Below are 72,089 nucleotides of genomic sequence, written 5' to 3'. Positions count from 1 at the left end.
CACTATAGTACAAGTTATACAATTCCATGAAATCACTAAGTATTAAACTAATTTCATAAGTAAATTTACCAACAACCTAAAACAAGAGAGTTTAGTCACTTATGGTTGTCTAACACATATTTGCATACAATTTTGACAACATTGAAGTAGAGAGAAATAAAGAACTAGAGAAGAGAACTATGGTAATGATTATCCTTTGACGGAATTTGTCAATCTTCTCTTGTTCAACACCTAGGGAATTCGAACAGTCTCCACAATAATTCTCCACACGCTCTAACTTTTCTTCGACAAGAACTCACTATTTTTAGGTCTTAAATTAGGTCAACTTTTTTGTGTCTTGAGTGTTGAGGAACGTCTAAATATATAAAAGATGAAATTTTGGAGCATAAAATTTTTCCAAAATTCACAGATTTTTTTAGTTAAGGAAAAGCAACATTGCAATGCTCGGCCAACATTGTAACGGTGGTCTGATGTTGTCGTAACGTAAGGTTAAGCACAACGTAGCATTGCAATGTTGCGTCTAATCACAACTAGTTACTTCAAGCGTAAAGGGTTGAGTGTCGTAACTCTTCCTACTACGCTGTTTCGGATGCGCGTTGGCTTCTTTCGTCAAAATTTTCGTAGCATTGCAACGCTAACTGATGAATGAATGCACGATTTTAGTCATAGACTAAATGCACACAAATGAATGTGGTCAAATTATAGTAAATTAAACTGGCGTAAGAGGCCGAGTATCATCCTCTGGAAATTGGGTTGATATACTTTTAGCTATTCAGAGATCGTTCTAATTTTATTTAGGGATAGACTCGTGATATGAGACGGGGCGCAGTGGGTCGAGGATGACTTTTCGTTCCCCATCCCCACTACCCATTTCATTCCCCATTCTCGCGAAATTTTCCATGAGGATCAGGGCAGGGATTCCCATGGGAATTCACGGAGATCGGGTTCCCCGCAGAAAAATTTTTCCCGTTTGGATTTTTTTACAAAAAATAAAAAAATAAAAAAAAATTAAATCATATCAAAATTTTTTCTTAAATAGTTAAATAATCTCACTCATATGTGACAATATATGATTAAAATATCTAATTCATTAATTTCTAAAAATTAAAATTTAAATATTAAAACAATATACCTAATTTCTACTTGATAAGAAATAAATTTATCAAATAAAAGTGTTATATAATTAATTAACTTTATATATAATTGCATATATATTATTATAAACATAGTTTATATATATATATATATATAATCAAAACATTATATAAAAATTAATATGTATAACCGAGACAAGGAAATGGGGCAGGGCCGGGGCTAGGGACGGAGTCAAGGAATATATTCCTCATCCCTGTCCCCTTTTAGCCAACGGGAAAAATTTTCTCACCACTCCCTTTCTCATTCCCCCTCTAATCAGAAATTCCCCACCCCATTCGCGACAGTGCCTCAAGGGGCCACAGCCCCACGGGTTAAATGGCGATCTTTGAATTAAACTAACTAAGAAAGTAATAAACGTGATCAAATGTGAAGAATTATCAACTAAGAGATGTTTTAGGGAATAGATTTCATCAAAGATATTATTTAACACAAATGCTTGATTCTTGAAGTAATTAACACAACACCTAGATCCTAGAAGTCTTTTATCTGAATTCAATCTTTTACAAACAATCTCTTCTCATGCCAATTAAATGATAACTAACATCATGAAACCAAATTAAGAAACATGACATTACGTTCCTTCATTAATAATCTCCATTGTTATTCAACTATAATTGTGTGTTCAAACGATAGTTTAATATGCATGATCTAATCTAAAACTCACTTGTTCAAGAAAGATTCTAAATCATGAAATCATTCAAATATTGATCAAATATTCAAAAGCATTAAGAACGGTCATGCTAGAAAGTATAAATATAACTTAACATTTAAAAAGCAAAGTGTTCAACAATTTAACCTAAGAATTCATCTATCCCTAGAACTATGAGAAAATTAGCTTAACATGGCTTCCATAGATAGGACCAAATCAACAATGTAAGAATACAAAAAATAATCCTATAAAAAGAGGGAAAGAAGAAGTTATTCGGCTTCCGATTGCGTTCTTGTGAAGGATTTGTCCTTCGAACAATCATCAACTCCTTCGACATCATAAAGTCTCCATATTTTGCTTTAACCCTCTCTTTAGGCCTTAGACACTCCAAAATTTGAAGTGGAGGCGAGCCAAAAACCCTAGGTTAAATAGGAGAAATTTTCCAAAAATGTAGAAATTTTTATTTTAGGAAAGCTAACATTGCAACTCTTAGAAGTAGCTTAGCAAAGCTGGTCTAAGTTTTCCCTCTGCGTAATGCTATGCTGATAGCAGTGTTGCAACACTGGCCTAGCATAGCTACCCTCTAGTGAAGCGTTGCAACACTTTTAAGAATGTTGCTCTTAAGTCTTCCGCGTAAAGGGGTAGCATTGCAACGCTATGCATTACGCTGCCCTGCCTCTTTGAAATTTGATATTTTTCAACTTTTTTCTTCACTCTTTTTTATCCATTGCTCGATTTTGACTTCTTTAGGCATAATTTGATCCTTTTTTTTTTTTGCTCATTTTGAGTATAATTCAATTCTAGAACATAAAACCTAAACATCTCAACAAACACATCAAATCTTATAAAATAATGTAAAAAACCATCTTAAATCTAAGGCAAATAACGCACATTTTGTATGTGTTTCACTAATTTATGGCATTGTGACACGTTCTTAAGTGCAACTACTATCTTCCAGCATAAAAGGGTAATATCGCTATGCTATTTTTGGACATTTTTCTCTCTTCTCTTCACTCTTTTTATACATGGCTGGTTTTGACTTCTTTAAGCATATTTTTTATCCATTTTTACTTAAATTGAATACATTTCAATTCTCGATTATAAATTCTAAAAATCACTAGCAAACACAACAAATCTTATAAAACATATTAAAAACCATCATAAATCTAAAGCAATAACGCATATTTTGTGTACATTTCACCACCCCAAACTCATGATCTTGCTAGTCTCGAGCAAAGAAGAAACAAGAAAATAGAAAAGTTCTAAATAAGTGTACTAGTGATTGATGCCTCAAAGAATAGTTAGTTAAATACTCAAGTAGAAACATTCAAGCAAGTCTACTATTATGCTCGTCCATGGCCAAATTTAATCATCTCTCATGTGTGTGTGTGTGTGCAAGTCACATTCAATTTAAAAGCACAAGAACTAAAGTTAGGTTCAAGAAAGTTTCTCCAGTTTTCCCCTACTTTGGCTCATGTATCAATCATCATCAAGCATGCACACATTTCAAGAAAGTAGTATGTCCACTAAGGTGCCTTAATTATAATCTCGAGTCCTAAACTTGCATCATTTTACCTAGGGGTGCTAGCTTTCACACATTCGCTGTAGGGAACCATACCTAGTCAATTTCTAGGTGTCCTAATTGATCATAATAAAGGCAGCATTCTTTACCCCTATCAATTTAAAGCATCTAGTCACACAAGCTACAATACTCCCAAGGTAAAAAGGGTGCCTGCAAAAATACAAAACTCAACAAACTATTAGCTGCCAAGTCCCCGACAACGACGCCAAAAACTTGGTGCGTGGAAAATGGAGTAAATAAATATGTGTTCATTGTTCGTTCTCCATGTGTCACTGGTCATGCGTTGGACTAAGGGATATGCGTCTAAGATTGTATGTAATGACCATGTGTTCTTGCCACAAGTCTTCTTGCTCTCTCGCCAAGTATAACGAGATTGCAAGTTTCTCGGGTGATCCGAGGTCGAACTCAGGTACTTGTAGCTAAATGTTATGAAGTAAAGTGTTTGCAGCGAAGAATAAAAGAATTTGAAGGTTATGGGCTATACGTTACTCCTACTCCTAACTAAGAGATTAAGCAATGGAAGTATGATTATAAGAGTTAGAGACACGACAACTGTTAACGCGTAATAAGATACATGGAAAAAATAGATAAAATGGTGGGGATGTCTTTGCCGCATCAATAAGTTTGATCGTAAGGGTAACCCCAGCCAACGCAAGCTATGCGATTATGCTACACACACTTGACAAAGACGCGTGCGATGTATATGCGATAGTGTTGAGAGGCCTTATGTCTAAGTCTCTATTCTTGCTCACGTGCTGTCACACATAAACAAGATGATTGCATCCATCATGTCCTACTTCTGGATGCATGCGGTATGATCGTATACTTTCATATCCTATCTATAGGGTGTATACACTGTGTAATAGCAAACAGAGCTTATCTCTAAGCCTTTATTCTCGCCTATGCGATCCAAGCTGACTCTCTCAAGCCTAGATTTGATTTTTAGACTAGTCTCTCAAGTATGCCTAAATGATGAATAATGCGCTCAAAAGACAAAGTAATCACATAAACATGGCTGACATAAGATTGTTCCTATCTCTAGGAACACTGCTTACTTTGCTTAAAGTGTTCAACTACTTACCCTCTCGGGCAGTTGGTCGCTGCTGATTCTACTCGTAGACAAGCATTGTGTCTGCTTATAGACAAGCGTTGCTACAGCTTCACACTAGGAAAATAGGATTTTCTCACAACACTCACACAACGTACACCTCTCGGTAGTTTGCTACATGCTTCATATGTCTATGCCGCATGATTAAGTACGCGATACTCTAGCAGTCTTACTTAGTTCTCCGATGAAAGTAAATGATGATAAGAAGATGAAGATGAAATCGAAGGAAATAGAGAAATGCATTGATCACAAAATGTATTAATCTCTTAAGCCACAATGTAATACAATACAAAGATAAAAGATATGGAGGGCCAGATGGAAGCAATGTCTTACTTCCATCAGATGTGTGTCAAGGCTATCGGTGGTGCCATGGATGGATAGTGGAGTAGTCTCTCTCGAGATCTATGTCTGGTGGAGCTCGGTCGCTACTCAGAATGGTTGAAGGGATGAAGAACTCTCAAGACTATCTTCTCACGCTTTGGTCTGGATCACAAGGATCTACCCGAAGGTAGGGAACCTTGGATGATCTGATGTTGGGCTTTAAGGCTTCTATTTATAGAGCTTGATCGCCGACAGCATTAATGGTCCTCTCTGAAATTCTGCAGCTAATGGCGTGATGGACCTACCCTGAATCTCTGCTGCTAACGGCGTGGTAGGTGAAATGTCAACATCACCTTTTAATACTCCCGAGGTATGCCTTCATGCTTGGGTTCCGAAGTATCATCGCATTCCCCCACCCTTATAGTCATCCCTCTATTATGGTTATACTTTGTAGCCGCAACCTCTATGCAATGGATGTATGCGGTTAATGGTCGTAACATCTATGCGTCGAGCATATGCGATCACGTATGCAACGCATCTGCGATGGCGAGATTCATCGCATCGATCGATTCCTGCGTTAGCTACAAAAATAGACAATTGGACGCAAAATAACGCATAATAGTGGGTTAGCCGAGATTTTCATTGTTGACCGACGCAAGCTCACTTTCTCATGAATTCTTAGTACAATCACCGCATATTCTACTTAACAACCCTCATAATTCTAAATAAAAGGCCTATAATAACGTACATTTATGCCCGTCATTAACATGTTACAAGTTTTAAATTATTAAAAGATGTTTCGTTTAAGCACATGAGCGATCACCGTTTTTTTTAAGGCAATCATAATGTTTTTTTTCTTCCTCATAGTCTAACATTACAAACTATCACACATATCAACCCTCTAACTAGTGGGACCTTTCAAGGTGACAACCAAATACACTTAACATGATGACCATAGGTAACATGACCTGAATCCTGAGTGAGTTGTGAACTCCTACCTATGAAGGTGATCCTTTGATTTGTATGGGTGAGAGTAGCCATATCGCCGACTCAACAAGCCTACCATTTTGGGGATTCATCTGATTGGGGAGCTGGGAAAACAGCTACGCAAGATGGAATTCACTCCTTTCCCGAGATAGGGGTAAGTAGATAAATTCCTCATTTACGAACTGATTTCGAGTCTTGAACAATGCACCACACCTTCTCCTAGCCTGAGAGGGGTTTAGTCATAGTAATACTATGATCTATTGTTCATTAGAGGAATCGGTGGTACTTAAGGAGTTAGATGTAACTACAGGGGAAAAACGATAATTTGGCCCAATTGTACTTACGAGCAATTTGTGAAGGGTCATCGTATTGTTGATTGGTTATATCCAATGGACACAAAAATATATTTGTAGTATGAATAATGCAGTTTTCGGTCTTTAGTGGAGTGTCCGACAGTTAACGGATGATGAATAAGGTAATTAAAGAGTTTAATTAATTATTCATGTACCGTTGGAGCTTCAAGTTATAGGTCCATGAGGTCCCCTTAGTAGCTCAAAAGGATTTAATTGAGAATTAGTTTTTGGGTTAATTTGAATTGTTCAAATTAATAGAGAGATTTAATTATATATGATATAATTGTGGTAATGTCTTTGATACATTATAGCTTATTGGGAGAAAATAAATATTTGAATGAGATTCAAATATATTTTCTATGAATGAGATTCATAGTTGTTAAATTTAATACAAATATGATTTATATTAAATGTCATATAATAGAGAAAAGAAACTATAGTTTATATTGTATGTGATACAATATTAAACTATAGGTTATATGTTATATTTGATATAACATATAATTTAATATAAATATAATATGATAAGTTAGTTATCATATTTATTTATATTATATTATTTTTATTTGAATAATAAGGAAGGAAGTTACAAATCCCTTCTCCATCTTTTCTCTCAACCCACTTTAGTAGTAGTTATTATTTTATGACAAAAGGAATAAAAGAAAAATGGTTTTTCTTCTTCTTTAAAGTTGAACTTGTTGAACAATTGAGAGTGTGTTACAAAAAAGTTCTGTGAATTTGCCTTGTGTGTGAAATCTCTCAACCTTCTTCTTCCTCCACCTTAAGACTTATCCCTCCTAACCAAAATAGTCAGAGCCCATCACTCCTGGGTTCTCACCTCGAGAATGCCAAGGACTCCTTTGTGGTCGTGTTTGGGTTTTGGTTCGAGAAAATCTTGAAGAAGGTCTTCAAGAAGTTGCTGATTCTATTCGAGGGAGGATTCGTGAAGAAAAAGGTTCTTCAAAGATAATGTATCTTAAACCCTTTTCTTGTAAAAGCATGCTGTAATTTACTTTAAATGCATATTTGTTGTATGTTTATTGTAAATTTAGTATTCGATAATTAATGGAATTTGGACGATCCGCTTCCGCTCAAGGTTCTCCTTACATGAGTTCTTTCAAGTCAGTCATTCCTTCACTGGACCGAGACAATCTCTACCGATAGACAGAACAACTCATTGTTACTGTAACTATTAGCCACCATTATCTGGTCCAAAATTATTAAACTCGCTTAACATTTTTTATAAGTGTAACCCCTCATTTTAGATTCTAAAGTTCCAACCCAATGAGCCAACCGTAGGAAAAAATCAATTGGAACATGAAACTAAAGTAATCCTATCCATTTCTGGAGTTTGAATAAAGCGTCATGCAATAGTGTCATCTGTAGAGGGACACTCAAGGTGCCACGAGACAGTGCATGGAACTTTAATTCAAACTAATGAGAGAAACTGAGGGATGTGTTGTCATATGTCCCACCTCCACTTACTATAAACACTCTCTCCATTCACCTTTATATTGATCTATACAAACACCATTCATAGGGGGACACTCGAGGTGCCTCGAGGTGCCTCAAGGCCGAGTACAGATTTCACGATGTGAACTTTTAAGGAGAACGTGAACAGGAAATGAAGTATCATATACATCATTTTCCTCCCACTGAGTGTTTTATGAAAGAGGGTTCATAACTTAAGTAAATTAGCTAATAAATTTATCTAAGTGATTTGTTAACTTGGCCTAATATAACAATTATATTGGATAGTTTAACAATGTTGATTCTTATTTATTAAACACTTTAATAAACGTAAATCATTCATTGCATGCTTATATCATTATTGTCTAATTCACCTTCCAGGTCGATTCCTAGGTAGGGGTGTTTCGTGTTCGTTAGCTTAAATAACTCAGCCTTAAACAAAACATTCCTTAGACAAAGGTCCCTTATAGACAATTATGTTATAAATTTGACCTTTTATTTACTCCAATTTAATCCTATGAAAAGAGAATTAAAAGATTAAACCTATTTATAGTCATATTAGAAATATATTAACATAGGTATAGGTGAAATTAATTTAAAAACCTTTACAATTGATTTTAACCTATGTTTACGTGCAACTCTTGGTTATAGATTTTAATTCTAATTTCATTTAACTCATAACTATTATAAAGATTAATGAAACAATTAAAACCTAAGCCTTGCATCTAATGACATACATAAAAATATAACAATTATATTTCTAAGGTAATGTCATGCTTCATGCATTTTCATTTTCATTAAACAAACATAATATAACTCTTATATTAAGACATTAATGAAAATCATATAGTAAACATACATTACTTTAATATAACTCTTATATTAAAATTAATGCATGCATACTATATAGTCATGCCATCATATATTATAACTATTATAAACATGATGCATGAACATGCTTTTCATTAATAAAATATCTCTTATATTAATTAATGAAACTATATTAAACATGCATTTAAAAATAACCCTTATATTAAAATGCATGAGCATGCTTAACTTAATCATGTAACTATATAATATAACTTTTATATTAAAATGATGCATGATTATATGTTTATCCTATGGTGGGATTTATGACATACAATATGACATATAAATAATTAAAATCATATATCATATGTATAATTAAATAAAATAGCAATATTTGACCGAAATTAGCATCCTAAACATTAATTAAATTGATATAACACTTATATTAATTTAGTTAATGAAAATACAATAAATAATTAATTATTACAAATTAATAATTAAAAAATAACAAAAAACTATAAAGATATCATTGAGAAGACTCAAATCCACGATTTGGTGGTTTCTTGACGCACATGCTAACCATCCAGAGTGTTGCAATGCTTTAATGCTAGAATTGCAACGCTGGCTTTTATGTTACCGCAACATTGCTACCGCATCATTGCAACGCTCCATGCAGCGTTGCAATGGCACGACATGAGCGTTTACGACACTGTAAGGTAGAAAGTCTGCTCTGCTTCGCCTGTTCACCCGATTTTCTCCATTCTTACTCCAAAAAATCAGCAATTCGAAGCCAGAACTCCATCACGAACGATACAGACAAATACAAACTCGATTACATGAAATTAAACGCCCAAAACACCAGGCAATTAACACTTTAAAGCGATAAATTCTTGGCCAATTTCGAAACCATCCGATATGCAAAACCCATACATTCATAATGCATTATGCGCCCACCAAAACTCTGAATTAAAGTTCCAAAAACGAAATTTAGAGATCAACTTGGCTCTAATATTTGGAATTCCCCACAGCGAAGCAATTGGATGCATCGATCTCTAAATTTATTTTATAAAACATACAAAATACAGAGTAACATAAACTATTGATAAACATTATTAATTCAAGCATGCTGCTATAGTGAAAATGTTGAAGAGGGATTAAGATATCACTCACCTTTGAAGACCGAATTTTCACGTTCCTCTCCAATTCGAGTCATCTTCTCTCGATCTCACGAACTCGACATCCACGAACTCAATGAACAGGAACAGACACCACCAAAGGGTCTTTCTCATTATTCTCAGGGACGAGAATCGTGTAGAGTTGTGGACTTGCACTCAATCTTGGTGCGAGGGAAGAATAAGAGATTTTTTAGAGGGAAAAAAAATCTTCTCTGTAAACATCACAGAGAGAAGAAGAACAAGAGGACAGAGAGAGTTTTTTTTCTCTAATTTAATTTGTTACGTGAGATTTTATGAGAAAATAAGGGGTAAGGGAGTTATAACTCCCTCCCCTTTATTTTTAATAAATACATCTATTAACCAACTTAATATATATAAATATTAAACTATATATTATATCACATATAACATATAACCTATAGTTTATATTATATCACATATAATATAACCTATAATTTTTATATAAATCACATTCATATAACTTGATATTTGAATCACATTCAAATGATGACCCTTCTCATCAAACTATATAAATTTAATATGAATCATATTCATATTAATTTTAACATATAGTTTCTATGTGAATCATATTCAAATATTTATTTCTCTTATAAATTTAATATGAATCATATTCACATTAAATTTTAATAGATAGTTTTTATATGAATCATATTCATATAATTAATATTTGAATCATATTCAAACATTTATTTCTCTCATAAAACTATATAAATTTAATATGAATCATATTCACACTAAATTTTAACATATAGTTTTTAAGTGAATCATATTCATATAATTAATATCTGAATCATATTCAAACATTTATTTCTCTAAAAAAAAATGTATCAACATACATTATATTATATAATGTATCAGTGTACATTATTTAACTGTATCATATACAATTAATTCCCTTTAATTTATTTGAACAATTTAAATCACATCAAAATTAATTTGATTCTTATCAGTCCTCAATAAGCTAACGAGAGGACCTTACGGATCTGTAGATCGAAGCTCCAATGATACGAGATTAATTTATTAAACTCTTTTAATCAAATTAATCAACGTTCATTAACTGTCGGTCACTCCAATAAAGACCGACAACTGAACTCTTCGCACTATAGATATATTTATGCGTCTATTGGATATAACCAATCAACAGTGCATTGACCTTTCATAAATTGCCCGTAAGTACAGCTAGTCTAATTACCGTTTTACCCGTGTAGTTACATCTAATTCTTTAAGTATCACTGATCCCTCTATTGAACAATTAGTCATAATTCAACTATTACCGAACCTTTATCAAGCTAGGAGAGGGTGAGGCGCCTCATTGTTCAAGCCCCAGAATCAGTCATTAAGAGAACAATTTATCTTCTTATCCTAACTATAGGGAAAGAGTGAATTCTTTCTTCTGTAGTTGTTTCTAGCTCCCCAATCAGACGAATCTCTAAAATGGTAGGCTTATTGAATCGACAAATCTAGCCACTCTCACCCATACAAATCAAAAGATCGTCATCATAGGTAGGAGTTCATAACTCACTCAGGATTAAGGTCAAGTCCCTTGTGGTCATCCTGGTGAAATATAAGTCTCTTCTAGCAACGACGTTATAAAGAGAGACTTAACATTTCGTGGTCTGGTCTTTATACAAACTCTTTTGTGTAATATACTCCGCTCACATGTCTCCACAAAAATGATCAAGATCAGATCATTTGTAATACTTTACAGCAATTGTAACAACTACAAAGCGGGACATATTAATAATGTTACAGGATAAAACACCTAACATTATCCATATACTACAAACCATTTAAGTTATCAATTAAACATGATCCACGTATATATCTCCACATACATTTTTAAGTTACATCATATAACCTTGGATCTTATATTAATAAATTATTGCACAAGTAATACAAAATCAATCAACCATTGATTCAACTAACATAAAAGTACAAGGCTTTAGAGCATACACCCCAACATATTTAACTTTGTCTCAAATAGTATTTAAAAAAGACGGTCTCAAATAGGTACATATATTTTTAAAATTAATGTAATAACTACAAAATTGAAAATTTAAGGCTTAATTTGATATGGAAATAACTTTTTTGTCTAATAAACTGATTAATTTAAAAAAAAATCAATATTTTTTAGTTCTATCATATATATTAGACATTCTTTAGAAACTTGTTAGAATAAAAAATTACACGTTTAAAGATTTATTGGTCATAATTTTTAAAACTTAAGAATTATAAAATAGGGCTAACAGTTCATTACACATTAAAAAGTAGGAAATTATTGCTTTTTTTAAAAAAAATTGAAAATTAAAATAATATATATATATATATATAGAAACACAGTCCAAATAAAAAAAAAATATATTAAAAAGTAGGAAATTATTGCTTTTTTAAAAAAATGAAAATAATAAATAAAATATATACAGAAAAACAATCCAAATATAAAAAAATATTAAAAACAATGCACAGCCAAGGATTGAACTCCAGTGGCCTCGTAACTAAAAGAAAACTTTTGAGCCCTTTCCATGTTCAACCACTAAAGTAACCCTAGGATGTTGGCTGTTAAAGGAAATGTTTTAATAACATACTATATAACAACTATATATATTTGATACTTAATAAAAAAAAAAATCATATACATACATATATATATATAGAGGAGGACACGTGCCTCTCTTGGCCCCTTAATATATATATATATATATTTCTTTTTTTGGGCTTATGAAATCAATTCCCTTCCAAAAGAAAATGTTCCAAAATAATAAAAGGAAACCTTGATAAATTCTTTAAACCCAAATATATTAATTCCTTTTTGAAAGTGAGCAAAAATCTACATATATTAATTTCCCTTAATTTTCTACATTTATACACATGATATTAAATTAACTCCACGAGAGATCTTTAAACCTAATTTTAGGGTGATATGGTTGTGAACGAAGGATTCCTTACTTGAGAAAAGGAAAAAGAGAGATTCACCTTTTGTTATAGAAACCTCAAATTTTAAAAAGCATCTTCCACCATAATTCTGTCTCCACCATTATCCATTTCAAGAGACGATTCATTATTGAATTTCTCTTATTTACTTTTCTCTCAATTTTCAGTAATGATTTTTCTTAGATTGTTACTATTTCAAAATTGGAAAGAGGGAAAGGGGAATCATCCATCTCAGTAGACGATTCATCCTCGTTTTTATTTTATTTTCTTTTTCTTTTTTTAATTGAATTTCTCTTTTAATTTGTAAGGATTGTTTCTCCCAAATTCTTACTTCTAAGAAAGATATGTATAATGAAGGTTAATAAAAGAGGAATGTAAAATTAAATTAAAAAGAAAAGAAAATGTGTGAAAGTTATATATAAAATGATAGAATGGTGTGAGCGCGAGGGCAAAAGAGTAATATTTTAAAAAGAACTTGAGGGCAAGGAGGGGAGTTAAAAATTCTCCGATTTTTACTTTGTTAGAAAAATATTTAAACTTAAATTTAAAATAATATTTATTTTATAGAAAATCTTAAATTAGTACATATTAATTCTTGAGAAAAATAACAACTAAAATAATAAAACTATATTAATTTAAAAAAAAATTCAAATTAATAAAAACAAAGATGTCATATAAGTTCAAAATATATTAAATTAAAATTAATAAATAGTCTTAAGGGAATGTTTAGAACAATATGTAAATTTAAGACATTCCCGAATAAAAATCCTACAAAACAAATATAGTTATTCAAATATTCCCAAATATTATAAAAAATTCCTACAAAAACAAACACGGTTAGCTGAGAATGTCAGACATCTATAATTATGAGTATCTATAATTTTGGACATCCAAAAATTATGGTTATCTACATTCTCAAAAAACAAACGGTCCCTTAAGTGAAACCTCCACTATCAACTTCTTAAGATGATTTTAAATAACTCAACTTCAATAATTCGTACATTTATAAAAAAAAAAAACAATTTAAATTTATACATTTATTGAGTGATTTCATTTTTTCACCTTTTTCATATTTCCTGAAAAACTAAGTCTTACCCCTCCAAGTCCAAACAACCCCACTTAGTGGGCCAAACAAAGCTGAGGGTTTGAAACTTTAACCGTTGAACTCAGAAAAGAAAGTCATAAAAGAAAATCCCAATAAAATATATCATATAAGTACGAGGAGAAATACCAAAATCTCACGTACGCCACAATCAAACGAAACAGTGCCTAATGAGCGAAGGAATATATGCAAAGTATTCTCCCACCCCTCAAAATCTGCAGGTCCAATTTTGTTAATATTCCTGAAAACCGCATACATTTTCTTCCAAGATTTTCGCTCACTTTTCTCAATTTCTGATTTAGCCTCAGAATTCTGTAATTTGCATATGAGCTCCCGTTTTCCTTGGGTTTTGATCTGTTTTTCAATTAGGGTTCTTCAGTCTGCCTGCATTTGATGCGGTAGAGGTATGTTGTTGTTCTTGTTTTTCTTCTTTTCTTTTTCCGTGATTTGGGTTGCCGGAATGCATTAGGGCTTGCTGGGTCCCTTTTGTAATGTCACTCTAATTAGTAAGTATTACTTTGAAATGAGTTTATATTTGCGTTGCATGGTTCATTTGGAGCATATGCTTAAGCTTTTCCTCTGACTCTCTGCTTATTCCTGGTTGTTTATTGATAGTCCATGACCGTAGTTGCATAATTATGTGCTTTGGTATCAGTTTATTGGAATAAAATTTTTGTGGTCATGCAATCTGTTTCAAAGGAATGCAGCTACATCCGGTATATCAGTTCCAACGTTTTTTTCCCCTTTCGCATTCTATTAAGGACGAGGGTTGGCGGATTTTGAAGCTATGTTGAATTCCTTATTTGCTTTATACTTCGCGCTAGTAGTGAGTAGATGATAAGTCTGTGTGGTGAAATAAACGTTCTAAAAGCTAGATGTAGCTTGTTACAGAAAAAGCAGCTCTTTAAAATGGGACATGGTGTTTAGTTCATCTATTTGTAGCTAAAGCTTTTATATTACTCACTTCTTATGTAAATATTTTTGTTCAATGTGCAGTGGTTGGAAGTATGGTTAAGGATACTCGATCTAGTGTCAGAGCGAGGAATGAGGAAAACAGCAATCTAAAAGGGAAACAAAATGGCGAAAAGGCTTCAACAAGAGCAGGTTCTACTACACCAGATTCATCTGCTTTAAGAAGGTCTGCAAGAGAAACAGCATTGAAGAAAAAGATTGTTGGGACCCCTTCCAAATCTAGAGAATCTGATCAACTTGACAAGCAATCACCTAGCACTCGTCGTGATAAGAAGAAACATGGTACTGTTGAAAGTAAGAACATGCTTTATCCACTTAGAAGATCCGAGAGGGGTAAAAAGCAGTCTTCATCTCCCTCTTCAGGATCTGGATCTAAGAAATTAGATAAAAGTTCATCTACCTCTTCAGGATCTGTATCTAAGAAATCAGATAAAAGCTCAGGCTCACCAAATACGAAGGGAAAAAAGGAAAAGAAAGAGAAGAGTATTGAACAGTTGAATCTTGAACCTAGAGAGGCTGGCAAATCTCCAAAACAAGACAAGGTTTCCAAAAATGCCACAAGTAAGAGAATGGATGCTCGTGCTTACAGGGCATTGTTTAGGGAAAAGCTTAAGACAGCTAATTCATCTGGTATCTTAATTGTATTCTCTCTTTTTGCGCATTTCTTCCTCCATGGACATCCCCATCTTATATGGTCTGAATTATTCTTTTTTGGAGGACAATGGTTCTCATACTATCATTTAGCTGATTGAATTCTATACGTATGCAAATGTAATCATTAAGTGGATGGCTAGGTTCTCATCACTGTATTACTTTTATCCTAATTACATAGTGCTATTCAAACAAGTTGATCATTTTTCTTATCTTTCATCTCCTTGAGTTGTAGACTGTCAAGAGCAGCCGAAGATGCCAAAAAGCAACAATCATTGTGATAGCAATAGTTGCAAGGAAGACTTAAATGGGAGCAATAAGTGCAGTGAGAAGAGTAAAGAATTGGGAAGCAATTGTCTAGATAAATCGTCTACCAGAGCTTTGGATGTCTCTAATGAGACTGTTACTAAAGAATCAAGAAGTAAATGTCTAGAGGAGTCTTCTAGGTATTTGGAGGACCATTCTGAAACTAGAAGTAAAACTTCCAAGGAAGTAGTAGAAAATGGCATTGAATTGGATTTCTTCCCATCAAGCCAGAAGTCCTCCGAGGAAGAGGTGCTGACTAAACTGTCAAATGAAGATGGTGGTAGTGTAGGTGCAGTTATTCATGCAAATAAGAAATTGAAAACATTAGAGAGAACCAATTCTATACCTGAAGAAAAGACGGTTGAAGACCGTATTGACTCAGATGGGGAATGTAAATTAATTTCTTTGAAAAGAAAAGGAAGCATGGTGCACTCGGATTCTAATGTCTCAGTAAGAAATGAAAGTGAAAGTACATGCTCTTCACCTACTGGAGCCGTCCAGTTATCATCATCTCCATGTAGACGGAGTGATCAAGTTGAGACATGTGGAAAATGTTCGAAGAGACAAAGGTGAGTCTTGATTAGGGTATTTTTTGGATGTCAAGTATTTTTTGCAATTCAAGAAACCATGGGTTGCTTATTGAACATGAAGTCCACATATACCACAAAATGTTATTTACCATTACGCATTAATCACTCATCACTAAGCAGTAGGAGATGCCAACATGTCACTGAATTGTGAATGGCAAGGATAATGCATGATGTAAAATTGTGTACCTGATTTGCCATATTAGTTTTACTATTGTCAAAATGATACTGATGGGGAATGGAAGTATTTTCTATAATTAAAAAATGTAAGACATAGACAGTATGCATTATGACCGCGGGCTTCTATTTTGTTTTTTGAATTGGAGTCCCTTCCTCTATTGGTTGGACTCCTCTTGCTGGGTTGTTTACCTATAAGCCCTTATATATTGTTCATCTTTACAACGAAAGCTCTGTACATATAAAAAAGATTGTGAAACTTTAGTTGCCGCACAAGCATTAAGATATACACCATAGGCCTCACTTGCACTTGGATGTTAGAATGTGTTCAAAGTCTCTAGCTATGATTATTTTTATTTTCATTTTTGTTATCTGAACTTTTTGTTATGATGTGCAAATAAGATGGGTTGTTGGTAGTGGCCATTTTATTATAAAAGCTTTCTGGAGAACTATTTAATGGGGTTAAACAATTTTCACTTGTTTTTATCATTGATTGGTAGATTTGAAGATCATAATTTTTAACTTATATAGACACCAGTGACATTTGATGGGTTCTTCATTATTACATATTGCAGGTTAGACGATAATTCACTGAAAGACTTCTGCTCTTGTGCGGAAATAGATCAGCAGAATGAAAAGATATCCATTGATATGGTTTGTTTGTTCTTTCTTTCTTTCTTCAGTTGTTATTCTTCTTTGTTTTGGTTTTCTTCACTACCCTCATTCACAAATTTGTGCGTTCCTGTCTTCTTGTTGTTTGGATTCACTGTTCAAGACAAAGTTCAATGGAAATGATAATGTTATTCTATCTCTTAGTCTAGTACCTCCAAGATTTTATCTGTTCCATCTTGATATGAATGAGATTACAAAAGGGTGGAGGAGTTAAAAGGTCCTTTCATTAATGTGTAACAGTAATTTTTGAACAAGAAACAACTACTCATTGATATAGTGAAAAGGGATAAATGCTTAGGGGAAACAAACTCCCAAACGGAGTGAAAATTAAATAAAGAAAAAAAAAAAACAAAATCAAGAACTTAGTGACAATTACAAACCAAAAAAGACCAGCCATGAAAGTAATAAATTCAGAACAAAGGCCATAACCAAAAACGAATCCTGAATCCCAAACTTCCAGACGTTTGGCATCTTGTATGCTCGTCATATGGACATTAGTGTTATGGCTGAGGTGTTTCTCCTCAACCCGCCTCGTGGGGAGAAGCATCGTCTTTTATGGCTTGTTGGGGTGTGTGCAATCGTATGGGTTTTGTGGGGTGAGTAGAATAGTAGGGTTTTTGGAGGGGTGGAAAGAGGACCTTAGTGAGGTTTGGTCCCTCGTTTGCATTCATGTTTCTTTGTGGACTTCAATTTCGAAGATCTTTCATATCTATTCTACAAGTGTTAGTGTAATCTTACATCGATGGTGCCCTTTTTTGTACAAGGAGGTCCCCTTTTTTGTGGGCTTGTTTTTCTGAATGCCGTTATATTCTTTCATTTTTTTCTCATTGAAAAAAGTTGATTCGATAAAAAAGTAATGAAGGCTTAAAGATCTTAAAATAAGTGTGAAGGATGACTGAATGGATGCCATCATTGAACCAAAATAGTTTAGCTTGAAATTATGCTGCAAGAACTTGCCAACCAAGGTTGAAAATGCAAAGCTTCCCCAGTAACACAAAATTCATGAATCCAAGAACTCTAAAGTTGAAACTTGAACTCCTGTTAATGAAGCTTTAAAGAAACCAGGAAAATTGAGCAGTGAAGCTTTTTCTTGAGACTCATCAAATAGATCAAATAGAAAAAGAAATCCAACAGGTGAAGAAACTCAACAGACAGACCCATGAAATCACGACAGGGTCAGCCAAAAACCATTGAACTTTAAATTCAAGAAGATCTGCAGAATAAAATGAGAGTAATGCTCAAGGTACAAGAGAATTACACGAGGAGCATGAATAAAAAATAGAGTGAGACAAACAAAGCAAAACTAAATGAAAGGATCAGGAAGCGCACCCAGGCATCTCAACTAGGTTGACACCCCCTTAGGGCCCTCATCATGTCCATACAACGGTACAAAGGCCAAAGAAAAACAAGAAAAGTGATACAGAGATAAACCGAAAATAAATCTAGACAACATGCCTAAGGAGCAGGGGAGATGAAAGCCTGCCAATTCAAATTTATATCTTGTATAGAGAAGTCTTCGAAGTCACTATTTAAGGATCACTAGGCTGAAGCATTTCTTTGTGCTGAATCAAAACGAGCCCTCCAACAAGTTTCTTTATCATGAAAAATTCTTTGATTTCTTTCAAACCATAGGTCTGCTAGAATAGCCTTAACCATATTGATCCATAGCAATCTTGGCCTCTTTTTGAGAGAGGGGCCCAAAAGAAGTTGAAGTATGTTACCTCTAAAATTGTCTCCAAACACCCCAACGAAGTTAAAAGTTGTAGAAAAAAGTCCACCAGTAGCTTTCTGAGTATGGGCAATTGAAGAAGAGGTGTTGCAAGTCCTCCCCTGCCTTTTTGCAAAAAGGGCAAAAAGATGGCGATAAACAGGCCGAATGGAGTTTTCTTTGCATGACTGAGGAGTAGTTTAGGAGACCAAAAAGCATTATCCAGATCTGGATGTTGACTCTCCTCGAGCTCTGTCTTCCATAAAGCCTTGAAAAGGCTTTTATCCATTGGGGACGAAGGGGAGAGATGTGTGATGAGAGATTTAATTGTGAAGAAGCCTGATGCTTCCAAAGACCATGATCTTAAATCTGGGCTAGCTGAGATTGTTCTTCCTGAGAGGACTAGTAGCAAGGCCTGAAAATGAAGTATTTCCACATCTTTAAGCAAACGACGAAAGATGATGGACCAAGAGTTCAGAGAATGATCCCAATGAGAAGCTATGGAGCCCCTTGGCAATAGGGTGATTCTAAACAAACTCGGATAGAGGGTGGACAATGGGATTGAGTCTATCCAAGGATCAGACTATAAACCTATTCGAGAGCCATCGCCAAGGATGAAAGAAGCCAAAGACTCCACTTTTGACCAGCTTCTTGAGATCCAAGGGCTTCTCGAACTATTCCCCACATTTCCCCGATGAATGCCAGTTGAAGGTGCCTTTCCCATGGATGCTATTGATCACTTGTCTCCAAAGGTAGTTTTCCTCCATCATATAACGCCAACCTCATTTAGCAAGCATGGCCGAGTTTTTAATTTTAAGCCCTCCAAGCCGAGACCTCCATTACTTGAAGACTGAGACACAATACTCCAATTTACCAGGTGGTTAATTTTACTTCCTTTATGACCTTCCCAAAAGAAGTTTCGAATTAATCTTTCTAATGTTGAAATCACATTTTCTGGCATTGCAAACAGACATATAGTATGTTGGGAGATTGGAGAGAATTGAGGTGCATAGGGTTGCCCTTCCTCCTCTTGAGAGATTAAATCTTTTCCATTTGTCCAATTTTCTATGGATCTTTTCTATCATCGCCCTCCAATAGGAGGGCTTAGAGGACAGAATCATGAAAGGATACTTTTTAGCACAGAAATCCTATTACTACACCAATGATTTTTTTCCCGTTTATCAGAACCTTTTTTTCGATTTATTACTGAGATAGTTATCTTTCAGAAAATTGTAACGATAGTGGAATGCCTATGCTTTATTCTTCTGAAGGTGGGAGAAAAGATAAAACTTATTTAATTATTCAGCAAAATTGAAGTTTGATCGCGACACCCATTAAAGGTGTAGTTCCCCACCCAGGAGCCACTTTACCATATTCCGAATTCAATCAAAAATTTTGGAAAGAACCAAAGTTCCAGATTCGATATGGAACGACTTTCTCTTTGGTTAATAAGATCCAAAAGGTTTATCGATCCCAGGGGGTGGAGATCCATAATAGACATATCGAAATTATTGTACGTCAAATAACTTCCATACATATCCTTAGTTAGAATGGGATTCCAACTCAGTACCTTTTGTGTCGCCCAGGGCATAAGGGGCATGATGACTTGACGTCATCCTCACCTTCCTCTGGCTTATCACTGGCAGTCTGCTCAGGGTTCCAACCTCAACGGTTGGCAACTCTTCCCGCCGAGCCCCCTTTCTCCTCGATCCACAGAGACAATTTTTTTGTACCGAGGGTTCAAATCCCTCTCTTTCCGGTAACCCCTAGTGGCAAACAACATACTAAGTGTTGATTTTTCCCAATTCACCTTTTGTCCTGAGCACCATTCGAAAACACTAATTGCTTCTTTCAGTTTTAATAGCATTTTGCTATCATAGTTGCAAAAAATGAGGGTATCATCTGCAAATTGGAGTAGTGGAACGTGAATCTTCTCCTTCCCAACCACAAATCCTTCACACAGGCCATTTCCGTACAGCTTGTCAATGATGGTGCCCAACACTTCACTTACTAAAAGGAAAAGAAAAGGGGACAAAGGATCACCTTGCCTAACCCCCCTAGATGCGAGAATGCAGCCTCGAGGTCTTCCATTAATAAAGATAGAGAATTTAGGGTTTTGAATGCAGCCCAAAATCCGAGAGATCCAGCGAGAGTCGAAGTTTTTTGCAACCAAAACCTTTTCTAAAAAGGTCCAATCCACCCGGTCGAAAGCTTTTTCCATATCGAGTTTAAGGATCCATCCCTTTTTCTTTTTCACTCAGTAATCCTCCACCACTTCATTAGTTATCAAGACTACATCTAGTATTTGCCTCCCTTCAATAAATGCATTCTGGGATGGGCCGATGATGGAGTGCATGACTTTCTTCAATCTTTCAGCAAGGACTTTTGCAACTACCTTGTAAGTTAAGGTAGTAAGGCTGATAGGTCTAAAATCCTTAACGGATACTGCATCTTCTTCTTTCTTTTGAATGAGGCAAACGAAGTTTTCTCTCACACATGCATTCAATCTTCCACCTTGTGAAAGTCTTCAAATAACTTAATAAAATTGTCTTTGACCAAGAACCAAAATCTTGAGAGGAACTCTACTGTAAATCCATCTGGGCCAAGTGCTTTATTTTTCCCTAGAGATTTAATAGCCATTACAATTTCAGCTTCAGTAAAGTGAGCAATAAGTGAAGTATTATGTGATTGTGTGACTCGGGGCCAATTTAAGAAAACTGGCAAGTGTCTGTTACCAGGGGATCTTGTGTATAGGGTGTCATAGAAACTTAGAATAAGGCGTTCCACTTCATGAGATGACTTAGTAGGCACCCTTGTTCATTTAGTAGCTCATTGATTAGATTTTTCCTTTTCCTTGCTGCCAAGAATCGATGGAAAAAACTAGAGTTTTCATCTCCCAGCTTCATCCAATTTAGCTTGCATTTTTGAATAAGATCCCTTTCTGCCAGCTGGTCATTAGGTCAGCTTTTAATGACGAGATGTAACCAGCCACCTCGGGATCCCAGCCCAAAGTTTCGATCAGAGCTTCTTTCTTAGCTATTTCTTTTAGCAAGGTCTCTTTCCTTTCGGGTTAGGGATTTCTGGTAGTTAGCTAACCAATTTTTTAGTGCAGCTTTAACCAATCTGAGGTTTGCATTGATAACGAATCCTGGCCACCCATTTATGTTGCTGTTTTCCCAAGAATTTTCAATGGAAATGACACATTCCTTGTTTGATAACCAGCTGTTACAGAATCTGAAGGGAGAGGGGCCCCAACTAATTATGCCTGCGTATAATAACAATGGATAATGGTCTGAAAATAGGCGTACCTGGCGAATTACTCTTGAATTAGTGAAGAGTTCATCCCACTCCTTATTGATGAAGAATCTGTCTAGTAAAGATTTGGAAGAACTTCCTCCCCTGGACCAAGTAAACTTCCCATTTGATAAGGGAATTTCCAAAAGGTTGGTTGCATCAATGAACTTATTAAAATGCCTCATCCCTTTAGTATATCTGCCTATAGGTGATCTTTCATGAGCCCATCTTGTTATATTGTAATCTCCTCCTAAGCACCAAGCCTCTGAACAGTAGGCTGAAAGGGCAAGTAATTCAGGCCATACAAATCTCTTTCCTTGTAGTCATTTGGTCCATATACATTCGTGATCCAAAGACTTTTTTGCACATTGTAGAGCATTTGACTGACAAGGAGTATCCCCCTTTAAGTGATTCGATTACTTCTACTTTGCTTCTGTCCCACATAGTTAATAGACCACCAGATTTGCCAAAAGATTCCACTGATTCCCAACCAATTTCCTTTGAACTCCAAATAGATTTGATGAAGGCAGCATCAAACTCCTTTTTTGATTCTTGTATTAGGACTAGGTTCGGATTCTGATTCTTGAGGATTCTCTTGAGCGCTAATCTTTCGCTTGGATCTTTGAGTCCCCTTGTATTCCTGGAAAATATCTTCATTGTACATAAAGTGATATAAGACTGCGGACCACCGGAAGGGGGAGACTTCAGGCCAAAACAAATCCAAAATCCTTAACAATGGATGTTAAGTGATCTGGAATCTCTGATGAGGGTAATGGGGAGGAGCATGTGGAGCAATGCTCCAAGGTTTTTACCTTGGCTTCGTTGGAGAATTGAGTCTGTAGATCCAAGCCAATAACAACTTCTTGAACATTATCCACTTGGACTATAGTTAGTTCCAAGTCTTCTAGTTCTGCACTGCTAACACTAAAAGGAGATTCTAACTCCGAGTCTTCTTTTCTTTTGTATGAGGAGGGGAACAAGGTGAGCCTTTTATGAAAATGTTACTTGAATTAGGGATGGTGAAGTTTGAGTGCTTAAACTGCTTGGAGGAGGAAGAGGGAATATCCGTGTTTGAGGAAGAAGAAGGGATTTGAATTTTTGTGCAACAAACCTCTAGCAAGTCTGGGTTGTTTTCTGCTATAGTTGGTATGATACTACCCAAGTTCTTAATTGGCTGATCATCTGAGTTGAGAGTTCTTTTTTCCCCTGAAACATCATCATTTGTTTCTATCCATCTGTTGATGAAAGAGGTTATTTTTCTGACAAAGTGCTTAGGGAAAGGTTTCCAAAGTTTGAATTGGTTCGATGAGAAGCTGAGGAGACGGGAATTGTTTGGAAAAAAGCTTGGATTAATGTTCTCCTTGGCTAAATTAAAACAGAGGGTATATGAAGGTTCACCCTTTTGAAAGTTGTCCCGCCAAAACCCCTGCGCCTCTTCGAGTACTCCTGACTTAATGAAGTTCTCTTGTGTGACGAGTGGACTGCCAAATTAAAAGACTCCCTGAGGTCAGAAGGGTAATTCCTTTTTTGAATAAAATGCGACTCTTCACATTCCTTTCTCTCATTAAGACTAGAATGGCCTCTAATAACTTCAAAATCGGCTGGGGCTGACTCTTATTAAAGATGTCTTTTCGCTTTCCTCTGAAGTGCTCCCGCCCGCATTTAATGAATGAGGGTTGCTCAACGAAGGGTGCTTCGCTATCTGTGCTGGTAGCTGGAAAGTCTCTAGAGAGGCTTTTGGATTCCGCAAGAAATCTGGAAAGGACTGGGAGGCTGTAAGGAAAAACCATTCAGATTCCATTTCTATTGTTGTTTCAGTACCTTCATCCTTCAAAACTTGATTTAAACTTGATTTAAACGAATTAGGTCTATTGGATTTGAAAAGTTCTTAATGGATAAATCTCCATAAGTGATGGCAGGCACACCTATACACTTAATATCTCCAAAATTCAGAAATACGTTACCAAGAATTTCGTTCTTAACTTCAATGGTTACAGGCACATAACTACAGAGGTTTCTCTGGACTTTGATTTTAGCTTCCTGGCAGTTTGTGAGGTTGAGAGTTTTTGCAGCTATGGATTCGAGGCCACCAAAGTATGTTCCAATTGCTTCGAAAGTATTTCCCCTAAAAAAATCTAGGGGAAGGTTTTTAATTGATAACCAACCCCCGAAGCCTTCCATGACAGAAGGCCTGCCATGCCTTTTCGAGTTCCATCTTTCAAATAATAAATGAAAAGAACCAAATAACTGCCACTTACCATGAACTTTAATCAGATCTTCCATCTCTCCTTGTCCAACCTTGATTGGGGTTGATTAAAACACTAGAATTGAAGGCCACTCTCAATTCTTTTGCTATTTCCTTCCAATCATTAAATGCAAATAATCTTGAAACGATCCAAAGGTTGTGAAAATCTTCTTGGATGACATCGGTGTCCTTCTGCACCCAGAAGTGATTCTTGCTCTGTTTTGCCTTGACTGAGACAGAGGGATGTGGCTGATTAATGGAGAACCTGTTTGAAGACTCTGGATCTGAAATACTGGAAGTCTTTTCTTCTTTCACCACTTCCGAGAAGCTTCTTACTTGAGTCCTTTGAGGATTGATCAAAGGCCTAGCTGTGCTGTGGTGAACCAAATTTGATGAAGACTTTTTTGACAACAAACTTTCCGGTCGAAGAGAGGGGGTTAGGGGACTATTGATGCAAGAACTAACCATTTCAATGAAATCTTGCCAACCAGACTTGCTATCTCCGTAAGGTATATGAATGTTCTTCCTTCCTCCTGATGAACTGCACATTCTACGAACCAAAGATCCTTGCTACGAAACTTAGCTAACCAAATAAAACTCTGATCTGTTCTTTCCTTTAGTAAGAAGAATTCAAAGGTTGGACCACTCAAAAGTCCACGAAAGCTTATGTGAAGCCAATGCGTTGAAGCCGTTGATCAGAAGGTCTTCTGACCTCTTTTCATGTCTTCCACCCAAAAACCATTCTCCCCTTGCCACATGCAGAAGAAATGATCGAGGATGCAGCAACTTTTTATCTCCATTGCGGTAGAGAACAGAGAAAACAAGCTACAACAGAGGGAGGGCGAGAATTAGAAGAGTGAGAGGATAGGAGGGGTGGGTGAGAAGTAGAAGGGGAAAGGGAGAATGGAAGCTAGAGGTTGTTGATCGGAAAGGGGGGAGGAGGCCGGAAGGTTTGGAAAGGGAGGAGAGAGGGAGAGCATTTTCCTGCTTTTCTCTTCTCCTCTATCTTATGCTTGGTTTTAATTCAAGAAGATCTGCAGAAACCCTGATGTAAATCAATTCTTGCTGAAAATTTTCATTAATTCAAGATAGATCATCATCAAACAATGCACACAAGCTCCTTTATAAAGAGAGCTTGGCCAACTAAAATAGTTACCCACCCATTAACCAGTAACTGCTTAATAAAAGATAAACTAAAAAATTAGGTATACAATCAGCTATACAAACAAACTGTTTTTAAATTTTAAACAGTAACTGTGGGTTAACTAAAGTAATTCCGAAACTATTGCACCAATTCCTTCCCCCGAAGAGTAAAGAAAGTTGTCCTCAAGTTGGCCAAAAGAAAAACTGTAGTAACTCTCCAATTCTTTCATTCAGCAAGCTAGAACCCATTAGGAGGGTGATATTCAAAGTTGTCTGCAATGTTGAATGTGGGAGAAATTTTCATCTTAGAAGGTCACTCCACTCTGCAAGCGTTTCTCCTAGCTTTTGGAGAACAGGAAAGGGTCCAATTTCAACATAATGAGATCCCCAACTTCAAAGTTGTTAATTTTTTGATGGTTGTCCATTGCAACCTTGTACTGCTCGTTGGATTTCCTGAAGTGCTCAGTCACTTCTTCATGAAGGAGTTTAATTCGCTCAACCATTGTCTTGGCCTCTTGAATCAAGTCAAAAGAATGGGGATCCTTGGATAAATCCATAATTATTATAGATAGTTGAGTGTAAACAACTTCAAATGGAGATTCCTCTGTTCAGCGGTCATATGGTTGTGGTTCTTCATATGTTTCTTCATTTAATTATATTATTTTTGCTTTTGCAGCTCTAATTGATCCCCATGTGTCTAGAGAGTGTTAATTTATATTGAAAAAAATGTTGATTTAGCTGCATTGCCAACCACCATGGGTTGGGCTATTGGTCAATGAGGACCATGTAACGATAAAAGATTTAGAGGGCTGCCTATCTAGGATTTAATATCTTATGTGTTACTTTAACATTAGGTTGCCGACATAACAGCTAAAATAGTTTCAGTTGGGCAGTAAATTTCTAAACCACTTTAATCCATGGCCGCAATTGGGATCTTCATTGTACTGCAGGGCTGATTTCCCAGTGTATTTTTTCCTTTTACAATATGTGAAACAGACGGGAATTTCCTTTATAACCCTGCATCATCATCCTCTTGTTTTTCTTACTGTATTATATCTTCATTATTAGTAATTCATCTTTTCTACTTTAGAATATTTAATTTATAATTGATAGAATTTTCTTGTTAAAAAAATTCTATTCCATAGAATTTACCATGTCCTCGTGCTTAAAAACATTGAAGGTTACATTCTATTGAACTGATCTTGAATGTTGTGTTTTGGTTTATTGTCGTAGGATAGAGGGAAGTCCATGGGCAATGTCATTACAGATCCTACTGTAAATTGTGTTTGGTGTAAACTGGAAAAAGCATCATTGGACATCGACCCAAATGCATGCCTTATCTGCAAAGTTGGGGGAAAACTCTTGTGGGTACTATTTTTTATTGGTTTATCATTTTTTTCCTGAATATTTTTTACATGAAAACCATTTGGTTGGAGAGAATTTATTTTGTTGTTGAGTTTGATGAGGAATGTTGTGATTGTCAAAGGAAAACACTTAAAAAAGGCTCGGTCAAAGAAGATATTGCAAAAGCAATTGACAGGAAACATAATCTCCTAGCCTCCCACCCTCTTGGAAATATTTCTTAGATCTCAAGTTAACAAGACATAAAAAAAGAGATTTATTTTTTTTCCTTGACAAGAAATGAATCATGATGTAATGAAGAGAGTAATGCTCAAAATTACAAATTCCACCAGGGAATGTATACGAAAGTAATAAAAACAGTAAATCAAGAGATTACAAAGGAAAAGTGAAAGCTTGCCGATTGCAACATAAATCTTAAATGGAATTCCATGCACTGAGTTGGAGAAAACACACGAAGAAGCCTTGAGGCGAGCCAAAATGAACCAACCTAACCAAGGAAGATTCTTGTTGTGGAAAATTCGTTGATCTCTTTCCAACCAAATTTCAGGGAGAAAAGCTTTAACACCATTTGACCATACAATCATAGATCCATGAACCCAACCAAGGACCAATCTGTAGATGAAAAATATTTTCCTTCAATGTGTTGGAAAATACCCACATAAGATTAAATTTCAATAGAAGCATATCCCATTGATGCCGAGAATAAGTGCATTCAAAGAAAATATGTTGTGAAGAATCCACATCAAAGTACCCTTAAGCATGATCCAAATAAGAACATTGACATGCTTGAGACTTTTTTAGATTTCCATAATGCAAAGTTGATTTTCTTATGTTATATTCTTTCATTTTATCTTAATAAAAGTGGTTGTTTCATTTAGAAAAAAATATTACAAAGTAAATTGTACGATGACGTGTATTAGCTCATTAGAAATTCTTTTCCTCATTTTCTTTATGATCTTCTTTTCTTTATTTTTATTTTTTGAAAGGAAACATGTAGACACTTTTCATTGATGAAATGAAAAGAGACTTAACGCTCAAAAGTACAAGAACCTCCTATGAGGGGAATAAGAACAACAAATAATAAAATACACGTAAAACAAAATTAATTTAAGATGGTAACATAAAAGCATTCCAATTAAGACAAATATCCTGAATAGTATATCCTACAAAGCATTTGGAGAGAGAGCACCATGAAGAGGCCTTCAGACGAGAAGAATCGAACGGATCATCCTAGAATAAGGACTTGTTATGGAAAACTCTGATTGCGCTCAAATCATAACTCTGATAATAAATCCTTCATCGAATTAGTCGTAAAACATTCGATTTTGATGCTATGACTGAACCCACCAATAAATGTTGGACATTATCCTGATATGAATTGGAGAAGACCTACAGAATGTAGAAAATAGTAAAAAGTTTCCACCAACCTTGCCTTGAATACCAACAGTAAAGCATCGATGCTGCAGATTTTCACAATCCCTCAAACAAAGAGGGCACATAGGAGATTAGTAATGTGAAGGAAGCTTTCTTTGGAGAACCTCAGAACAATTCAACAAATTGTTCCTCATTATCCAGATAAGAATATTACCTTCTTTTCTTTATTTGTTTTTTCTTTTTCTAATTTTTAAACAAATGTCAGTTGAAGTTGAAGATTTATGGTAGTAGTCCTACCACCAAGCTTAGTCCTTGGTTTACCTTCTATCAAGTTCAATTTTCTTTGAAGGTGAAGATTATGTAATATTGTTGCTGTTTTTCTGGAGCTTCCCCTAGGTGAGGACTATATAATCCTGTTATTAACCTTGAAAGCTTGATAAAAAGGGGACTTTTGTACTATATCCTGCTCACCAGCCTTGTATCCTCGAGCCAAAACCACAGCAAGGAGATCTACAGGGAGATGTTGAAGGATTTTTGTCGCAAGAAGATAAAATTTTCTTTGAGGGACATCAACCACTCTTGTCTTTAATCCTTTTGACAGACTGTCATTACCAAGAATCACAGAAATGCTCACTCATCCTTATTATTTTTTTTTTTTGAAAAGGAAACAAGTCTCTTTATTCATTAAGAAAATGAAGTGAGACTAATGCTCAATTTACAAGGAATTCATAAGGATCAGCAGGTGCACCCGGGCATCTCAACTAGGTTAACACCCCCTTAGCACTCCTCATCACATCTTAACTCTAGAAAAGCCTTTAAATTAAGCGATACAAAGGGAAACAATACTTGAAATGATAAAGAGAGAAACTGGAAAATCATAACAAAAAGACAACTAAAAACGAAGCAATGAGATCTTCAGAAAGCTGGAGAAAGGAATGAATGCCAATTTAGACTGATTTCTTGACTAGAGTATGCTGCAAAGGGGCTTGAGAGGGAGCACCAAAGAGAGGCTTTCAACTTGGCAGCTTCAAATCTTGAGAACCACGGGGTTTCCTTGTCTTGGAAGACTTTTTGGTTTCGTTCAAACCATAATTCAGCTAACACAGCCTTAACAGCATTGACCCACAGAATCTGGTGTGATTTCTTGAGAACTAGCCCTATCAACAATTGTTGCACATTTAGGCTAAAATCTGCTCCAAAGGAATAACACAAATTGAAGATATTGAAGAGCGAAAACTAGCAGCTTTGTGCATAAAAGCAGTCGATAAATAGGTGCTGTAGGTCTTCCCCATTCTTTTTACACAAAGCACACATATTGGGGGAGAGGTAGTGGGAGGCAAGCTTTTTTTGCAGCACACTTGAGCAGTTTAGGGATCCAAAAACCATTATCCAAAGGACTATGTTTATTCTCCTTGGACTTTTTGATTTCCAAAGAGCTTCATAAAGTAGAGGATCAATTCGGGGGGCTTTGCGGAGAAAGTTGATTAAGGATTTAACCGAGAAAGCTCCATTGGGTTCCAAAGACCAAACCTTTGAGTCAGGGTGATCTTGCACCTTTAGGTTAGAAATGAGACTTAACAAATCTTGAAATTCAATAATCTCTTCATCTTGTAAGTACCTCCTAAAAGAGATGCTCCAAGAGTTGGTGCTGTGATCTCAATGCTCCCTCACAAGACCGTTTGGATGAGTGGTCAATCTAAATAATCTGGAAAATCTGGATGAAAGGGGAAGATTGCTAATCCAAGCATCTAACCAAAAAGCAATATTAAGCCCATTGCCCAAAACAAACACCGACAGATTTTCCACCTTCAACCAAGCCCTTGAAATGCTGATCCATGGGCTTCTAAGGCTGCCCACTGCCTTACCGGAAGTGTGACCCCCGAAAATGCTACTGCCATGTATACTTTTGACCACTCTGCACCAAAGGGAAAAGCTTTCAAGCTGGAATCTCCAGCCCCATTTTGCTAAAAGTGCTAGATTTTTCTCTTTTAAGCCTCCCAAACCGAGGCCACCTTCTTCATGAGATTTAGTCACAAGTTCCCATTTGGCTAAATGATTTAGTTTACCCCCTTTGTGGCCTTCCCAAAAGAAATTCCTCAATATTCTTTCTAAGATATGCAACACTTTATTAGGAATCAAGAAGGAAGACATGTAGTAAGTGGGGAGGTTCGAGAGTACTGACTTACAAAGGGTTGCTCTTCCTCCTCTTGAAATGTTGTATCTTCTCCATTTATCAAGAGTGCCTTGAAGTTTATCAATAACAGGCTGCCAGAAATCAATCTTTTTGGGGTAACCTCCCAATGGAAGTCCTAAATAGAGAAGGGGAAGTTGCTCCGCTTTACAATTGAACTTTTCTGCCCACTTATTCAGCATGTCTTGGCCTATTTTTTTTACCACAAAGAGATGATTTCTCCCAATTAATTTTCTGTCCAGAACACCATTCAAAAAGGTCAAGAGTGGCCCGAAGAGACTCTAGCATATCATCATCATATTTGCAAAAGATAAGGGTGTCATCGGCAAATTGCAAAATTGAAACGTGGACTTTATCCTTCCCAACCAAAAAACCTTCAAAACGATCTTTCTCATGTAACCGGTTGATTAAGGCATTTAAGACTTCTCCCAAAAGGATGAAGAGGAAAGGAGAAAGGGGATCTCCTTGCCTAATTCCTCTAGTTGCAACTATCCTTCCACGAGGCCTTCCATTGATAAAGATGGAGAATTTTGGATTGGTGATGCACCCCAAAATCCAAGAGATCCATTTTGAGCTGAAATTCTTCCCAATTAGGACTTTTTCAAGGAATGACCACTTCACTCTATCAAATGCTTTCTCCAAATCAAGCTTTAGAAGCCATCCTTTCTTCCTTTTCGATCTATAGTCCTCGATTGCTTCATTTGCAATTAGGATGGGGTCTAGGATCTGTCTTCCCTCAATAAAGGCACTTTGAGTAGGGGCTATTGTGCTTGGCATGATTCTTTTTAGACTCTCAGCTAGGACTTTTGCTATTATCTTGTACAAGAGGGTAGTGAGACTGATTGGTCTGAAGTCTTTGACTTTCACTGCATCTGACTTTTTTGGAATTAGGCAAATAAAGTTCTCTTTAATACATGAATTGAGCTTACCGTTGCTGTAGAAATCATCAAACATTTTTATAAGGTTGTCTTTCAGAAGATGCCAAAAATGGATGAAGAATTCTGGTGTGAAGCCATCTGGCCCTGGTGCCTTGTTTCTTCCTAACCCTTTCACTGCTAGCTTGATTTCTAGAGCAGAAAAACTTACTACCAGCTGCTCATTTTGACTTCTTGAGACTCTTGACCAATCAAGGTTTGGAATGGCTCGAGGATCATTACTTTTTGAGTATAATGATGAGTAGAAGCCCAAAATGATATCTTCAATATCTCGGGTGGATTTGGTTGGAATATCTTGATCATTAAGCAATTCTGCAATCAAATTCTTTCTTTTTCTAGCAGATAGGAATCTGTGGAAGAAAGAAGTGTTCTCGTCCCCTTCTTTTAACCATTTTAGCTTGCATTTTTAAATTAGGCTTCTTTCTTCTAGTTGGTATAAGGCTAGGAGGTCTGCCTTCAAGGAGTAGGCTGCTTCTTCATCACCGATCCGAGGAGATACATCCACTGTTAGAGAGTCTTTTCTTTGAATTTCTATTAGTAAGCTGTCCTTTTTCATCTTCTTCTCTTTTCCATAATCATGAAACCATTTCTTAAGGACTGATTTTGTTTCTCTTAAGTTTGTGGAGAGAGTAAAACCTGCCCATTTATGATTTTCCTTCCTTTTTAGAGATTTTTCTTTATAGTAGTCCTTGTTGCTCAACCAGCTGTTACAAAATCGAAACGGTGAGGGCCCCCATTCAAAAGCTCCTGCTTCTAAGGTAAGAGAAAAGTGGTCTGACATGGTTCTAGCTTGTCTTGCAACCCTTGAATTATCAAAAACTTCTTCCCATGTGCTTGATACAAGAAAACGGTCTAGGAGAGATTTGGAAGCACCATTACCTTCCCTAGACCAAGTGAATGGGTCTAGGAGAGATTTGGAAGCACCATTACCTTCCCTAGACCAAGTGAATGGGCCATTCAAGAGTGGAATTTCCAGCAGGTTGTTTAATCTGATGAACTTATTGAAGTTATTCATATTCTTTGTTGCTCTACATATTGGATATCTCTCATGCCTTCTTCGAATGCTGTTGAAATCTCCACCAATACACCACATATCATCAAATTTCTCTGCCAGAGAGGATAATTCTGCCCACAATCTTCTCCTTTCTCGGTAATCACAAGGGCCATAGACATTTGTAATCCAGCAAATCTTTTTGTTTAACGTTTGACATTTGATTGAAAGAGAGAATTCATCTTTTGAACTGCAGGAGACTAGAATTTTGCTCTCATCCCACATTGTGAGTAAGCCTCCCGATTTTCCTTTAGCTTCCACCAAGTCCCAACCTACCTCTTTTGAGCTCCAAAGGCTTTTGATAAAGGAGTCCTCATTTCTGTCTTTTTTTGTTTCTTGGATAAGGACGATATCCGGATTGACTTTTTTCAGAAATCTTTTTAGAAGCAATCTTTTTGAGGAATCCCCAAAGCCTCTTGTGTTCCAAGTAACAATCTTCATTAAGGCCCACCGATGATTCTTAAACACTTCCCCTTTGATCCCTAAGCCTCTTGGGATGTGATCTTTAATGCCTTTGGATGGAACATTGACCACCGGCACATTCCAAAGAATGGCTCTAGTTGCTTCTATATGACCACCATTTCAAGTTGACAAAAACCGCAGGTTATCATCTAGAGAATTTGGACTAAGAGAAATTTGAGGATTTTTCGAGATTGTAAATGCCTTCCACAATAGCTACCTTTTAATCATGAGGTCCTTTCTAACTTGCCCATTAATTAGTCTGCTTTGGCAGTTGATTTAGTTTTAATTGTGAATGAGGCGAAGAAACCTTTTATTGCTGCATATCCTTTATTTCATTCTCGATAAAAACGGTCTGACACTAGAAGGAAGATAGAAGAAAGTTCTGATTAAGTCTGGCGTGCTCTTTTGTCTCTCCTTTTAACCCTTCCCTTCCAAAACCCTAGCCACCCTTTTGACAAGCCTCCGACTGTCCCAATTGTCTTTGACTACCACTCCCGGGACCCTCAATCATCGATTGCCATCCGTCGTCCACTTATCCACCATCTTTCTTGTTTTTTTCTCCATAACAGCTCCTGATCTACTTCTTAGCCCATTTTTTCTTTTTCCCCTTCTTTTCCTTTGTCTCTCAACCCATCCTTTTCCCTCCTCCCTCTTCTACTTTGTTGTCAGCCCCAACCGCCGCCACCTAGTCTCTTCTATTTCCATGGAGATGATGAGCTGCTATATCTGTGACCTTTACTTTTGCATCTGGTTTGAAAATGATGAGTTTTGTTGTAGACATGAAGGAAAAAATTGAAGATTCCCTTCTCTCTCTCATTTGATTTGGTTTGAAAATTCTCTGGCTGAATGAATGTAAATTCCAATTCCAGTGCACACAATTTTTTTGTAAGAAAGTTAGGGATGCCTCTGGGACTGTTCGTTTAGCCAATAGATCTCTACAGGGATAGAGACTTGAATGCATTGTTTAGCCACCTTTGGGAGGTAGAAATATATATATTACATGTACCCATTGGTGTTAAAAAGAATGGTTGGTTAGTTTTCTGGAAAATGATGTAATATTCTCTTAGAAGTTGAAAAAATCAGCACTCATTAGAAGTTTGAGTGAGGAAAGAAAAATAAGTAGTGGAAATGAACTTCAATTCTATCTTGGTGATTCTGAGATTGCTAGCCCACAACTCTTGGATAGATATTCATAATACTTTCTAGGTTTATTTTCAATCTAAGATTTCTTTTATCCCCTTCATGGCTGATAAAACATTGTTGAAAATGAGTGCTGATTTTTTTTCTTTTTTTGGTATGCCCGTGTATTCTTTCATTTTTTTTTTTTCTTAATGAGTTGTCTTCGAAAACCCTTGATTCTTTGAAATTATAGTTTTGACTGCCCCATAGTAGATGACCATGAAGAGATAAAAATGTTCCTTATAACAACCGAAGTATGTTCTAACTTGTCTTATTATAAAAAATTCACCAAAACTTAAAGATCTAGAATGGAGAAGAACGACGACATGCAACATATGGGCATGGCGCATGAGAGAATCCTAGTTTCTTTTACAACACATGGGCTTTCTTACTGATTTAAGATTTATTATCATGCATATAGCTGTTCGAAGCTGTAATTATATTGAAACTGAAGTCATCTTGCTGATTGGTTTCTATATGTGTATCTTGTTTTGCATTTACTTTAAGATGCTGTGAAGGAAAAGAATGCAGAAGAAGCTTCCATCTTTCTTGTTTAGATCCTCCCTTGGAGAATGTTCCTCTTGCAGTTTGGCACTGTCCGGTGTGTATTAGAAGGAAGATCAAGTTTGGTGTCCATGCTGTGTCAAAGGGTGTCGAGTCCATCTGGGATACAAGAGAAACAGAGATATCGGATACTGATGGTATGGTTTACTAAATGATTCAACCTTATATAAGTGATAGTAATCGTTTGTAGATGTTCAAAATACAGTGTTACCGTTTTACTTTTCTGATTTTTGCTTTAATCTTTTGGTTTGTCATTTTCAGTTTTTCCTCTTTTTTATGTGATAATTATATAATTTGTTTTAGATCCTTTGTTATCTGTTATTATCTTCAAGGGTTGCAAAGGCAGAAGCAATATTTTGTGAAATTTAAAGATCTTGCTCATGCTCATAATCGGTGGTTACCAGAGAACGAATTGCTTTTGGAAGCCTCGAGCCTTGTTTCAAGATTCAACAGGAAAAATCAGGTTTTGAATTGTTCTTTCTAAAAGTTGTTATCTTGTTCAATTAGAAGTTCATTTTTTTCATTGCTTGATATTTAGCTTGTGGAATTTAATGTTGCAAAATTTAGCATATCTCAATGGATATTGGCATACTGCATATACTCATTCAAGAGTTGAATTTTCTTCATTAATTTCTTAGAAGTGTTCTGGTCATTCATCCAAAAATCTTAGTATCATTTGTCTATTTTTTGTTTATTTTGTTGTTCTCCCCTCTTTAAGGGCATGTATTTGTACTGTCTCTTATACACATCTAGATGTGTATAAGAGACAGGCTTACATGCACCGAGGCTAATCTCACAGGACAACCCGCCTGACCCTACAACATTTGGGTGTCAAGGAAACTCGTAGGAAATTAATTCCTAGGTAGGTGGCCGGCATGGAAATTAATTCTTTTATCAATATATTAATTAAAAATTTTGTTTGTCAATTTTTTTTATAATATAATAATGTTATTGGGTTTTTCAGCCAACCCCCCACAAAATTTGACCCAAAATCAAACCCAGCCCTGACGCCAATTTGAAATCTTTGAAATCCATCCTTTTTTGATGAAGTCTGCAACCTGGCCCATACCTAAACCTACTGAAATAATTAAACCCAACCCCAATTGAATTTTCTTCACACTTACCACATGGGTTTTCCTTCATTTTCAGGGGATAGAATATGATGTAATAGGTTTGGGATATTTTGGTGCAAAATATATGTTTGAATTGTGGTGCTTTTACTTTCCTTGAATAGCTTTATTTCTGCACACTTTCAATGCTTATTTTGTATTCTCAGGATTTCTATTCTTATTTTAGTCTCATTGTAATCCGAGCATTAGTCTCTTTTTATTAAATTAATGAAAAATTCTTTTTTTTTTTTTAAAAAAAGAAAGAATGGGATGGGAACGGGCCGTGGTAAATAGTTTGTATTTTAATATTAGTGTTGTTATTTTATATTTTATTAATTAAGATGGATCTTTCTCCACTGTGATGACACTCTTCTTTCAGTATTCAAGGTGGAAGCAAGCGTGGGCTGTTCCACAGCGTTTGTTACAGAAGAGATTGTTATTATCTGCTAAGCTATGTGAGGAGCATGATGGAGAATTTTCTGGGGCTGAATTGAATTGCCAATATGAGTGGCTTGTTAAATGGCGAGGCCTTGATTACAAATTTGCAACATGGGAGTTGGAAAATGCTTCATTTCTAAGTTCACATGATGGTCAACGTCTTATGAAAGATTATGAAAGCCGCTATGAAAAGGCCATGTTAGCTTCCCATGCCTCAGAAGGGGACGAGGACCATGAGGTAGATTCAGAATAGTTTGTACTTCTATGATCAGCTATCTTCTTTGTTGTCAGCTAAAAAAAACAACTTTTTGTATGTGTATTTGGCTACCTCAGAACCACCCTACATGAACAAGTCAAATTTAGTTCCTTAAATGTTTTTTATTTTTTTTTATTTTTATGTTTCAGTCATTAATCATTTGCTTCTTATTTGAGAAGGATACCATAGGAGAATGGAAACAAACTAATGCTCCAAGATACCAGGGAAACAAAAAGTATCAAATAAAAACAAAATCAGCAATGAACATAAAGTAAGCAATACACTTAGGAGAGAGCTATTTAAAAAGGAACTACAAAACTCTCCCAACTACGCTGAATATCTTGAATAGAAAACCCTTTGAAACTTTTGGAAAGAGAACACCATGAGGAAGACTTCAACTGAACTGATTCAAAACATTCAACGCTCAAATGAGCTTCCCCCTGAAAAGTATGTTGGTTTCTTTCCATCCACAGCTCAGAAAGAATAGCTTTGACTGCACTAGTCCAAAAATATATGCCTTCGAGTTCATGTATGGGCCACATAGAAGTTGTAAAACATTATCCCGCATTTTACACGTAAAAAATGCCCAACGAATATCGAAGATAGAGAATAACTTGATATTAAGCCTCTAGCTGCTCTTTGGGTTTTGTCACTTTCCTCTTCAAATGATCTTGGTTTACTGGAGAGTGTTTTATGCTATCCTTGACCTGGGTTAAGTCTTGGCTCTTCACCATACTTGTCCTTGAAAACCTTCTAGCCAATGAAATAGTTCTTATAAAAAGTGGAAAGAATTAGTCTCTTTTCATTTCAGTTTCGTGCCTTTTTCAAAAAATAAAAAATAAGAAGTGGAAAGTTAAAAGAGTAACAAGTAGAAATTCTGGGTTTTATATCATGATACATATCTGTGTTCCATTTAAGTGGGATGGAAGATAGGTTCCTAGTCCATTTTATGAACTTAGGATGTTTGTGTTTTCTAGGGTGCTCTCAGCACTGTTTGTATTTCCCTCATCCCATTGCAATTGTCTTGGTTATTTTCATTTTATTCAACCTATATTTTTGTTAGTCCCTTTTTGGTTGTTGAAAAATTGGACATTTTGGGCCATGAAAGACAAAGTTAATTTTCCATTTTATTTGATTTTAGATTTGGACCCCATTGGACATTCACGGACTTGTTAGCTTCTTTCAGTTCTCCTGTACACGAGAATTTTAGAATCATTTTATTTTTAAAGATCAGATGTATTTGTTAAGTTTCTAAATCTCCTTTTAACAGGAAAAGCCACAATGTCCAAAATACAGTGGAATTTAGCCTTTCCTGATATATTGATAATTTTAGAAATAAGAACACAATAGTTCAAGTAACAACAAAAGTCTTTAAAGCAATAGAAAATGCACAAGAACAAGGAACACCATCACAAAACCACTAAATACCTAGCTTTTTATGTGACATTGTATTTTGAGCATTAGCCTCTTTTCATTTTATCAATGAAAAGTTTTGTTTTCATTTAAAAAAACAAAACCACCAAATACCTAGACACATTTAAGAAGGTCTGAAATTCTCTCCCCTAGCTTCAGCCATATAGCCAAAATTCTTCACACCCTGCTCTTCCATTGAAAAAGTCCTTTTAAACCTCCCTTTGCGGTCCATACAGAGTTTCCTTCGCTGAAATGCATAACCACCCAATTGTCCCCACCACCTTAATCTCCATTCCGAGCAGAATTCCTCTCTTGCCCTTCTTCCTTTCATATGTGCTTTCTCAGTCTTGCTTCCTTATTTTCAGTATTAGTATATTTCTTTTTCTCCTATGAGAAAAAAACACCTTTTCTTATGGTTTACTTGCTCTACCATTTTTTTTTTTTTTTTTTTTTTTTTTTTTTTTTTTTTCTGGGATCACTGTGAATTTCTTCTATCTATTGGCTTGCTGCTCTTGCTTTTATGCCATTGGAAAATTTATTTTTGTAGTTTCCTGTTCCTTGATATATATGCATCTTAATGATGTCTTTCTACCAGTTGCAGATGCTGGAGAAGAAAAGAACTGCTGTGGTTAATCTGTCCCAGTTTACAGATAAAGATACCTGTGGCTTTAATGATAATTATTTAAGTTATGTCAACAAGCTTCGTCAATTTTGGCATGAGGGGAAAAACGCTGTTGTGATCGATGACCAGGTGAACTTACACAGAAGATACTGCATTATAGGGAGTAGTGATTTTTATACCGCAGATTACTATTTGATATTATTGTTGGAGGTGGTATCCTTGAATAATTTTCAATTTTCATCATAAATATGAATCGGAATAACGAATTCTATTCTAATTCTTAGCTTTGCATAAGAACTGCGGTTTGAAGAGGAAACCAGGGAGTATTTTATTTTGAGTTGAATGAGTTTTAAGTTTCATGATAGCTCTATACCATATTTCAGCTTGTTGAGGGCCTGTAGAGAATACTGAATATCCCGATTATCTACCTGAGAAAAACGTATCCATAAAATGACAATATTGTAATTATATGGTGTCAGACATTCTTACTTGAACCAAGCCTTTGTTTCGGGTGGGCAAATCTTTGATGCTTATCTAAGTGCTAATGGGATCATTGAAGTCTGGAACACAAATAAGATAAGAGGACTGAGTTTCAAGCTTGGTTTGGAGAAAGCGATTGACAAAGTGTATTGGGATATCCTTGATGCCATCCTCAAAGCCAAAGGCTTGGGTACACTTTGGAGGTAATGGATCTATGGATGCATCTCTGGTGCAAACTATTCCGTCATCATTAATAGGAGGCCTCAACACAAGATCATGCCATTGAGAAAGGCTTAGGCAAGGTGATATGTTATCACCATTTGTCTCTATTGCGACTATCTTGGCACACTCTTATCTCACAGAGGTTTTATGGCGGTATGAGTAGATTCATCAAGTATCACTCTTCCTGTTTATCATTACTGGCAGTTCCTCTCTACCTATCAGTTATCTATAATTTGTAGATGGGACTGTTCTCCTCTTCCATTGACCAGAAATAGAAATCCGAAAACAATCGCTTTGATTTCATTTTCCTATTGGAATTAAGCTGGGGTCTGATGCATCCACAGATAATGCTATTTTCCCACCAGATCACCTTTTTGTTAACTAACTCTCTCCGATGCATCCATAGACAATGCCCTTTTTGGTGATCTATGGAAGTTACGTTGCCCAAATGGGATAAATTTCCTATTGTGGAAAATATGTCATTCTTGCCTAAATACCATGGATCGACTTCAAGTTAGATGCCATTGGATCAAGCACTCTCCATCATGATGTTGCCTTTGTTATGTGAAACCTTGAATCACCATTTTTTTCCATTGCCCTTTTGTACAGGCCATATGGGCTGATATCTCCAGTGTCTTCATTTGGAATTTTGTTACCCCACTTGCATCTGTAGACTGGATTAGATTGATTCTTGTGGATCATCCCTTCAAAGACTACAAGGCAGTGAGTTAGTCCAGCATCATTTGTGCGGTTTTATCAAGGATTTGTGGGGAAAGAAATGATAGGATCTTCAACAACTCAAAATCATAAAAAAAAATATATATTCTTGATTCATCTATTTTTAATGCATTTTTTGGTGTAAATATTTACTGCCCCTTAAAAGTCTAAGTTACCTTTTTGCTAATTGGAATCTGATCTTGTACACCCTTTGATTAGGCTCTTTTGTACATCTGATAGATTATTTCATTCATCGATGAAATCGTTTCTTATAAAAAAAAAAAATAATAGTACAAAATGAAAGAGCTCGATTTAAGAGGATTTGCTATGGTAGTTGATCACTGTTGCTCCTATTCCCTTATTTGCATTCGATTGTATTCTTCTGCTTTGTTCATTTCTCCTTTGTATTTGCGATGTTTCTCTTAGAATCATAGTATTAGCTCCTGGCTTTGTTGCTGAGGTTGTCAAATGTGTAATATAATGAAAGGAGATTTTAACTGCAGGATCGCATGGCAAAGATTATTGCATTCATTTTAACTTTGCAGCCTGATGTCCTCCGACCCTTTCTCATCATCTCAACTTCTACAGCACTTGGTTTATGGGATTATGAGTTATTGCATTTTGCTCCATCTTTCAGTGCTGTAGTTTACAAGGGAAACAAAAATGTGCGGAAAAATATAATAGATCTAGAGTTCTACCAGGGAAATTGCCCGATGTTTCAAGCTCTGATTTGCTCCCCGGAAGTATTGATAGAGGTAATACTTTGCCCTTCTAGTTGATAATTTATTGTCAAGAAATTATGGGATCCATATGAAATGACTCTGTTTCTCATTTGATAATATAATATGGGGATAGTACACTAGAGTCCTTTAAACAATGACAATTACTTTAATTACTTTATCCAATATCTCGTCTATAGTAATCCTTTTCTGATCTCTTTTGCTTTTGAACTATACTACAACAAGTCTTGGAACTTCATTCACATTTCATCCTTCTCTGCAGGATTTAGATGTATTGAACTGTATAAATTGGGAAGTAATAATTGTTGATGAGTGTCAACGCCCAACAATTTCTTCACATTTTGAAAAAATGAAGATGCTGAAGGGAAATATGTGGCTTCTTGTTCTTTCTGATCAGCTAAAGGTTTGTTCTCGTGAGTGGTTTATGATATTAACTCCTCACAATTTTATTTATGTTGGAATTTTTACCATTTATAAATATTTGTGTATAAATATTAGTGGTTCATATTTGATCTTTACTGTTGACTCATTATATATTTATTTATTTGAACAATAACATTTTTTGTTGATGACATGAAAAATACTAATGTTCAACATAATAATAGGTGAAAATAAAAACAAGCGACAAACGATAGTGATTGGTGAAAATAAAAACACTAAGAATGAAGACAAATTTTCTGTTGAGAAAAACCCATGAACGGCTTGGATAAAGAACAGGATGAGAGATTCATTTGAGTTAGAAAAAAATTATAAAATGTATAAAAATACAGAAACGTATAATCATGATATTTATAGTCGCTAGATAAATGGGCTTTTTGGTTGCTAGAATTTAAAGAAAAATGGGATTTTTTCCTCCAAGTCACTTGCACATTCTCTATCCTCAAAAGGTCATTTGAGTCACAAATTTCTTTATCAATCTATTTGGGGTGAGCCTCTATCCTAAAAAGCTGTTCAATTCTAAAAAGAAAATTGATGTCATTTGGGTACTCTCACCTGATTAAATATAAGCCCACTATCATTCCACTAGGCTCTCAAGGAGGATGACGGTCGTTAGGGCTCATTTTGTTGTATTCTCAGTAAGGGTTAGATTTTATAAGTGAACCTCCTAAAAACAGTGTTGGAGTTCTGACTCAAGTAATTCAAAAGAAGAATTTCAATGTAATAATATTGCCTTCTATCATTACTTATATTGGAAATTTGATTTTAGTAATTCTAGCTACTTTGATGAAGATTTTAATGCAATTTGGGATGGATAACAAATCAACATTATCAACATAGAGCCTGACGATCCAATTAAACCAATTTTTCAAGAAATCACGAAAGATTTGGGAGTTGGATGATTAAAAAAATGATTCAAAATGTGAAAGAAATTATTATGTTCAACGTCAAAGAACACTCACGAATCATCTCAACACCAATATAAAGGTTGAAACATTTTCAAGAAAACAAAAATATTCAAATAAGAATATCTATTAGAGGAGGTCTTTTGGAAAGGAATGGATTAAATTTAGGGTCTTTTGGGGAAAATTCAAGAAGGCTTGAAATCACTTGAAGTTGTGAATTTGCACAAGAAAACTCAAACGGATCATGGTTGAAGCTCATGGGTGAAATTCAAGCAAGCCAAATTGAAGGGGAAGACCAATCACACGAAGAAGAAGAAAAGACATGCAATGAAAGAGGAGAAGAAGAAGAAGAGACAAATGAAATGGATTCAAGCAAAAACAATGATGAATGTGACACCACCGAAGACAAAGGTGAATCAAACCTATTATTAAACAAAGTTACAGGAGTCAAGGAGGCGACAAAACCTTTTGTGTTATTGCGTGTAATGAGGAGGATGAAAACATGTTCGTAGGGAAAAGCTGTGCGACTATTTTCAACCCATTACTTCTACGACTCGGACCAAAGATTTTAAGGTTCCCACGTGAATTCACCAACGTTACAGAGGAGGAAGAAAAGAAAGAAGAATCATATGTTGCTGCTTGCAAAGACGAAGTGGAGAAGGAAGAAATAAGAACCCTCGATTTCAACAGTGCGATGAGTCTTTTTGCCCAAACCCCACACAAACTGATCTTTAACCAATTCCCTTCATTTTGGCCCCACGATCCGCACAACCTGACCCAACTTTGGCTATCTTCATTTTTCCCCCGTTAATCCAACCGGGCCCAAATAGAAACCAACCAAGCCCTAACTTTTTACCGAATTAACTCAACTCATTTTAAACATTGTTCGATTGTATATTTTTTTCTTCAGGTCATACTATTATATGTGTTCAATCGGCTTGGAGGATGGATTTCTTTTATGTTTTTCATTGTATTTTGATGTCAAGGATGCTTATTTTTATTTTATTGTAGTCTTCGGTTTTATTTTAGAACTCGAGGACGAGTTTTTTTGGGAGGGATAGAATGGTGTAGTAGGATTAGAGTGACTTAAGGTATCTTGGTCAAATCCTTGATTTATTAGGATTAGAATTAGTTTCCTTGATTGATTAGGATTAGAATTAGTTTTCTTGGTTTATAAGGATTAGGAGGAGTTTCTTTCATTAATTAGGATTAGGATCAGTTTTCTTTCCAATTCTCTATAATAGAGTAATTGTCTTCTTCTATTCATAATGTTTAATTGATAATAAAGTCTTTGATTTTATTCTCGAAGATTTCTTTCCTTTTATCCTTTAGGCTACTTCAATTCAAAGATTGAATTTTTTCTGATTCATTACCTTAGGCTTCTCCGTAGCGGACATCCCAGAAACATACTTTTTTGGCAGCCTACATTATATAAAGTTTAGAAAAATCTTGATAGATGGAAGCATTTTAACTTATCTCAGGGAGGCCGTTTAACCCTTTTTATTTGGTCTTTTCATGTATTTCTTTATATAACATGTAATTATTTCTTATGTCTTTGAAAGTCAGTTTGGATTCTGGATTTGGATCGCTCGATCATTTCATTTTGGGAGGCAAGGAGAGGTAAAATAAATCATTTGTTCGGTGGAGTTTAGTTTCTAATGCTCAAAGTGACGAAGGTTTAGGAATTGGTGCTTTTGAAGCACTGAAATCTGGCCCTTATAAATGGGATTGGAGATTTATCAATGAGCCTCATTCTTTTTGAAGAGGGTGGATTCCTTTGCTCGTTTCAAATTGGGAAATGGAAATAGGGTTTTCTTTGGCATGACCTATAGCTTAGTAATTCCCCTTTGAAGTTATGTTTACCTTGGTTATTTGCAATTTCATTATCTTCTAATGGTTCGGTATAAGATCTTTGGGATGTCTCTCTCCTCATGGTTTATTATTAATTTCTGAAGATTGTAACGGATGAGGAAATTATTGATTTTCAGTCTCTTTTGGGTTTGCTTTCTATAGTGTAAAGGTAAGTTCAGATTAAGATACAAGAATTTTGTCTCTAGGTTATGTGTATATGGCCCTCTCTCTTCTCCCCGATCGTCCTTCTCCTCTTCATCTTTCTACTCCACACCCGTCCCCTCTGTCCTCCTACTTTTCGTCTTTCCTCCCTCCTTCTGTTGCAGCTTGCTATCTCTGCTCTCTCCCGCAATGGAGCTAAAAAGCTGCTGTATCCTCGATCATTTCTTCTGTATGTGGCAAGTGGAGAACGACTTTTGGGAGGAAGACATGAAAAGAGGTCAGAAGACTTTCTTATCAACGACTTCAGCTCATTGGCTTCACGCCAGTTTTTGTAGACTTTTGAGTGGTCCAACCTTTGAATTCTTCTTACTAAAGGAAAGAGTAGATCAGAGTTTTATTCGCCTAGCTAAATTTCGTAGGAAAGATCTTTGGTTTGTAGAATGTGCGATTTGGGCTACATCAGAAGGAAGGAAGAATATCCATATACCTTATGAGGATGGCAATTCTGGTTGGCAAGACTTTAATGAAATGGTTAGTTCTTGTATCAATAGTCCTTTAGTTCCCTCTGTTTGATCGAAAAGTCTATTGCCAAAGAAGCCTTCATCAAAATTGGTTCACCACAGCACAGCTAGGCCTACGACCAATACTCAAAGGATTCATGTAAGAAGCTTCTCAGATGTGATGATAGGGAAAAAGATTTCTATTCTTCCACGTCTAGAGTCTTCAAACGAGTTCTTTAAAAATCAGCCACATCCCTCTGTTTCAGCCAAGGCAAAACAGAGCAAGAACCTTTTCTGGGTACAGAAGGACTCTGAAGTTGTCAAAGAAGATTTCAACAACTTATGGATCGTTTCGAGGCTATTTGCATTCAATGATTGGAAGGAAATAGCAAAAGAATTCAGAGTGGCCTTCAATTCTAGCGTTTTAATTTGCCCCCTGTTTGCAGATAAAGCATTAATCAAGGTTGGACAACGAGTGTTGGAAGATCTGATTGAAGTTCAAGATAAGTGGCAGTTAATTGGTTCTTTTCATTTATTATTCGAAAAATGGAACTCGAAAAGGCATGGTAGGCCTTTAGTTATGGAAGATTTTGGGGGTTGGTTATCAATTAAAATCCTCCTTTAGATTTTTGGTGTAGGAACACTTTTGAAGCAATTGGAGCATATTTTGGTGGCCTGGAATCCATAGCCACAGAAACTCTCAATCTCACAAATTCCTTGGAAGCTAAAATCAAAGTTAAAAGAAATCTTTGTGGTTTCTGGCCGGTGACCATTTGAAGTTAAGAACGAAACTTTTGGTAACATTTATTTGAATTTTGGAGATATTGAGTGTATAGATATGCCTACAATTACTTATGGAAGCTTATCTATTAAGAATATTTCAAATCCAATAGACTTAATCCATTTGAATCAAGTTTTGAAGGATGAAGGTGTTGAAACAATTGTTGTGGAATCAGAATGGTCCTTTCTTACATCCTCCCAGTCAATTCCAGACTACTTGCGGAACCCAAAAGCCTCTCTAAAGAAGATTAACCGGTTGTCAGTGCAGAAAGCGAAGCACCCCTCGTTTAGCAATCCTCCTTTATTAATAGATGGTGAGGAAAGAGACAACTCCTGTTGATTTGGGTGCTAATAAAGGCTCTTTTAGTTTTAACGACAAAGAGGATTGTGAAGAGTCACATTTAAATCAAGGAGGGAAGTCCTTAATTGATCTCAGGGAGCATCCTAACTTGGCAGTCCAACCGACACACAAAGAGTCCCAATGAGTCAGGGATACTTGAAGAGTCGCAGAGGCTTTTGCGGGTTAGCATAAAAAAAGCAGTCTTCAGACATCTGCTTTAATATAGCCAATGAGAATCTAAACTCAAGCGGTCTTCCAAGTAAGTCCCCTGTCTCCTCTGCTTCTCGACAGAACCACTCTAGACTTCGGAAACCTTTTCCTTAACATTTTGCCAAAAAACGAACTTCCTTCATCAACAGATGGACAGCTACAAAAGATAGAGAATCAGTGGAAAGAAGAGATCTTAGTCTCTTAGAAGTTTTCGACTCCTCAGATGGCCAGTTTGATGAGAATTTGAGCTTTATCAAACCAAGAGCAGCAGAAACCAGCCCGGACTTGCTGGAGGCTTGTTGCACAAAATTTCAAATCCCTTTTTCTTCCTCAAATTCGGGTAACCCCTCTCCTTCCTCCAAGCAGTTCAAGCACTCAAACTTCACCATCCCTAACTCAAATAATAATTTCGTGAAAAGTTCACCTTGTTCCTCCTCTCTTATACCAAGAAAATGTGATTCAGATTTAGACTCTCCTTTCAGTGTGAGCAGTGAAGATTTGGAAGATTTGGAGCTTGTTTCAGCCCAAGCGGACAGTGCCCAAGAAGACTTCAATGGTTTGGATCTATACAGACTCCGTTTTCTAATGAAGCTAAGGTGAATAACTTGGAGCAACACCTTTCATGCTTTTCCCCATTACACTCATCTGAGATTCCAGATCATTTAACATCCATTGTTAAGGATTGTGGAATTGTGTTGGCTTGAAGCTTCCCCCTTCTCGTTGTCTGCAGTCCTCTATTGTCTAAAGTGCAATGAAGCTAATTTCCTGGAATACAAGGGGACTCAAAGATCCAAACAAAAGAATAGCTCTCAAAAGGCTCCTCAAGAATCAGAATCCGGATTTGGTCTTAATCCAAGAATCTAAAAAAGAGGAGTTCGATGCTGCCTTCATTAAATCTCTTTGGAGTTCAAAGGAAATTGGTTGGGAATCAGTGGAATCCTTTGGTAAATCTGGTGGTTTATTAATTATGTGGGACAAAAGGAAAATAGAGGTAACTGAATCACTCAAAGGGGGATACTTCTTGTCAGTCAAATGTTCTACTGTGTGCAAAAAAATTTGTTGGATCACAAACGTATATGGACCAAATGATTACAAGGAAAGGAGGTTTGTATGGCCTGAATTACTCGCCCTTTCTCTTTTTTTTTTTTTGAAAGGGAAACAAACTTTTTATTAATTCATAAAAAGAATTACTCGCCCTTTCACTTACTGTTCAGAGGCTTGGTGCTTAGGAGGGGATTTTAATATAACAAGATGGGCTCATGAAAGGTCCCCCATTGGAAGAAATACTAAAGGGATGAGGCACTTTAACAAGTTCATTGAATCAGCCAAGCTACTGGAAATTCCCTTTATCAAATGGAAGATTTACTTGGTCCAGGGGAGGAAGTTCTTCTTCTAAATCTTTGTTAGACAGATTCTTCATCAATAAAGAGTGGGATGAGCTCTTTATTAATACAAGAGCAACTCGCCAGGTACGCCTATTTTCAGATCATTATCCGTTGCTGTTGAATGCAGGTACACAATCACTTAAGGCCCTTCTCCTTTTAGATTCTGCAATAGTTGGCTTTCAAACAAGGAATGCATCAGATCCATCGAGAATTCTTGGAAAAACAACAAAATAAATGGGTGGCCAGGCTTCGTCATTAATGCAAATTTGAGATTGGTTAAAGCTGCATTAAAGAGTTGGTTTGCTGATTTCCAGAAATCTCTAATTCGAAAGGAAGAGGCTTTGTTAAAAGAAGTAGTTGAGAAAGAGGCTTTGATTGAAACTTTGGGTTGGGATTCAAAAGTGGCCGGTTACATTTCTTCATTAAAAGCTGATTTAATGACCATTTACAGCCTGGCAGAAATGGATTTCATTCAGAAATGCAAGCTGAATTGGATGAAGTTGGGAGATCAAAACTCTAGCTTTTTCCATCGATTCTTGGCAGCAAGGAAAAGGAAAAAATCTAATCAATGAGTTACTAAATGATCAGGGGGTGCCCACCAAGTCATTCCCTGAAGTGGAATACCTTATTCTGAGCTTCTACGATACCTTATGCACAAGAACTCTTGGAAACAGATATTTGCCTATCGTTTTAAATTGGCCCCGTGTCACCCAGTTGCAGAATACTGCACTAATTGCTCATTTTACAGAAGCTAAAATTTTTGTGGCTATAAAATCACTGGTGAAAAATAAAGCACCTGGGCCTGATGGTTTTACAGTGGAGTTCCTTTCAAGATTTTGGCACTTGGTCAAAGAAAATTTTATAGAGTTATTCGAAGACTTTCGTAAAAGTGGAAGATTGAATGCCTGTGTCAGAGAAAATTTCATTTGCTTAATACAAAAGAAAGAGGATGCAGTATTCGTAAAGGATCTCAGACCAATCAACCTCACTACCTTAACCTATAAGGTAGTTGCAATAGTCCTTGCCGAAAGATTGAAGAAAGTCATGCATTCCATTATCGGCCCTTCCTAGAATGCTTTCATCGAAGGGAGACAAATATTAGATTCAGTTTTAATAGCTAATGAAGTGGTGGAAGATTACCGAGTAAAAAAGAAAAGGTGTGGATTCTTAAACTTGATATGGAAAAAGCTTTTGACCTGGTGGATTGGATCTTTTTAGAGAGTTTTGCAAAGAAAACTTCACTTGGCTTGTCTGTCGCCTTCTATTTGTCCTTTATGCAAAAAGGTAGGGGAGGACTTGCATCATCTCTTTTTCAATTGCCTATACTCAGAAAGCTGTTGGTGCTCCAACTTTAACTTCGTTGGGATGTTCGGAGACAATTTTAGAAGTAATGTACTTCATCTTTTATTGGGTCCCTCTCTTAAGAAGAGACCAAGGTTAATTTGGATCAATATGGTTAAGGCTATTCTTGCAGATTTATGGTTTGAAAGAAATCAAAAAATTTTCCATGATAAAGAAACATGTTGGAGGGCTCGTTTTGACTCAGCGCGAAGAAATGCTTAAGCTTGGTGTTCCTTAAGTAGTTCTTTCGAAGACTTCTCTACACAAGATATATGTTTGAATTGGCAGGCTTTCATCTCCCCAGCTCTCTAGGTGTTTTGTTTAGGTTTTAGCTTCGGATTTTCTTTGTATCGCTTTTCTCTTATATCTTTGGCCTTGGTACTCTTGTATGGACATGATGAGGTCGCTAAGGGGGTGTCAACCTTGTTGAGATGCCCCGTTGCGCTTCCTGATCCCTTCGTTTTGTTTTGTTATATTCTGTTTTCATGCTCTTTGTATAATTCTCTTGTACCTTGAGCATTAGTCTCATTTTATTTTCCTAATAAAGAGGCTTGTTTCCTTTTCAAAAAAAATTTGGTCTCTAGGTTCTGATATTTTCTCAGTAAAATCCTTATTTAGACACCGGGCTTCTTCTTCCTCTTTGAATAGGGAGATTTTTGCTGCTTTATAGGAGTCCAAAAGCTAAAAACGAATTAACATTCTCTCGTGGATTATGCTAAATTGTAAACTAAATACTTCTGATTTTCTACAAAGGAAGCTTCCATCGAACTACCTCATGCCTTCAGTTTGTTCCCTTTGCTGGTTGGATGTGGATGTTCTCAATCCCTTCTTTATTCAGTGCCTTTATTCTCTGGCCTGTTGGTTCATGTTATTCTCTATTTTTAATATTCAGTGGCTTTTCTCCAACGATTGTGAAGATAACATTCTCCAACTTCTTTATTGTCCTTTTTTTTTTTTTTTTTTTTTTTTTGGCTCCAAAGGCCAATTCTTTATGTACAGAAGGCTATCTTATCATAAATATGGTTCGATTTGGATCAACTTGTCTAAAGGCCTCATAGTTGTGATCTCTTTTGAAGTCTTTTGATGGGTTTTCTTTATAGGATATATGTGAATTTATCTTTTATAACATTTTTTTTTTTTTTTGTCTTTTGATTCACTCTGTTTGTGCAGTTTGCATCTTTTAGTGTGAGCCTCCTATTGTTGCTTCGATGAAAAGTTTTAATTCTTGAATATATATTAACTATCAATATTTGGTCTTTTTCTTTTCTTCTTTGTAATAGACCTCTTCTCTGCATAGAGTTGCACGTATTAGTATAGATCAATATGTTATTTTTTATCCTCTCTTTATTAAGATTTTTCCATTTACGCTAATATTTTTTGACTTGGCAGGATATCAAAGATGATTACCATAATATTCTCTCCGTACTTGACGTGAATGACCAAGTTCAAAGTGAAGATACTCTGAAGACCAACGGTGCTGATAACATCAGCAGACTTAAGGAGAGATTGTCTTATCATACTGCGTATACTAGCACTTCTAAATTTGTTGAATATTGGGTTCCTGCACGGATATCAAATGTGCAACTTGAGCTTTATTGTGCCACCCTACTTTCTAACTCTGGATTGCTTTGCTCATCATTCAAATGTGATCTGCTCGACAACATCCATGACATGCTCATTTCAACTAGGAAGGTTGATTCTTGAACTCTGGCACCATTTCTCAATTGGCAACTAAATATAGTAGAGTTGGTAGTTATCCTCTAAAGCTAGTTGAATTGCATGGAAGTTGGCCTAGACTCTCATAGATACAAAAATGAAAAATAAAAATTTCAAACTAAATTTGAATGAAGAACCCAAACAATTGCACATGACACTCTAGAAGATGAAGGGTGTTAAATCACCAATCAACCTAAAAGCCTAAGTTGATGGGTTAACCTTAATATTATATCAATACTTAACACTCTCCTCACCCATGGCTTGGAAATTTGTCAATGGGCCATTAAGTGAACTTCTATATTAATTGGGAAAGAAATGAATTAATAGGCGGTCGAGGACCTCTTGCTTTGATACCATGTTAAGTCACCAAAATAGTCGAAGTGATTTAAGATGCACTGATACCATGTTAAATCACTAATCAACCCAAATGTTTAATCGTAAGGGTTATGCTAAATTTAACATTATATCAGCACTTAAACAAATAGTACAACCACAAATTTCTGGGTTTAGAAGCGTCATGCTTGTGACATTATTTTTATTTCATGTTCTGTATTTTGATCTTGTTTTCTGTGTTTTTTCTTCAATTTTATTTGAAGTGATAGTTATAGCATATGAAACTGATGCACCAAAAGCACCAAAGAGATTTCGTTTATTTTTTATTTTTTTTAATAAGAGAAAAACAATGCATTATAAAAAAAAAATGTATAGAAGGGGAGCCATGATATCCCCACCGTACCAAAGATATTATAGAAAGGACTTTCAACTGGCGAAATTACAAAAATCTGTTGAGATAGTGGATTGTGTTGTCTCTGTTCAAACTTGAGAGGAGCTTTAACTAGCTGGTGGATTTTGATATCTTCGTTCCCCCTTGGTTTGGACTCTTCCTCAACCCAACAAGTGGTTTTATTGGTATCAAAATGAAAGAGCAAGAAAATGACTACCATGTTGCAAGATTCAGGTGCAAATTAGAAGGCCTTCCTCTTACTTGTCTTCAATTTACCCTTCCCATTGTTCCCATCATTTTCGGGAGTTGGAGGTAGACAAGTTTAGGTCTAAGGCTAGGAAACATAGAGGCTTTGTTTTAGGCATAGTGTTTGTGTCGGATATGTTTAGAAGTGGTGATAGTCTGGTTGGTTGATACCTTGGATGATTTGCTTATTGCCCATCATAGTGTTCTTTGCTTTTTGTAGATTCAGGTAATAAAAAAACAAAAGCGGTTGTTTGATAGAAATTACAAAAGTTCTAAATTTAGGGAGAACAACCTAGTTGTTAAAGTATTGATATAACTAAATTTATGGTAAATTGTAAGTTTAAGCTTTTGGGTTGAGTAGTGATTTAGTCACTAGCTTGCCAAAGCGAGCATAACTCAATTGATATACGGATGTGTTAGTGGTCAAGAAGTTTGTGGTTCTAATCCCCTACCCATATATACTAAAATGTTGAAGTTTAAATTTGATGATACTTACCAAGATAGTGACTAGATTGTTATGAATTTGAAAATTAAGGGACTAAATTGTTACTTCTATTGAAAGTTTAGGGACAAAAAGTATTTTTAAATCGACTGAGTGGACTATGAAAAAATACATACTTTTTGTTGTTTAGCCTAGAATTGGTTTATTCCCATTGATATTTCTGATGAGAAAGGGAGAAATGGCTCTAACGTTTTGTACTTTACAGTGTTGTAATCATCCCTATATTGTGGACTCTTCAATTGGACATGTGATCACGAAGGGGCATCCAGAAGTGGAGTATTTGGATATCGGAATAAAAGCAAGTGGCAAGTTACAACTTCTTGATGCAATGCTAAAGGAGATGAAAAAAAAGGGCTCGAGGGTCCTAATTCTTTTCCAGGTACATCCTATGGTCGAATTGGTAATTTTTGTTTTTGAGTTTGATAGATTTTGAAATAGGTGCTTATTACTCTCTGGAGGGATGAAAAAGTGTTGTTAAGACTAATTTTTAAAAAAGCATGTGATCTTGGCATTGCACTTACTAAAAGCACATGAGCTTAGAAGGCAACTGATTTAATTACTGCTATTGAAACAATCAAAATGAACAATTTTTGTTAGTTAAATGATGACACGAATACTGAAGTTTAGAAATAGATTGCTTAAACCACTGCAAAATGGTATATGGAAAGAGGTAGAACTTGGTTTGTGGCCACATATTCCACGAAGAAAGTCTTAGATTTGAGCCAAATACAAAAGAAAGAGCTGTTAACTTTGCAACTTTCAGCTTCCATTACGACAAAAACAAAACTAATGATTGAAAAAAGGTTGCAAAAGCAACTGGAGCTACTGTCGAAGAACAGAGAGAGAGAAGACACCTAATTACCACCAACAAATACACAATATCCTAGAGCTTTTATCTTCCTTAGATCCTTCTCAGTATCTAAGAAGCATTCAAGCATTCAATATTAGTATGATCATAATCCTGGTATAATAAACCATATTTCGGGAACCTTTAAATAATATAGAATCTGTTTTAGTACAGGCCAATGGTCAACTGTAAGAGAAGGTATACACTGACTCATAATACTCATGGAGTAAACTATGTTTGATCGAGTCATAAAAAGATAATTGAGCTTTCCCACTAACTGCGTATATCTTTTGGGATGTTTCAACAATTCTCTCTCTTTTGTGAGTTAGAAGTATTTCAATATTTCCAAATCTTTTGTATGAAATTGACTATGGAAAAGGGTCTTGATTGATTGGAGATTGAATTTGTCCATCACCCATAATAAAAATATTATCGTCAATTTCCATAAGGTCAGACACACGTTAAGAACATGTTAATATTATATAAATAATTAAATATATATGTGTGTGTGATTTACTTTCACATATTAGCTTTAGCTTTTGGTTCAATCGGTTATTTAAGTTTTATATATATGTATGTATGTATTTGTTTGTGAGTGAATATTTTGACATATATTATTAATATTGATGTAAAGTTTTACCTTAAACATCAAAAGAACATCCATAGAATCGATTAAAAACATGAGAGGGAAGAGATGGAAAACTGAGAAGAAATGAGCCTAAAAATTTGAGAGGCTGTAAAACAGCAAAACACAGTTGTTGCTTGTTAGTGCCCGTGGTTGATGCGTGCAAAACAGCAAGGAAGTCTTGTTGCTGAAGTTGGATGGATTTATTTATTTATTTTTACTTTAAATTTTCCATTTATTTATTTTTACTTTAAATTTTTATTTTTCATATCTTTACATGTCCCCTGCATGTTGCAAATTAGTGTGGGTGTCCGACATTGACACTCGGGCATTTTACAGATGTCCATGCTTTATAGTTGATACATCACGTCATAGAATTTTTTTGTATGTAAGAAATTATTATATATTTCAGCGTCTAAAGTCATGTGCTTAAATTGATATTTTGTTTCAAAATTTCCACCTCTCCCTCCCACTGTGCTCTTATCTGTGGATTTGTGAAGCAGTAAAGTGCATTTTATATTTTTATGAGGGAATTTTTTTGTGGCAATTGCAGTCAATTAGTGGCTCTGGAAGGGACACCATTGGTGATATTTTGGATGACTTTTTGCGCCAGAGGTTTGGGCATGATTCTTATGAACGCATTGACGGGGGTCTTATTTATTCCAAGAAGCAAGCTGCTCTAAACAAATTTAATAACATAGAGAGTGGAAGATTTTTGTTTCTGCTAGAAGTTCGAGCATGCCTCCCTAGTATTAAACTTTCATCAGTTGATAGTATTGTCATTTATGATAGTGACTGGACCCCAATGAATGATTTAAGAGCCCTTCAGAGAATAACGCTAGATTCTCATTTGGAGCAGATAAAAATTTTCCGTTTATATACACCTTGTACTGTTGAAGAGAAGGTTCTTATGCTGTCCTTGGAAAATAAAACTTTGGATGGCAATTTACAGAACATCAGCTGGAGCTATGCTAATATGCTGCTTATGTGGGGAGCATCTGATTTATTCGCCGACTTAGAGAAGTTTCATGTCAAAGATAGAACTGAAGATGCTTTGTCAGATGCAACACTTTTGGAAGAGGTGGTAAATGATTTAATATTACTTATTTCACAAGATGCCAGAAGCACAGACAAGTATGATTCCCATGTCATATTAGAAGTTCAACAGATTGAAGGAGTCTATTCTGCACACTCACCACTTCTTGGTCAATTAAAAATGGCATCAACGGAAGAAATGCAACCCCTCATATTTTGGACTAAGCTGCTATATGGAAAGCACCCAAAATGGAAATATTCTTTGGATAGATCTCTAAGGAACCGGAAAAGGGTTCAACAGTCCGATGATTCCTTACATAAATCTCAAAATGAGATTGAGGAATCTGTGAGGAAACGTAAAAAGGTATCAAATAGCAATGTAAAAGTTGCTCAAGAGGAAAATTTTACAAACAAGGAAAAGGAAGGTACAAGTATTTGAAATCTTATTCCTAGACGTTGTTGTAGCTTTACTGTGTTGCTTCTCTTTACTCTTGGCAGCATTCTTAAACTTCTTAGTTCTTTCTGTTTGCAGGTACTTCTAAAGATCCAAAACGTACATCTCAAAATCCAACTAGTTTAGCTGCATGTGAGGATGATTCATCCATTGAGAATCATCTATCCACCTCATCTTTGATAGCGAATGACATCCTGAAAATTCTTGAATATAAATCGGTTGGATTTGATGAAATAAGAAAGCTGACTGATCTACGAAAAAGTCTCCATTGTCTTTTGATGCCTGGAATATCACAATTATGCAAGATTTTGAAACTTCCAGTATGAATCTCATTGCCTTCTTTATCTGTCTAAACCTATTTATGCATTTTTGTGGTTGCTGGCCACTTAAAGATAGTGTTTCTCTTTTCCTTCGACATAGCAACATCAGTAAATATTGTATTTTACATGTTAGATAGTCAGTTTTATTGATATTGCTGTTAATTAATTAGTTTACTGTACAATTATGTTAGTTAATGAAAAGAGACTCATAGTATCCTTTGTCAATTCGCCAAAGTGAGCTTGACTCGTGGTATTGGCACGTGCTCCGATCTAAGAGGTCGGAGGTTCAATCCCCCACCCATTCAGTAGTTGTACTCAAAATATCCTTTGTCAATTCATGCAAGGGAAAGCCTTCTCAATTCGTACAGATAACTTGCAGTGTTTCTTTACCATCGAGAAGCTGTCAATCTAGTCACCAGAATCTATCATACCAATGCTGATGATCTTTCTTTTCCAAAATTTTGAAATAATAACTTTAACAGCCTAGACCCATATCTCAAGTGTGAAAGTGAATAGCAATATGCAACCACTATGTTAATAAGGGCAATGTCAAGCTTAGAGGGATGGGTTCAAGCTGTGATAACTACACAACTTGTCTCAGCGGCTAAAATGTATTGGTGATATATCACAACTGCCCATAATATTGGGGAATGGGAGAAGATCCCTTCCCTTGTGCCATATATATTGCCAATGTGTAAAATGTCAGTGAGATTGAAGATATTGTGTGAAGTTGTGGCTTGAACATTGACTACCAAAATATTGTTGATATTTTTATGCTATTCTGGTTATTTATTGCTAACATTGGCAATGTTGTCTTATCAAAAATGACATTGGGAATGTTGTCTTATCAAAAATGACATTGGGAATGTATTGTAAGTCCCTCCTTACTTTCTTATTGATCACCGACTTATATCCCTACCAAAACTGACCTCTTCAAAAAGTTTGATATGTTCATTTGTTTCTGACATATCTAAAAGCATTCTACGTGCAGAGAATGTGAGTTCCTTTTGTATTATATATGTTGACATCAGTTATCATTAGTGGCATATGGGTTCCTTTTGGTATTTTATCTGTTGACATCTATTAATTCTATGTTAGCTCTGCTGGAACGACCATTGACACATCTTTTTGCTTTGTAGGAGCATGTGGAAGGTCAGGTTGAAAAGTTTTTCGAGTATATAATGGATAATCATCACATCTTAACAGAACCAGCAACAACTACATTACTCCAGGCTTTCCAGCTATCTCTGGTATTTTTCTTCCTCCCATTTACTCGGTCATCTCATTGTTATTTCATTTGGACAATGTAAGACCAAAATATGAGAGAAAACCCCACATTCATTAATGAGAAAACCCAGGAAAGAGATTTCAGAGATGAGGAAAGGACATTTCTTGGCGTTTATGTATAGATTGTGGGCGTGGAGGGTAGAACAAACAGTGTTACGGTGATCAAGATGCTCATCATGGTCCTGGCTATAAATTAGTATATTATATGAGGTTTTTGGAGAATTAATATTTCTTATTATTCAAAAATCCGACCTAATGGGTAAATATAAAATACAAGGAAAGAACATCTATGGTAACAAATTATACAAGGAAATAAGATACTAAAAAAATAAAAGAGTAATAAAAACAATTATTCTATGCAAATCTAAGTAAATTGCAATAAATTTATTCAAGAATGATTGACGAAACTTGTTCATTAAATCTTGAATGCCTCCAAGTTGGTCAAATAAATCTAAAAGCTTAGGAATGGGAAAGCGATATTTAGTTGTCAGTTTGTTGTTCTACTATCAATGCACATTCGCCAAAACTCATCATTTTTTGATAAGTGTTGGAATGGCACAATGATTTAAACTTGGTTAAATATGTCCTTTGTCAAGTAAGAATTCTCTTCTTGTAATATTTTGTATTCATAGGGCTCATCTGACAGCTGGGTAAATTTGGTAAAACAGCACCTGGAAGGCTGGAACTAAACCAATCTGGTGTTGTATGTCACGCAGTGGTGTTAATGAAGTAAGCTTGTGTAGAAGATGTTCATATTGAGTCAAAATCTTGTGGCTGTTGTCTTTATATCATCGAGATGTTCAACTCTTTTTTTGTCTTGTACTGTTGAGGATCCCACATAAAAAAACCAAGGGACTTCACTCTCTTTATAAGATAGATGGGCCTCATTGCCAATTAGTTTTGAGATGGAACCTATGATATCTAGTATGGTATCAAAGCAGAAAACTAAACACTAACCCTAGTCATTAGACATCATTAGCTATCTAAGCCACCGTCGCCGTCACCGTCCTACAACGCTGTCGCTGGCATTTTGCCATAGAAGTTGTTGCTGCTGTCCATGTCTTCATCCTAGACCTTATCGTTCTTGATCCCTGTTGTAGTGATGGCATTGATTAAAAAGAATATGCTCGTAATTAATCGATAAGAAATTTTCTTTTAAAGCTTGAGTATTCTTGGCCAAGTATTGATCGACCTTTTCCCAAATGTTCATCTATTGATTTGCAAACCAAGCAGTTGCTCTCTCTTTAGTTTCAGTGGCACTAGCTTCACTTTCTTCTCTTCCTGGGTTTTCATATAACGAAGAAGCTTTCGACCTTCTTGATCCAATCAAGAAAATTTTCAACATCCAAATTTCCATTGAAACAAGGAAGAGTGGTTTTCATCTTATAATGGTTGTTTCTCAATTTTGTCGATGATGCTGAATATGTCCTCCTTGGCACCTGCAAATTTTATTTCCGAATTTGAGGAGCTTGAGGATATAAAAATTCTTCTTCTTCACTGGAAGAATCTCATTCTTGTGGAGATTTTCGATCTCTATTTGTTTTCTATGGATGGATTTGGTGAACAATTTGGTGAATGTCTTCTTGATTCTCTACTTGTTCTGTTTTGGCTGGCTTTCTATCTTTTTTTTTTTTTTTTTTTGGGTAAAAGAAACGATTCATTGATATGTAATGAGGGAAAACCCAAGCAAAAGAAATTACAAAAGAGATTGCCAATCACTGACTAAAAAGGATAAACTGAAATGAGTGAAAGGGTGTTTCGCTTTACATGCCCCAAAAAGCGAGTACTAGAAAAAAAAGTATCATTAAATAGTCTTATGTTCCTTTCACCCCATAAGCACCAAAAGAACGCACGAACAAAGGCCAACCAAATCGTCTTCTTGGTACCACCAAAAGGATGACCCACAAACAATGAAACCAAAACATCAGAGATGGTATTAGGAGAAGTAAATGACCAACCAAATGTGATGTGGTAGGATTAGAGCAAAATGATGATATTATGGTAAAATCCTTAATTGATTAGGATTAGGATTAGTTTCCATGATTGCTTAGAATTAGGATTAGTTTCCTTGTTTTATTAGGATTAGGATTAGTTTCTTTAATTATTTAGGTTTAGGATTAGGATTAGTTTCTAATTCTTTATAAATAGAGAGATTGTCTGCTTGTACTGGTAACTTTTGATTCATAATAAAGATTTCTTTGGATTCTTGGAGAGAATCTCCTTTTATCTTTTAGGCTACATTAATTTGGTATCAGAGCAGTCGTCTGGGTTAATGTTGACTGCCGACGGTGGAAGACCAGAAAACTCTTGGCGACGCTGATCACAAGAGGAAGCTTTGTGAGTTGTGCTCGTTGTTGAACAATCCACATCTATATAGGGAGAACCTTTTAAATTCTAGAAAAGAAAGAAGATACCAATTTTTTTTTTTTTCAAGATTTTGTAAGAATGGATTATTACCGATCAAGGAAGACTCCGAAGAAAAATATAGCAGTTGGTATAGGTAATAAAGTCAAATTTACTCTCAAAAGCAATGTTGGAATTCCAACTCGAGTGATTCAAAAGAAAAATTCTAACAAAAATTTCGCTTGTGCTCGATTTTCTCAAAGCACCTATCACATTATCCATATTGGAAATTTGATTAACAATGATTCTAGCGATTCTGATGAAGCTTCTAATGTAGTTTGGAACGGAATAACCAGACGACATAATTAACAAAGAGTCCAACGATCCAATCAAAGCGGTTTCTCAAGAAATCGACATAAGAATTGAGAGTCAGATGATTCAGAATGTGAAAGAAATTATTATGACCAACATCAAAGAAAATCCGTAAATCATCCCAACACCAATACGGAAGTCGAAATATTTTCAAGAAAATCGAAATATTCAAATAAGAACATCTATCAGGATGACCTTCGGAAGAGAATTGATGAAATTTGGGGTTTTTTAGGGAAAATTCAAGTAAGGTTGGAAATCAATCAAAGCTGTGAATTTAGACAAGAAAAATCCGACGAATCACGGTTGAAGCTCACAGGTGAAGTTCAAGCTAGTCAACAAGTCAAATTTACTCCCAAAAGAAGTTAGGGCTAAGCCACAAGCATTAATTTTAGAGGAGTTACCAAATACTGACTTAAAGAAAAAGGAGAATCTGGAAGTGGTGAGATCAACCGGTGTATTTGCAATCTCAACTGGTGTGAATTTATCATTGGAAGTCGAAACACCACACTCACTGAGGAAAGATAAGTCATTTTTGAAGCCCAATGAGGATCCAAGTTTTAATGACGTGGCAAATATAAAATTAGACCCATTGCAGCCAAAATCGATTGACATACCCAATCGACACTTGGCCCCACTCTAGACAGTCCAAGCCTCTCGAACAGCAAGACTTCATCCACTGTTACATCAGAACCATTGGCACCTCTTTCTATTGCCGTTTCAATACCTAACACAAGTAGCTCCTCGTCTTCTCAAGTGATTTCTTCTTCAGAAATCTCCTCCTCAATCAAGGCAGTGTCTAGAGCGACCCGTTCAGAGACTAAATGCCACTCAAAAGTAAGGCATTCCTCGTACCTTTTCAAATCATTTCCTAAGCACCTCATCAGAAGAAAGCACTGCCTTATAATCCTATTTTAGTGGAAAATTTTCCAGAGCCAAGCTATTATCAAAGCAAAATCTGGATCTCCTGGAAGCAAGTTATGTTCAAACTCAAGGTCACATCTAAGTTAATAGGTCAGATTCCCAATCCTCTCACCCTCCACAATTTAATCACTCTGTTTTTTCCTTGCCTAACTCGAAGGTAAAATTTTTGAGAGGTACACCAAGCCACTCTCCGGCCTTTTCTTCAAAAAGAAAGGGCAAAACATTCCTTGAATCTCCTTTTAGCGTAAGCAGTGAAGAAGCTGGTTGTTTTGATAAAAATGAAAGGTTAGAGGAAGTGAGATAGGAGGCACCACTGGAAATAGACCTCATTGTGCTGTTTCAGACTCGAGGAAGAAAAGTTAACTGACAAAAATGCTTCTGACAATCCCTCACTAGTTCAATCGTTCAAAATTCCAGCTCATTTGAAATCCATAGTCACCGATTGCAGACTTGTCTTGGATTGAAAGCCGCCAGTGGTGGCAGAATTCTACAAATTGGCCATACAATAATGAAGATCGTGTCATGGAATACGAGAGGATTAAAAAGTTCAAATAAGTGACCGACTCTCAAAAGATTCTTGAAACAGTATAATCCTATTTTAGTGTTAATTCAAGAGTTGAAGAAAGAAAACTTCGATGTAAGCTTCATCAAATCCCTTTGGAGCTCCAAAGATATAGTGAAGTGTTGAGCGCTTTAGTAAATAAACTCATTCAATCCGAATTAGTAGAAGGCTTCTTGGTGGGAAAAGAAAAGATTCAAGTTTCCATTCTTCCGTTCGCGAATAATATTTTATTATTTTACAAGTATGACAGCACTATGCTTGCCAAACTCAAGCTAATAGTTGAGTTTTTTTAATGGTGTTCGGGTCAAAAAGTGAATTGGGTTAAATCGGTCTTATATGGTATTAATGTGGATGAGAACGAGTTGCTTAACACTGCTGCAAATCTGAATTGTAAGGCTGAACATTTCCCCTTAATTTACCTGGGCTTGCCATTGGACGGGTATCCAAAGCAATCCTCCTTTTGGCAATTGGTGATAGATAAAGTTCATGCAAAACTGGAAAAATGGAAAAGATTTAACCTTTCAAGAGGAGAAAGCAACTCGGTCCTATCTAATCTCCCCACTCATTACATGTCAATCTTTCTTATGCCTAAAGGTGTTCTTTCAACCATGGAAAGGTTAGTAAGAAACTTCTTTTGGAAGGGCCATAATGGTTGTAAGTTAAACCGTTTGGTAAAATGGGATTCAGTGCAAAGATCTATGGTTGATGGAGGTCTCGACTTGGGTGGCTTCAAGTAAAAAAAACTTAGCCCTTCTAGCTAAATGGGGGTGGAGATACATTGAAGAAGAGGATTCTTTTTGGTGCAAAATGGTTAGAAGCATTCATGGAAAAGACTCTTTCAATTGGCACACGGCGGGTAAAGATGGTAAGAGTTTGAGAAGCCCTTGGGTAAGCATTTCAAGATCTTGGCTGAAAGTGGATGCTTTGGCTAAATCCAAGTTAGGAAATGGCAGTCGGATTGCGGTTTGGCTAGATCTGTGAGAAGGGGAGGTTCCTTTCTATATCATGTTTCCAAGACTTTTTAGAATTACCATTTTTCCAAAAGGTTCTGTAGCCGATTATTGGGACGGTCTCTCGGCCTCTTGGTCAATTACTTTTTGCCGTTTATTAAAAGAAGAAGTGCTCGACTTTCAGGAGTTGCTTGGCAAAATAGCAGCAAGGAGATGTGGTCTTTAGTAGACAATGGCTGCTTTTCGGTTAATTCTCTTAAAACTCATCTTTCTTCATCCTCCCCTATGGACAAATTGCTATTTTCGGCCCTTTGGAAGACAAATAGCCCACGAAGGGTAAACATTCTTATCTGGATTATGCTATTCGGTCAGTTGAATGTAGCTTCAGTTTTGCAGCACAAATGCCTTCAAGATAGCTTTCCACTTCCAGCTACTGAGGAAATGTACAGCAACTTTTAGTTGGGACGAGCCTCAATAAATCCATCCATTTACTTTGGTTTAATGCGGTTAAAGCATTATTGGTAGAATTATGGTTTGAGAGAAATCAGAGGGTATTCAATGACAAATCACTTGATTGTCTGAATCGTTTTGAATCTGCTCGTTGTATTGCTTCATCTTGGTGCATCCTCTCCAAACATTTTGTTCTCTTGTTTTTATCACTTGTACGGTCTAGCTAAGCAGTTTGTGTTGTATTGGCTGTGTTCCAGCTGCACTCTAGTCCTTTTTGTGTATATATTTTGGATATGATGAGGGTGCTATGGGGTGTCAACCTAGTTGAGATGTCTGGGTGCGCCTATTGATCCTTAGCCTTATTGCTCATTGTATAATACTCTTACCTTGAGCTTGTCTCACTATTCTATTAATGAAGAGACTTGTTTCCTTCCAAAAAAAAAAAAAAAAAAGATAAAACGCCCCTATTAGCATTTTCAACACAAATAACTACCCAAAAGATCTCAAGATTTCTCAAGAATAAAACATTCTGTCCCAAGATTACAAAAGACCAAGAAACAGCGACAAGAAATTTGCATCAGAGTTAGTATATCATCAAAGTAACTTAAAATAAATATATTGAAGAATGATTGAAAAACCTTGATCAGTGAACTGGTGCCATTGGAGAGACCAAATGGCATCACTAGCCATTAAAAAAAAATCTTTGTTTATTCAATACTTTTTTTAAACATTTGACAGGTTATATATAATAATAATCATTATTTTTTTAGTATAGATTGGGGCGAGGAGATTTGAACCATGGACCTCTTGGTCCTCAATCTACACTAATGCTAGTTGAGCTAAGCTCTTGTTGTCTTCGTTTATCAATTATTGTTTATTCTATACTATAATTTAATATATTAATATAGGCATCATGAAAATCCTAAGCAAAGAATAGTAAAAGGACAAAAAGCTGATAAGCTAACAAGTTAAATTTACCACAACCTATAAGCTTAAACTTTTGAGTTGTTTCGTGATTTAACACGAAATCAGAGCAAGAGGTGTTGTGTTCAAACCCTTGTAATATCATTTCTTCCTCAATATTTATTTCTACTTGTTAGATCTTCTACAAATTTTCAAACCCACAAGTGGGGATGTTAAAGTGTTTATTCAATAAAATTTACTACAACCCATCAACTTAAACTTTTGAGTCAATTGATGATTTAAATCATATATACTATAACACCTTTTACTAGCTGCTTAATGCCACATGCACAGCCATCTATTTAGACTTTGGATGTGAATTGCCTCTGCGTCCTCATGCATTCTTTGTTAGCAAACTAAATTATTAATTATGCTTTTTTGTCCATGCTTTCATCAGTATCTTTCGAAATATTTCTAACTTGGTAGATATCTGTTGTAGTGCTGGAGTGCAGCTTCCATGCTCGACTACAAAATTGACCATAAAGAATCGTTGGCACTTGCAAAGAAGCATCTTAATTTTGATTGCCATAAACAGGAGGTATACTTGCTTTATTCAAGATTGAGATGTCTCAAGAAAATATTCTCCAAACATTTGGAGTGTTTCAGGGTCAATGAATCCCCATACAATGTGTTGTCTGACAATGAGTTCCAGAAAGCTGTTGTAAAAAGTATTAATAGAATACAGAAAACTTGCCGCAAGAAATTCAAAAAACTTAAGCAGAAGCAACAAGAAGAAAGAGATGAATTTGATAGAACTTGTGATGAAGAGAAATCACAGCTAGACAGACAGTTTCGGATGGAGTCGGTTGTTATTCGTTCTTGTTTGCATAATAGTCTTTTAATGAGAAAGAATAAGCTTCAGGTATTAGAAAGTAGATATGCAAAAAAGCTGGAAGAGCACAAATGTCAGATGGAGATACGGTGTAAGAAACTTGAGGAAGAGCAAATTGAGGAAAGAAATAAGATGATTATGACAGAGGCTCATTGGGTTGATACATTGACATCTTGGCTCCAGGTTGAATTATTAAACATGCAAATTTTAAATAAAACTAAGCAGAACCAGAACAGTTTGCCAACAACTGAGCATTTCCATGATCTCCAAAATGATACAACCATTTGTGATCATCTGTCAGAAGAGAGTCATAGTAAGATTCTTCATAATTTCTCTGGAACTGGGAAAGGAATATCTGAAATTCCAGGATCTGCTTCTTCTGAAGCTATCATCTGCAGTAATACTATTCAAAAAGGTTCTCTTCAAACTAGACAAAATGGTGAGACTGCAGCTTTGGATACCATGGATTCTCAAGGACCATCTGCCACTGAGTTTGTGGATGACTACAGGATAAATATCAAAAATGGAATTGAAGGTTATTTGACCTCTGAAGACCCTTGCTCTGCAGGAAAAGTGGCTGAGGGAGTCATATTGGGCAATCCAAACAAAAAGATAACTACAGAAGGGCCTAATAGTAGATGTTCTGTCCGTGTTGACATGGTCTCTTTACTTCTGCCTACATCAGGGGAACAGATCTCCCATGCTGATAAAGAGCTCCCTCATAAGCTGACTGAAGCCGGTGGTCTTATTGAAGGTTTGCCTAGAGTTCCCCCCATACCTTTGCTACCCTCTACAGAGGGAGGGGGAAATGTGGCCACAAAGAATACTGGGAGTGAAGTTTCAAATGGAACATGTAGAATTGGCAATTCCGATCCATTTGTGGATGCTAATAGCAATCCAGAAACATCTCCCCGTGAGTTGAATTTGCCAATCAATGGGGTTGAAAGGTTATCTGAGACTGATTTAGTAGATATTAGGGAGAATATCTCTGCTAGTCAATCTCCATCTCAAGAATTAATTCCAAATAAATCAATGGGAAACACGTCTGAAATAAAAATTTCATCGAGAATGAATATAAGTTCTTTTTGTGAATCATTAGAGGTTGGGTCCAGCAACCGTCAGAGTGATGGCGAGAATCTTAGTGAATCGATCAATCCTTGTGTAGTAGAAAATACAATTGGTAATGCCGACCCTAATGTCCATTCTCATGAGCTGTCTGTCACCCTATCTCCTCTGGAGCTTGCTGTTACACCTACCACCCAAGGCAATGGTTCTTTATTGTTTAATCAGGTAAATTTATGAGTTAAAATATATTTAATTGTACTAACATCTGATATTTTTCAATTTCATATTTAATATATCGATATAGTCAGATAAATCTCTTTGTCGGAATGCATTTATTTTTCTGTTTTTAGAATCAATATGAATTCACTTTCAACTTCCTATATTTTTATTTTTGGATCTGTACTCTGTACAGGCAGGGCATGACGAAATGAATCAACAATCTTCAGCTACTGGGTCCATGGATGACATTATGCAAGTTGCTGAATTGGCGATTGCTAATGGGGACCTTGAAGCTCCAATATCATATGTTGCAGATCAATCTAATCAGGAAGAATGCGAGGAGATGAACCTACAATTTTCATGCACTGGGTCCATGGAGAACGTCATGCAAGCTACTGAAATGGTGAATACTAACGAAGACCCTGAGGCTTCAATTGCATATGTTTCTGATCAGTCTAATCAGGAGGAACATGACGAAATAAATCTACAATCTTCATCTATTGGGTCCATGGATGGCATTAGGCAAACTACTGCAATGGTGAATACTAATGGGGACACTGAAACTCCAGTTCCATATGTTCCCAATCACTCTAATCAGGAAGCACAAATGATGGAACCTCAAACACCAATGGTGCCACGAGCAATAAATTCATCTGTAGGCTTCTTTCAGGCTGATTTATCTTCAGCCGGTGGAAGGGAAGATCACATGGATAGGGAAGACCATTCCTCTGATCGGCTTGCTCAGGCAGCAAGCCAACCAATTGAAAACCCTATTCAGCTCATTGATGAAGTTTTGTTACAACCTGTGACATGTACTGCACCACATTCTACCCTCAATGTTGCCTTTAGTGATATAAGAACGTCCTTTCTGGACACAAGAACCCTATCAGCTAATTTTGATATTAGCACTGGTCTGATGCAACCAACGCAGCCTTCAATGTCACAAATGTCTCCTTCGTTGTACATTGATCCACTTGAAAAGGAATTGGAAAAATTGCGCAAGGAAATGGAACAGAACATAGATGTACATGCAAAAAGGGTTAGTTTCTCTCAGTCTTCTCCCATACCCTTTATGTGACCATTGCTGGTTTTTTTCCTCCTTTTCTTTGTTTGTAGAAGTGCCCGTTGTATTGATGAGTAATATTGGTTTCACACTCAGCATAGAGAGTTCTCTTTCGTGCAGAAGCTGCAGCTGAAATCTGAACGTGAGAAGGAAATTGAGGAGATTAATAAGAAGTACGACACCAAGGTCCAGGAGTCTGAGACTGAGTTTGATCTTAGGAAGAAGGACCTTGATGTGAATTACAACAAGGTTTTGATGAATAAGGTCTTGGCTGAGGCTTTCAGATGGAAATATGTTGATACTAGATCATGTGGTAAGTTGTTGATACTGGTTTGGATCTGTACGATGAACGTCACTTATATTTCTTATCTATTAGTTGAATCTTGTTAACTTGTTTGATTACTATTATTTTTATTAGTTTTAGGTTAAACAACAAGTTACCTCCTGAAATTTCAAATTTGTAAATAGGCCTATGATCTCTGAAAAGTATCTAAAGTCCCTAAACACTCAACTTTATGTCTCGGCATATTCAACATTTTTAAAAATTTACAAACTGATTAGATATAAACTTAAATTATGTAATAGGACATTAAACTTGTAAGTTTGTGTCAGGTAGGTTCGTGAATTTTGAAAAATGTTGAGTAGTTCAAGGATCTATTAGGGGCTAGGATCTTTTTAAAGTTCAAGAACCAATTTGGCACAAACCTGAATATCAAGGACTAAACTTGTAATATAACTTTAGTTTCATTAATCCAGCTTCTACTAATAAAGAAGGTTAAATCATGCTACCTTTAGTATATTTTGTGCTGCAAGACCAAAGGATGACAATATCAATATTCATGGATATGGATAATGGGATTTATAGAAATATTGTCAATTACCCACAAAACTGCTAAATGTTAGAAAGAAAGTTGATGATTATCAGAATGTTAATAAAATCTGTGTTGTGGATCCCACATTGGAAAAGTGGAGTTCTTAAACTCTTAAGATACATATGTTTATCTAATATGGTATTTTAGAGCTCATGAAGCCCAAGTGGGCATTCGGTCAAGAAAAAAAAAAGATTCGAGATTTGATCCTCGAATGGTAAACTTGAAGGGGCATCATCTTGAAGGATATGTTGAGGATCCCACATCGGAAAAGTGGAGGGATCTCACAATCTTTATAAGATACATGGGTATTGTGAATTGGTTGTGAGATGAAACTCCATGTATGTGATATAAACCATTATTTACATTATTTGACGAATATATTATACAATCTAATCTATGATTTCTCCAATTCCTTGGGACAAAATTAAGAAAGGGAGTTATTTATGAATTATTGTTATTTTATTGAACAGAAAAAAAGTTTTTTTCCTTGAATTGCTTTCTTTCTTTCTTTCTTTTTTTCAATTGATGATTGATGAACTTTTTTTGTTAAAAAAATTATTTAAATTTTGGAAATATATTTTATAATCTACGACATTTCAGAGTTTACTTTGTCCTGCTTATTTAAAACTGTAGAATAATATTGCTATATGTACTATGTTATTTTTATTAATAATGAATAAAGGTCACACAAACATGTTGAGTTTTGTAATTGAATTAACTTGAAGATGCTTTAGAATTGAAGAGTCTAAAATATTACTTGAGTAAAAATTGCAAAGCTTTTCAATTTTCTGTCAACTTGTACATAAATATGAACAATGAATAAAATTTTAAATGTTATTCTTGGCATATAGCTAATGGGAGACTAGTATTGTGGACATGAGGAAGGGGAACAAAGCTTTATCATCCCACAAGCTATTTCCAGCAAATATGACTCTAAAAGTGGCAGTCGGTTTGCTAGCCTTCTTTTTCTAGCTCCCACAGCACATAATTTCATATTTCGGAGCTAGAAGCTTTCATTCTAAGAAATGTCGTATACGTTCAAGATACCATTTTACTAATCAACCTAGATTTGTTAGCATTCTTTTAGTATTTTTCTCTTGTGGGGATTCTCTCTACCCCCTATTTCTAGGTTCTCTTTTCATTCCTTTTTCTTAATTAGAAAAGAAAAAGAAGTCCTTCGTTGGTTCAGATCCATGGTTAAGACTTGAAAGTTCTTCTAAATGAGCATCTTGGCGAGGAAGGTTGGAGCTCTTATTTGAACTTGGGTTGTTTTTACAGGAAATTCTTAGCATTGTAATCTTTTAAATCATTTTCTTGACACTTTTTTCTCTTCCATTGCAACAATGGAAGAACTTCATCTCTCGACAATTAGAAATTAAGCTCCTTTTGGTTAAATTATCGGTCAGTTCTCTCTCCCAAGGCCTGTTTCTTGCTTTACTAGCTCTTTGTATGCTGCTGCCTACTGCAGAAGGCGCCAGGTAGTGTAAAGCGTTTTCGTGTGCTTTCTATTTTGGTGGTGCCGTGAACACACATAAAAAGGTACGCCACCAAGGAATTGTACTTTTCCCTCTGCCTTCGGTTGTGCTGTTTGTGCAACTGTTCTGAAGAGAAACATATCACGTTTCCATCTTTACAAAAATCTCATCATTTTTGGCCTTCATCTCCTTAAAAAAAAAAAAAGGTACTAAATCCAGCACGTTCTCCATGGCACAAATCCAAATCTATGTTATCTGTCTGCCTTCATCTTTAAAGTGGCTCTCTCTTCAACTACATTGTAGTATATCAGATACTTAGATTTTTAGGAAGGTGGAGGTAAAAGTTTTTTATATTCTCGAGTTTAATCTATGTTTTTCATCACAAATCACAATACACTTCTCCATGGCACAAATTCAAATCTACTTTATCTTTGTCTGACTTCATCTTTAAAGTGGTTCTCTCTTCAACTAAATTGTAGTATATGTCGAATACTTAGTTTTTTAGGAAGGTGGAGGTAAAAGTTTTTGATATTCTTGAGTTAATCTATGTTTTTCATCACTAATCATAATACACATCTCTATCTACCTGATAAGTTCTATAAATCTGTAGTTCCTCTGTTTTAGTTATTTTTTCTTTCCTTTTCTGGATATCTGATATTTACGCCGAACAATTATCATGTTTGTAGCTTCATGGTCTGTAAATCTGTTCAACTATTCTGACGTCAACAAAATTATACTATTATTTATTGCAGATATTATTCCAGGTCTTGCACCACAGATGCTTCAGCCAACTCTTCTGCAAAATTTACCAGGGCCTCCTTTGGTAGGCCGGTCATCTTTCACTCCACCCATAGTCAGTTCGCATTCATCCAATCCACCTTCTGTTAATATACAAAGGACCCCAGCTGTGGCTAATCTTCCAACAAACTCACCTGTCTCTACCCAAGGTACAGCTTCAACCTCAATACATGGTCACCACGCATCCACCCATTTCTCAAGCAATCCAATGAGACCACCCCATATAGGATCCATCTCCTCTCTGACCGGAAACCCACAAGTTGGTAGTGTTATTCGTGCACCTGCTCCTCATTTGCAACCCTTCAGACCTACATCATCAAGTTCAGCAACTAATCCTCGCTGTATCGTGGGTCAACATGGACCAAGCAACCCTTCTGCAACCCCTCCCTCATTTCCTCAGCTTCCACCTCGGCCTCCCCCCTCTGCACCACATCAATCCATTCCATTGAACAGACCTTATCGTCCCGATAATTTGGATTCGGTGCAGTTGCCTACAGTTCCTAACATGCCCTTATCTGCATTAGACTTGCTGATGGATATGAACAGTCGGGCTGGTGTTAATTTTCCACACAATTTTCCTCTACCTGATGTAGCCTTGAATACACACCAATCTGTCCCGCCAGTTAGTACAGGTAGCAATAGCATGCAGGTTAATGCAGTTAATACGACTGGAGATTCGGATGTTGTCTGCTTGTCAGACGATGACTAACCAACCTGACAGAGAAAAACAAGGTACATTTTTCTGACTTTCGAAGCTCTTTGTAACATAAGGGCATAACTAAGATCTAAGGGGTGTGGGGGAGAGTGCAAAATTTGATATCTGAGACCGATGAAATATTGTAGATATACGTGGCTCTCGACTCCAAATGTGTATAATGTAAATATCCATTAACCGTCTACAAGGGTGGTGATCTGGTTATGAATATTATTTGGCAGTTTAGAACAGATTAGTTCTTTTCTTTTCTTTTTTCTTGAATTATTTTGACTTCATCTTTGATTCAAACCCTACATGGAATTTGAAGGAAATTGAAATTGATACACCAAGAGATCCTATAGAATGCCCTTTGGCATCTCTTGTTTCAACTGTTACCGATAAGATTGTTGATAGTTCTCTGCTTGTCTTTCCTTAGAGATGTATTAGAGGTTGTCGATATTTTAGAGATGACACTCTGTTTATAGTGGTTCATCCTAGGTTACATCCAATTATCTGCTAACGATGCATGTTCCACTAAAAAAGTCGTACAAAAGTTTATAATGGTCAATAATAATTTTACTTCTCTCAAGAAAAATGTTCATGAGTCACTCTTTCAAATGCTAACGAATCACTCTTAAATGAAAAATACACAAAAAAGACACTCAATTTTTCATTTCATCAAGAATCTGAGACCACCCTTATTCTTCTTGGGGAAAATAAAGCTCTCAGCCCTCCTACGTTTTCCTTCATATTTCTATTATGTTTTAAAGATAGTTTCCACGGCCTCCAATTTCTTTCTTTTCAAAACTATCTTTATGATAAAAAAATCGAGCATGTTCAATTAGCGTACGAATGAGCTAGTAACCACGTGGTCGATAGAAGAAAAAAAAATCCAACTTCACATATAACTAATAAGAAAACCTTAATTGCTTTAGATTATTTAAGAAAATTTTGGGCCATTACATAAATGGGCCTTGATTGGGCTTCAATTTTCTTAACAAATGTAATAACATCAAAATTGGTTTCAAGTACATAAAAATCAATCCAAACAAACATTAAATCTCGTCAAACATAATACATATTTTGCAAAATGTCTTATTTGTTTGGAATTCTCTATGAGCTGATCTTAAGGTTTCTTTTCAAAATCAAATTAAAGGTGGTATCTTTTCTTTCTTTTTTTCTTTTTTTTTTTTTTTTTCAATTTTCATTTTCAAAACATTTTATTATTATAAAAAGAAAACATATATGCATGTTTGTTTCTTCAGGCACTTTTCAATTCCCTATTTTTAATAAGCTCTAATTTAGTTGTTACATTGTAACATTTTTAAATATATAATTTACAATAGTGATTTGGTGTAAAGCCGGTAGAAAATTGTAATCACTTCAATTTTTTCCCTGTTGAGTACCTAATTCTTCTACATTTTTGTCCTACTCAATAATAATAGTAATATTATTATTATCATTATTATTATTATTATCGTCATTATTCGACTTTTTACATAAGAGCATTAGTATCTATAGATATATAGATCTTTACCATTTAAATTGAAAGTCCTATTGGATAACTATTTGATTTTTGATTTTTAGTTTTTGAAAATTATATATGCTTTTAAATGTCCCTTTTATTTATAATTTTCTTGCATTGTTATTTAGTTTTTCCTATTGCTTTTAAAAGTCAAGCTAAATTTTAAAAACTAAAAAAATGTAGCTTTAATTTTTTTTTTCGAAGTTTGGCTAAGAATTTAACTATTTTATTTAAAAAAGAAACAAAATAAGGTAAGAAATTAAAGGAAATAAACTTATTTTAAAAAATTCAAAAACAAAAAATTAAGACCTCATTTGATAATCATTTGGTTATTGAATTTTAGTTTTGAAAATTAAATAAATAATGACTCCGTCCACCGCTAAATTTCATGCTTTTTTATCCACTTTTTATCAATATTTTAAAAAAAAATAAAGCCAAAATTTGAAAACTAAGGCTTCGTTTAGTAGATGTCTACTTTTTTGTTTTTGTTTTTAAAAATTAAGATTTAAACCTATAGGCATTCATTCCAACTCTAAATTTCATATTTTGTTATGTATTTTTACTAATGTTTTAAAAAATCAAGCCAAAATTTGAAAACTAAAGAAAATCAGTTTTTAAAAACTTGTTTTTATTTTTATAATTTAACTAAAAATTCAAATCTTGTAATTAAAATAGAAGCAAAAATTAAGAACAAAATGACTACCAAATGAGTTTTAAAAAATTATTTTTAAGAATTTGTTTTTGTTTTTGATATTTGATTAAGAATACAACTCTTATATAAGG

The 72,089-nt window shown here is 35.6% G+C and overlaps 1 protein-coding gene across 1 annotated transcript; it reads left to right on the top strand.

The window, feature by feature from the left end:
- The first annotated feature begins 13,767 nt into the window (after window positions 1–13,767).
- LOC120083092 (helicase protein MOM1) lies at window positions 13,768–70,176 on the top strand. The gene is made up of 20 exons (XM_039038645.1): window positions 13,768–13,885; window positions 14,661–15,266; window positions 15,523–16,162; window positions 16,933–17,011; window positions 26,653–26,783; window positions 34,481–34,674; window positions 34,870–35,000; window positions 36,026–36,322; window positions 38,349–38,504; window positions 40,298–40,549; window positions 40,797–40,937; window positions 49,836–50,138; window positions 51,840–52,013; window positions 53,660–54,566; window positions 54,674–54,915; window positions 56,055–56,165; window positions 63,203–64,885; window positions 65,073–65,918; window positions 66,063–66,255; window positions 69,042–70,176. The coding sequence occupies exons 2-20, from the start codon at window positions 14,672–14,674 to the stop codon at window positions 69,794–69,796; spliced, it is 7,830 nt and encodes a 2,609-aa protein (XP_038894573.1). The 5' UTR covers window positions 13,768–13,885; window positions 14,661–14,671; the 3' UTR covers window positions 69,797–70,176.
- The last annotated feature ends 1,913 nt before the right edge of the window (window positions 70,177–72,089 follow it).

Source organism: Benincasa hispida, chromosome 8 (genome assembly GCF_009727055.1).
Source record: "Benincasa hispida cultivar B227 chromosome 8, ASM972705v1, whole genome shotgun sequence".
NCBI classification, from domain to species: Eukaryota; Viridiplantae; Streptophyta; class Magnoliopsida; order Cucurbitales; family Cucurbitaceae; genus Benincasa; species Benincasa hispida.
The sequence above is the reverse complement of the archived record's forward strand: the minus strand, read 5'-3'. Positions and strand labels throughout refer to the sequence as shown.

Bases quoted from the DNA above. Each gene is read 5' to 3' on its own strand.
- LOC120083092 (XM_039038645.1), top strand. From the start codon at position 14,672: ATGGTTAAGGATACTCGATCTAGTGTCAGAGCGAGGAATGAGGAAAAC. The intron at 16,163-16,932 runs GTGAGTCTTGAT...TACATATTGCAG, and splicing joins AAATGTTCGAAGAGACAAAG to GTTAGACGATAATTCACTGA. The intron at 65,919-66,062 runs GTTAGTTTCTCT...TCTTTCGTGCAG, and splicing joins TAGATGTACATGCAAAAAGG to AAGCTGCAGCTGAAATCTGA.